Source organism: Triticum urartu, chromosome 6A (genome assembly GCF_056163025.1).
Source record: "Triticum urartu cultivar PI428250 chromosome 6A, HENAU_Tu73, whole genome shotgun sequence".
In the NCBI taxonomy this organism is placed as follows: domain Eukaryota; kingdom Viridiplantae; phylum Streptophyta; class Magnoliopsida; order Poales; family Poaceae; genus Triticum; species Triticum urartu.
Window position 1 is genome coordinate 469,011,169 of NC_141878.1, and position 72,089 is coordinate 469,083,257.

At 46.0% G+C, this 72,089-nt stretch overlaps 3 protein-coding genes and 1 long non-coding RNA gene across 5 annotated transcripts; 2 read left to right on the forward strand and 2 right to left on the reverse strand.

Moving 5' to 3' along the window:
- Positions 1-26,052: 26,052 nt before the first annotated feature.
- LOC125514123 (uncharacterized) lies at positions 26,053-28,606 on the reverse strand. 2 transcript variants are annotated; one of them, XR_007286268.2, is made up of 3 exons: positions 27,191-28,606; positions 27,044-27,098; positions 26,053-26,306 (listed from the first exon to the last, which is right to left on the reverse strand). It is a non-coding gene; the product is annotated as an uncharacterized LOC125514123 (long non-coding RNA). The 2 variants fall into 2 exon arrangements; XR_007286269.2 differs by having other exon boundaries at positions 26,053-26,338.
- Positions 28,607-30,644: 2,038 nt separating this feature from the next.
- On the forward strand, positions 30,645-36,552 carry ATSTE24 (Peptidase family M48 family protein). Its single transcript, XM_048679383.2, has 14 exons — positions 30,645-30,903; positions 31,554-31,701; positions 31,848-31,932; positions 32,012-32,107; positions 32,766-32,831; positions 33,067-33,165; positions 33,325-33,438; positions 33,586-33,696; positions 33,791-33,853; positions 33,965-34,057; positions 35,306-35,419; positions 35,640-35,711; positions 35,797-35,862; positions 36,193-36,552. Exons 1-14 carry the CDS (start codon positions 30,873-30,875, stop codon positions 36,310-36,312), a joined length of 1,278 nt encoding a protein of 425 aa, XP_048535340.1. The 5' UTR covers positions 30,645-30,872; the 3' UTR covers positions 36,313-36,552.
- Positions 36,553-51,345: 14,793 nt separating this feature from the next.
- Positions 51,346-53,845, forward strand: LOC147965732 (pentatricopeptide repeat-containing protein At1g11290, chloroplastic-like). The gene has a single exon (XM_087528352.1). The coding sequence runs from the start codon at positions 51,418-51,420 to the stop codon at positions 53,521-53,523; it is 2,106 nt and encodes a 701-aa protein (XP_087384478.1). The 5' UTR covers positions 51,346-51,417; the 3' UTR covers positions 53,524-53,845.
- A 321-nt stretch (positions 53,846-54,166) lies between these two features.
- ISPF (isoprenoid F) lies at positions 54,167-56,723 on the reverse strand. The gene is made up of 3 exons (XM_048679384.2): positions 56,270-56,723; positions 56,030-56,160; positions 54,167-54,631 (listed from the first exon to the last, which is right to left on the reverse strand). Exons 1-3 carry the CDS (start codon positions 56,571-56,573, stop codon positions 54,398-54,400), a joined length of 669 nt encoding a protein of 222 aa, XP_048535341.1. The 5' UTR covers positions 56,574-56,723; the 3' UTR covers positions 54,167-54,397.
- Between the last annotated feature and the right edge of the window lie 15,366 nt (positions 56,724-72,089).

Here is a 72,089-nt window from a genome sequence, read left to right on the forward strand (position 1 = left end):
GTCGGTACCTCCACGAAGTAGTCTCGCATCAAATGTTCGTGTCCGAGACAGCGGTTCTGGTAGATGGTGACTCGCCCCATATTTGACCCTCTCCTCTGATCCATCAACTTCACGCGGTCTTCAAACTCTTGCACATCGAGGAGAAGGCCCATCATCTCGACGTCATCGTCTTGAAGCAAGTCCTCAATGTACGAATCGTCCGATGACGACCAACCGGAATCATCGGACAACGCATCCATCTACACAACACAAAACAAAAAATGTAGTGTTGCTCTGTAACAAAAATACAGGAAATAGGGCCAGCCAGAGCTCGCTGTGGAGGAGGCCGACAGTGTGGAGATAGAGGGAGGAGGAGCAGGGGAGCTCACCTTGGACGGCTCGTGGTGGAGGAGGCTGACTGTGTGGATGAGCTCGGGGCGGTGGAGGAGCTCGGGGGGCGGCGGTGGAGGAGCTCGGGGCAGCGGTGGAGGAGCTCGGGGCGAGACGGCGGCGGCGGCCCGAGATGCGGCCGGAGGCGGCTCCGGTCGGTGCGGGGGCGGGACAGCGGCGGCGGCTCGGGGAAGGCGCGGGAGGAGGTTGGGGACGGGAAATTTCCCCCGCGCGTGGCCGGATCGAAGTGAGGGTTGGGGTAGATTTTGCCCCCCCCCCAATTCTCACTTCTACAGGTTGGGAGAGGGTTTGTAGGTCCAATCCTTAAATTTTTTAAGGGTTTAAGGGTTAAGGGGTTGTAGTCTACGTGTTTTTTTGCCCAATCCGTAAAAAACAGTTATTTTTGTTTTTTGAGTGTTTAAGGGCTCTACTAGACATGCTCTTAGGGGAGAGAGGGAGGGGCTGCCTAGGGCAGGCCGCACCCCCCCCCCCAAGGCCTAGTCTGAATTGGACTAGGGGGGAGGGGCGGCGCCCCCTCCTTCCTTCTCTTCTCTCTTCCCTTTCCTACTCTCCTACTCCTACTACATGGAAAGGGGGGAATCCTACTCCCGGTGGGAGTAGGACTCCCCAGGTCGCGCCATAGTAGAGGGCCAGCCCTCCCCCTCCTCCACTCCTTTATATATGGGGAGGGGGCACCCCATAGACACACAAGTTGATCATTGATCTTTTATCCATGTGCGGTGCCCCCCTCCACCATAATCCACCTCGGTCATATCGTAGCGGTGCTTAGGCGAAGCTCTGTTCCGGTAGCATCATCATCACTGTCATCACGCCGTCGTGCTGACAAAGCTCTCCCTCGACACTCTGCTGGATCGTGAGTTCGTGGGACGTCACCGAGCCGAACTTGTGCAGATCGCGGAGGTGTCGTACTTTCGGTACTAGGATCGGTCGATCGTGAAGACGTATGACTACATCAACCGCGTTGTCATAACGCTTCCGCTTACGGTCTACGAGGGTACATGGACAACACTCTCCCCTCTCGTTACTATGCATCACCATGATCTTGCGTGTGCGTAGGAAAATTTTGAAATTACCGCGTTCCCCAACCGTGGCATCACAGCCAGGTTTATGCATAGATGTTATATGCACGAGTATAACACAAAGGAGTTGTGGGCGTGGTTATATACATATTGGTTGTCGTCACTAGTTGATTCTTGATTCGGCGATATTGTTGGATGAAGCAGCCTAGACCGACATTACGCGTACGCTTACGCGAGACTGGTTCTACCGACGTGCTTCGCACACAGGTGGCTAGTGGGTGTCAGTTTCTCCAACTTTAGTTGAATCGGATTCAATGAACAGGGTTCTTTCTGAAGATCAAAAAACAACCACTATACCGCGTTGTGGTTTTTGATGCGTAGGTAAGAACGGTTCTTACTCAACCCGTAGCAGCCACGTAAAACTTGCAACAACAAAGTAGAGGACATCTAACTTGTTTTTGCAGGGCATGTTGTGATGTGATATGGTCAAGACATGATGCTAAATTTTATTGTATGAGATGATCATGTTTTGTAACACAGTTATCAGCAACTGGCAGGAGCCATATGGTTATCTCTTTATTCTATGAAATGCAATCGCCATGTAATTGCTTTACTTTATCACTAAGCGGTAGCGATAGTCATAGAAGCAATATTGGCGAGACTACAACGATGCTTCGATGGAGATCAAGGTGTCAAGCCGGTGACGATGGTGATCATGACGGTGCTTTGGAGATGGAGATCAAAGGCACAAGATGATGATGGCCATATCATATCACTTATATTGATTGCATGTGATGTTTATCCTTTATGCATCTTATTTTGCTTAGTTCGGCGGTAGCATTATAAGATGATCTCTCACTAAATTTCAAGGTATAAGTGTTCTCCCTGAGTATGCACCGTTGCTACAGTTCGTCGTGCCAAGACACCACGTGATGATTGGGTGTGATAAGCTCTACGTTCACCTACAACGGGTGCAAGCCAGTTTTGCACACGCGGAATACTCGGGTTAAACTTGACGAGCCTAGCATATGCATATATGGCCTCAGAACACTGGAGACCGAAAGGTCGAGCATGAATCATATAGAAGATATGATCAACATAGAGATGTTCACCATTGAAAGCTACTCCATCTCACGTGATGATCGGACATGGTTTAATTGATATGGATCACGTGATCACTTAGATGATTAGAGGGATGTCTATCTGAGTGGGAGTTCTTAAGTAATATGATTAATTGAACTTTAATTTATCACGAACTTAGTCCTGATAGTAATTGCATATCTATGTTGTAGATCAACAGCTTGCGATATAGCTTCCCGTTTAATTTTGATATGTTCCTAGAGAAAAAGAAGTTGAAAGATGATAGTAGCAATGATGCGGACTTGGTCCATGATCTGAGGATTATCCTCATTGCTGCACAGAATAATTATGTCCTTAATGCACCGCTAGGTGACAGGCCTATTGCAGGAGCAGATGCACATGTTATGAACATTTGACAAAGCTCGGTATGATGACTACTTAATAGTTTAGTGCACCATGCTTTATGGCTTAGAACCGGGACTTCAAAAACGTTTTGAATGCCACGGAACATATAAGATGTTCTAAGAGTTGAAATTGGTATTTCATACTCATGCCCGTGTCGAGAGGTATGAGATCTCTGACAGTACGTTGCCTGCAAGATGGTGGAGAATAGCTCAACCAATGAGTATGTGCTCAGATTGTCTGGGTACTACAATTGCTTGAATCAGTTGGAGTTAATCTTCCAGATAAGATAGTAACTAATAAAGTTCTCTAGTCACTATCACCAAGTTACTAGAACTTAGTGATGAAATATAATATGCAAGGGATGACGAAAACGATTCCCGAGCTCTTCGTGATGCTGAAATCGATGAAGGTAGAAATCAAGAAAAGCATCAAGTGTTGATGGTTGACAAGAGCACTAGTTTCAAGTAAAAGTTCAAGGGAAAGAAAGGGAACTTCAAGAAGAATGGCAAGCAAGTTGCCACTCCCATGAAGAAGCCCAAAGCTAGACCCAGGCCTGAAACTGAGTGCTTCTACTGCAAAGGAAATGGTCATTGGAAGCGGAACTGCCCCAAAGACTTGGCGGATAAGAAGGATGGCAAAGTGAACAAAAGTATATATGATATACATGTTATTGATGTGTACTTTACTAGTGTTCATAGTAGCCCATGGGTATTTGATACTGGTTCAGTTGCTATGATTAGCAACTGTAGGATCGAAAGTATGTCTAGAGGGGGGTGATTAGACTACTTGACCAAATAAAAACTTAACCTTTTCCCAATTTTAGTTCTTGACAGATTTTAGCTATTTTAGGACAAGTCAAGTAATCATCACACAATTCAAGCAAGCATGCAAAGAGTATATTGGCAGCGGAAAGTAAAGCATGCAACTTGCAAGAATATAAAGGGAAGGGTTTGAAGATTTCAAACGCTATTGGAGACACGGATGTTTTTCCCGTGGTTCGGATAGGTGGTGCTATCCTACATCCATGTTGATGGAGACTTCAACCCACGAAGGGTAATGGTTGCGCGAGTCCACACAGGGCTCCACCCAAGGGCAACGGTTGCGCGAGTCCACGGAGGGCTCCACCCACGAAGGGTCCACGAAGAAGCAACCACCCACAAAGGGTCCACGAAGAAGCAACCTTGTCTATCCCACCATGGCCATCGCCCACGAAGGACTTGCCTCACTAGCGGTAGATCTTCACGAAGTAGGCGATCTCCTTGCCCTTACAAACTCCTTGGTTCACTCCACAATCTTGTCGGAGGCTCCCAAGTGACACCTAGCCAATCTAGGAGACACCACTCTCCAAGAAGTAACAAATGGTGTGTAGGTAATGAACTCCTTGCTCTTGTGCTTCAAATGATAGTCTCCCCAACACTCAACTCTCTCTCATAGGATTTGGATTTGGTGGAAAGAAGATTTGAGTGGAAAGCAACTTGGGAAGGCTAGAGATCAAGATTCATATGGTAGGAATGGAATGTCTTGATCTCAACACATGAGTAGGTGGTTCTCTCTCAGAACAAATGAGTTGGAATGATGTGTGTGTTCTGATGGCTCTCTCACCCAATGAGAAAGAGGTGGAGGGGTATATATAGCCTCCACACAAAATCCAACCGTTACACAGTTTTCCAATCTCGGTGGGACCGAATCAATAGACTCGGTCGGACCAAAAATGTAAACCTAGTGACCGTTAGGAATTTTGGTGGGACTGACATGCAACTCGGTAGGACCGATTCGGTTAGGGTTTGGGCATAACGTAATCTCGGTGAGACCGAGTTTGGTAATTAGCTAACCAGAGAGTTGGTCAGGCAAACTCAGTCGGACCGATTTGCTCTTTCGGTGGGACCGAGTGAAACTCGGTGAGACTGAAAAGTTACAAAGGGGAAACACTGAGTTTGCATTGCAATCTCGGTGGGACCGATTCGCTCTTTCGGTGGGACCGAAAAGTTACGAGAGGGAAACAGAGAGTTTGCAACCCCATCTCGGTGGGACCGAGAACCTTATCGGTAGAACCGAATTGCTAGGGTTTGGCAGTGGCTAATGACAAGTGAAACTCGGTGGCGCCGGATAGGAAAAATCGGTAGGACCAAGTTTGGCTTAGAGTTTAGGTCATATGTGGATATGGGAAAGTAGTTGAGGGTTTTGGAGCATATCACTAAGCACATGAAGCAAGAGGCTCATTAAGCAACACCTCATCCCTCCTTAATAGTATTGGCTTTTCCTATGGACTCAATGTGATCTTGGATCACTAAAATATGAAATGAAGAGTCTTGAGCTTTTGAGCTTGAGCCAATCCATTGTCCTTAGCATTTTGAGGGTTCCACTTTCATATCCATGCCATGCCAATCATTGAGCTTTCCTGAAATAATCATCTTGGAATAGCGTTAGCTCAATGAGCTATATGTTGTTATGAATTACCAAAACCATCTAGGGATAGTTGCACTTTCAGCAACTTGAAACAGGAGTTACAAAATGAACATAGAGTAGTTGAGGGCGAGGTGATGATGTGTGTTGGAAGTAATTCCAAGTTTGATAAGATCACCATTGCAAACTCCCTTTACCTTTGGGATTAGTGTTGAACCTAAAATAAATGTTATTTGGTGTTTGCGTTGAGCATAATATGATTGGATCATGTTTATTGCAATACAGTTATTCATTTAAGTCAAAGAATAATTTTTATTCAGTTTACATGAATAAATCCTTCTGTGGTCATACACCTAAGGTGAATGGTTTATTGAATCTCAATCGTAGTGATACACATAATCATAATATTGAAACCAAAAGATGCAAAGTTAATAATGATAGTGCAACCTATATGTGGCACTGCCGTTTAGGTCATATTGGTGTAAAGTACATGAAGAAACTCCATGCTGATGGGCTTTCAAAATCACTTGATTATGAATCACTTGATGCTTGTGAACCATGCCTCATGGGCAAGATGACTAAAACTCCGTTCTCCGGAACAATGGAGCGAGCAACAGAGTTATTGGAAATCATACATACTGATGTATGTGGTCCAATGAACATTGAAGCTCGCGGCGGATATCGTTATTTTCTCACCTTTATAGATGATTTGAGCAGATATGGGTATATCTACTTGATGAAACATAAGTCTGAAACATTTGAAAAGTTCAAAGAATTTTAGAGTGAAGTGGAAAATCATCATAACAAGAAAATAAAGTTTCTACGATCTGATCGTGGAGGAGAATATTTGAGTTACGAGTTTGGTCTTCATCTGAAACAATGCAAAATAGTTCCACAACTCACGCCACCCGGAACACTACAGTATAATGGTGTGTCTGAATCGTACTTTACTAGATATGGTGCGATCTATGATGTCTCTTACTGATTTACCACTATCGTTTTGGGGTTATGCTTTAGAGACGGCTGCATTCACATTAAATAGGGCACCATCTAAATCCGTTGAGACGACACCTTATGAACTGTGGTTTGGCAAGAAACCCAAGTTGTCATTTCTTAAAGTTTGGGGCTACGATGCTTATGTGAAAAAGCTTCAACCTGATAAGCTCGAACCCAAATAGGAGAAATGTGTCTTCATAGGATACCCAAAGGAGACTGTTGGGTACACCTTCTATCACAGATGCGAAGGATAGATATTCGTTGCTAAGAATGGATCCTTTCTAGAGAAGGAGTTTCTCTCGAAAGAAGTGAGTGGGAGGAAAGTAGAACTTGACGAGGTAATTGTACCTTCTCCCTTATTGGAAAGTAGTTCATCACTGAAATCAGTTCCAGTGATTCCTACACCAGTAAGTGAGGAAGCTAATGATGATGATCATGAAACATCTGATCAAGTTACTACCGAACCTCGTAGGTCAACCAGAGTAAGATCCGCACCACAGTGGTACGGTAATCCTGTTCTGGAAATCATGTTACTTGACCATGACGAACCTACGAACTATGAGAAAGCGATGATGAGCCCAGATTCTGCAAAATGGCTTGAGGCCATGAAATCTGTGATGGGATCCATGTATGAAAACAAAGTGTGGACTTTGGTTGACTCGCCCGATGATCGGTAGGCCATAGAGAATAAATGGATCTTCAAGTAGAAGACTGACGCTGGCGGTAATATTACTGTCTACAAAGCTTGACTTGTTGCAAAAATGTTTTCGACAAGGTCAAGGTGTTGACTACGATAAGATTTTCTCACTCGTATTGATGCTTAAAAGTCTGTCCGAATCATGTTAGCAGTTGCCGCATTTTATGAAATCTGGCAAATGGATGTCAAAACTGCATTCATTAATGGATTTCTTAAAGAAGAGTTGTATATGATGCAACCAGAAGGTTTTGTCGATCCTAAAGGTGCTAACAAAGTGAGCAAGCTCCGGCGATCCATTTATGGACTGGTGCAAGCCTCTCAGAGTTGGAATATACGCTTTGATAGTGTAATAAAAGCATATGGTTTTATACAGACTTGCGGTGAAGCCTGTATTTACAAGAAAGTGAGTGGGAGCACTACAGCATTTCTGATAAGTATATGTGAATGACATATTGTTGATTGGAAATAATGTAGAATTTTCTGGAAAGCATAAAGGAGCATTTGAAAGGAGTTTTTTAAAGAAAGACCTCGGTGAAGCTACTTACATATTGAGCATCAAGATCTATAGAGATAGATCAAAACGCTTGATATATTTTTCAATTAGTACATACCTTGGCAAGTTTTTGAAGTACTTCAAAATGGAATAGTCAAAGAAAGAGTTCTTGTCTGTGTTGCAAGGTGTGAAGTTCAGTAAGACTCGAAGCCCGACTATGACAGAAGATAGAGAGAGAATGAAAGTCATTCCCTATGCCTCAGCCATAGGTTCTATAAAGTATGCCATGCTGTGTACCAGACCTATTCTATACCCTGCCCTGAGTTTGGCAAGGGAGTACAATTTTTGATCTAGGAGTGGATCACTGGACAGCGGTCAAAATTATCCTTAGAGGACTAAGGAAATATTTCTCGGTTATGGAGGTGATAAAGAGTTCGTCGTAAAGAGTTACGTCGATGCAAGCTTTGACACCGATCTGGATGACTCTAAGTCACAATCCGGATACATATTGAAAGTGGGAAAAATTAGCTAAAGTAGCTCCGTGCAGAGCATTGTAGACATAGAAATTTGCTAAATACATACGGATCTGAATTTGGCAGACCCGTTGACTAAACTACTCTCACAAGCAAAACATGATCACACCTTAGTACTCTTTGGGTGTTAATCACATGGTGATGTGAACTAAGATTACTGACTCTAGTAAACCCTTTGAGTGTTGGTCACATGGCGATGTGAACTATGGGTGTTAATCACATGGTGATGTGAACTATTGGTGTTAAATCACATGGCGATGTGAACTAGATTATTAAATCTAGTGCAAGTGGGAGACTGGAGGAAATATGCCCTAGAGGCAATAATAAAGTTATTATTTATTTCCTTATTTCATGATAAATGTTTATTATTCATGCTAGAATTGTATTAACCGGAAACTTAGTACATGTGTGAATACATAGACATAACAAAGTATCCCTAGTATGCCTCTACTTGACTAGTTCGTTTATCAAAGATGGTTATGTTTCCTAACCATAGACATGTGTTGTCATTTGATGAACGGGATCACATCATTAGGAGAATGATGTGATGGACAAGACCCATTCGTTAGCTTAGCATTATGATCGTTACAGTTTCATTGCTACTGCTTTCTTCATGACTTATACATGTTCCTCAGACTATGAGATTATGAAACTCTCGAATACCGGAGGAACACCTTGTGTGCTATCAAACGTCACAACGTAACTGGGTGATTATAAAGATGCTCTACAGGTGTCTCCGATGATGTTTGTTGAGTTGGCACAGATCGAGATTAGGATTTGTCACTCCGTGTATCGGAGAGGTATCTCTGGGCCCTCTCGGTGATGCACATCACTATAAGCCTTGCAAGCATTGTGATTAATGAGTTAGTTGCGGGATGATGCATTACGGAACGAGTAAAGAGACTTGCCGGTAACGAGATTGAACTAGGTATTTAGATACCGACGATCGAATCTCGGGAAAGTAACATACCGATGACAAAGGTAACAACGTATATCGTTATGCAGTTTGACCGATAAAGATCTTCGTAGAATATGTTGGAGCCAATATGAACATCCAGGTTCCGCTATTGGTTATTGACCGGAGACATGTCTTGGTCATGTCTACATAGTTCGCGAACCCGTAGGGTCCGCACGCTTAACGTTCGGTGACGATCGGTATTATGAGTTTATGTGTTTTGATGAACCGAAGGTTGTTTGGAGTCCCAGATGTGATCACGGGCATGACGAGGAGTCTCGAAATGGTCGAGACATAAAGATCGATATATTGGATGACTATGTTTGGACATCAGAATGGTTCCGAGTGAGTTCGCACATTAACGGGAGTACCGGGGGGTTACCGGAACCCCCCGGGGAGTATATGGGCCCTAATGGGCTTTAGGGGAGAGAGGGAGGGGCTGCCTAGGGCAGGCCGCGCGCCCCCAAGGCCTAGTCCAAATTGGACTAGGGGGAGGGGCGGCGCCCCCTCCTTCCTTCTCTTCTCTCTTCCCTTTCCTACTCTCCTACTCCTACTACATGGAAAGGGGGGAATCCTACTTCCGGTGGGAGTAGGACTCCCCAGGGCGCGCCATAGTAGAGGGTCGGCCCTCCCCCTCCTCCACTCCTTTATATACGGGGAGGGGGGCACCCCATAGACACACAAGTTGATCATTGATCTTTTAGCCGTGTGCGGTGCCCCCGTCCACCATAATCCACCTCGGTCATATCATAGCGGTGCTTAGGCGAAGCCCTGTTCCGGTAGCATCCTCATCACCGTCAACACGCCGCCGTGCTGACGAAGCTCTCCCTCGACACTTTGCTGGATCGTGAGTTCGTGGGACGTCACTGAGCCGAACGTGTGCAGATCGCGAAGGTGCCGTACTTTCGGTACTAGGATCGGTCGATCGTGAAGACGTACGACTACATCAACCGCGTTGTCATAACGCTTTTGCTTACGGTCTACGAGGGGACGTGGACAACACTCTCCCCTCTCGTTGCTATGCATCACCATGATCTTGCGTGTTTGTAGGAAAATTTTGAAATTACTGCGTTCCCCAACATAGAGATGCCCTTAAGCCTTGAGCGAGGGTGGATAAGAGATGTGCGAGCGAGGCGGTGCCGACCTGTGGGGCTGAGTTGGGCATATAAGCTTCATGATGAGTAAAGCAACGACCAAGCTGAGTGAGGCGTTGCCGGCCGGTGGAGCTCCCTTGCCATAGACCGTCATGGCTGGGACCATGGCCGCTTGCCAACGGCGATCACCCATGACCACTTGGTCCGAGCACAAAAGTAAACAAGATGGAGATGATGACGACGATATGCCGATGATGGGGACATGTCCATCGCCTGATGTCGTGCTAACCTAAATAGTTGTGCAGTGCGAGTTTTTACCAAAAAAGCATCAAGTTAGTCGTTTTTCTATAGTTTTTGGGGATTTTGAAAAACTTGAGGACGGGTAGACGTCCATCGCCCGATGTCGTGCTAATCTAAATAGGTTGTGCAGTGTGAGTTTTTACAGGAAAAAACATCAAGTTGGTCATTTTTCTATAAACTTTTGGGCTTTTGAAAAACTTGGTTGTACGTATATGCGATTTGTTTAAATAGCCACACATTTTTTTATGTCGTTACAACCAAAATCACGTATAAGAAAATATGGTTCTTACGGACTGTACTGGTATAGTGTGTTTGGTAGTTTACGGGAAAGGGAATGAGAATTTGTGAGAGGGAGTTGGCTTGGGGGTTGTACTTGGGAAGTGGATGAAGAAGGCATTTCCTATTTGACGCTGCAGGCGTCGGTTATAGCTGTTTCAGCAACCGGCGCCTGCAGCGGCTCTACGTGGGCTCGACCTAATTTCCATTTTTCATGTTTCTTAAACTCTAGATAAAACTGCAAAAAATCAGCAAACCGGCACCTGCAGCGGCGCTACCTGGGCTCAGCCCAACTAACATTTTTCCTGTTTTTTAAACTCTAGATAAAACTGCAAAAAAGGCACTCAAGCTAGGATTCAAACCTGCGTCGCGGGCTATCAGGTATCGACGTATAACCAACTCAACCACTTCAACAGATGAGGTAGCATATTTTCATCCATTTATTTGTTCTTCTTTTTCCCTTTTTCTTTTTCTTTTCCTTTTTTCTCTATCCCTTTTTACTTTCTTTTTTCGAAATTCGTAATTGTTTTCTTTAAATAGATGGACTTCTTCTCTAAATCTATGAACTGATTTTTTTTTAAACTCGTGAACTTTTTCTTAAAATTGATGAACTTTATTTACAAAATCGATGAACTTTTTATCAAAATCAATGAACTTATTTTCAAAATCGGTGAACTTTTTTCAATTTAGGTGAACTTTTTCCAAATTTGATGAACTTTTTTCAAATCGATGAACATTTTTTCAAATTCGATGAACATTTTTCAAAATAGATGAACTTCTTTTGAATTCGTGAACTGTTTTTGAATACATGAACTTTTTCGAGTTGGTGAACTAATTTTTGAATATGCGAACTTTTTTTGCATGCTCATGAACTCCATCTGTAATATGTGAAGATATTTTCGAATAATTGAAATATATAAACACTATAGTGTAATGCGCAATAAATAGCGCGTCTATGATTCTATTCTTTAAATCTTTCGTGCTGTTAATAGGCAATAGTAGTTAGCTGGTGCACAAGCAAGGCTGCTACGGGCGCCAGTTCTCTTGCGCGGCGCTGAAGGCGTGGTATAAGAGGTCCCGATTAAGAGCATTTACAGCAGATCTTGAATAAGCTCGCCGCCTCTTATAATTCTGGCCAATAAACGGGAAAGTTTCAACCCGTGTAGATCCGGTAAATAAAAACCGGCCCATATATCCCCAGCTCCGCCGCTATATTTATCGGATCCCGACCGATTTAGAACTCCTATTCGTAATTAGAAGAATGTCCATGCGTTGCAACGGGGCAACATTAACTTTAAGAGTTCAATATTAATATTCTCATACATATTAAGTGAGATTGGCGATCTTTTTTACCACCAAATCCTCACACACACACACTCTCCTCTCTCTTCCTCACTCTCGCTCCCCCTCTCCCTATCTCTCTCTCTAACACACACATATATCCATCTTATTGGGTACGCGGCCATAATCCATCTATTTCACACACACATGCTAGTGCATAACAATATGGATTATGTGTATTATATTTGTTGTTGGGGATCGTAGCAGAATTTTAAAATTTTCTACGCATCACCAAGATCAATCTATGGAGTCATCTAGCAACGAGGGAGAGAGGAGTGCATCTACATACCCTTGTAGATCGCTAAGCGGAAGCGTTCAAGTGAACGGGGTTGATGGAGTCGTACTCGTCGTGATCCAAATCACCGATGATCCTAGCGCCGAACGGACGGCACCTCCGCGTTCAACACACGTACGGAACGGAGACGTCTCCCGCGCCTTGATCCAGCAAGGAGGAGGGAGAGGTTGAGGAAGAGGGCTCCAACAGCAGCATGACGGCGTGGTGGTGGTGGAGCTGCATTACTCCGGCAGGGCTTCGCCAAGCTCTTGCGGAGGAGGAGAAGTGTTGGGAAGGGGAGGGGCGGCGCCAGGGATGTTGTCTGCAGCCCTCCCCTTGCCCCTCTATTTATAGGGGAAGGAGGAAGGGGGTCGGCCCCCTCTAGATGAGATCTAGAGGGGGGGCGGCGGCCAAGGGGAGGGGGCTTGCCCCCCAAGCAAGGGGGGCACCCCTTTAGGGTTTCCCCCCAACCCTAGGCGCATGGGCCCAAGGGGGGATGCGGCCAGCCCATGTAGGGCTGGTTCCCTTTCCTCTACAGCCCATTAGGCCCTCCAAGAGAGGTGGCCCCTCCCGGTGGACCCCCGGAACCCCTCCGGTGGCCCCGGTACAATACCGATATGCCCCCGAACCTTTCCGGTGACCGTATGACAACTTCCTACATATAGATCTTCACCTTCGGACCATTCCGGAACTCCTCGTGACGTCCGGGATCTCATCCGGGACTCCGAACAACATTCGGTAATCACATACAAGTCTTCCTAACAACCCTAGCGTCACCGAACCTTAAGTGTGTAGACCCTACGGGTTTGGGAGACATGCAGACATGACCAAGACGACTCTCCGGTCAATAACCAACATCGGGATTTGGATACCCATGTTGGCTCCCACATGCTCCACGATGATCTCATCGGATGAACCACGATGTCAAGGATTTAATCAATCCCGTATACAATTCCCTTTGTCTAGCGGTACGATACTTGCCCGGGATTCGATCGTCGGCATCCCGATACCTTGTTCAATCTCGTTACCGGCAAGTCTCTTTACTCGTTCCGTAACACATCATACCATGATCAACTCCTTGGTCACATTGTGCACATTATGATGATGTCCTACCGAGTGGGCCCAGAGATACCTCTCCGTTTACACGGAGTGATAAATCCCAGTCTCGATTCGTGCCAACCCAACAGACACTTTCGGAGATACCTGTAGTGTACCTTTATAGCCACCCAGTTACGTTGTGACGTTTGGCACACCCAAAGCACTCCTACGGTATCCAGGAGTTGCACAATCTCATGGTCTAAGGAAATGATACTTGACATTAGAAAAGCTTTAGCAAACGAACTACACGATCTTGTGCTAGGCTTAGGATTGGGTCTTGTCCATCACATCATTCTCCTAATGATGTGATCCCGTTACCAACGACATCCAATGTCCATAGTCACGAAACCGTAACCATCTATTGATCAACGAGCTAGTCAACTAGAGGCTTACTAGGGACATGTTGTTGTCTATGTATCCACACATGTATCTGAGTTTCCTATCAATACAATTCTAGTATGGATAATAAACAATTATCATGAACAATGAAATATAATAATAACTAATTTATTATTGCCTCTAGGGCATATTTCCAACAGTCTCCCACTTGCACTAGAGTCAATAATCTCACATCGCCATGTGATTAACACTCACAGGTCACATCGCCAGGTGACCAACATCCAAAGAGTTTACTAGAGTCACTAATCTAGTTCACATCACTATGTGATTAATACTCAATGAGTTCTGGGTTTGATCATGTTATGCTTGTGAGAGAGGTTGTAGTCAACGGGTCTTGCCATATTCAGATCCCTATGTATTTCGCAAAACTTTATGTCATATCGTAGATGCTGCTACCACGTTCCACTTGGAGCTATTCCAAATTATTGCTCCATTAGACGTATCCGGTATCTCCACTCAAAGCTATCCAGATAGGTGTTAAGCTTGCATCGACGTAACTCTTTAAGTCGAACTCTTTATCACCTCCATAACCGAGAAACATTTCCTTATTCCTCTAAGGACAATTTTGACCGCTATCTGCAGATCCAGTCCTAGATCAACTTTGTACCCTCTTGCCAGACATGTGGCAAGGCACACATCAGGTGCGGTACTCAGCATGGCATACCGTATAGAGCCTATGACAAGAGCATAGGGGACGACCTTCGTCCTTCCTCTTTCTTCTGCCGTGGTCAAGCTTTGAGTCTTACTCAACTTCACACCTTACAACTCAGGTAAGAACCCCTTCCTTGACTGATCTATTTTGAATTCCTTCAAAAACATGTCAAGGTGTGCGTTCTTTGAAAGTATCATCAGGCGTCTTGATCTATCTCTATAGGTCTTGATGCCCAGTATGTAAGCAACTTTATCCAGGTCTTCCTTTGAAAACACCCTTCAAACAACCGTTTATGCTTTCCAGAAGTTCTACATTATTTCGGATCAACAATATGTCATCCACATATACTTATCAGAAATGTTGTAGTGCTCCCACTCACTTTCTTGTAAATACAAGTTTCTAGCAAACATTGTATAAACCTAAAAGCTTTGATCACTCCATCAAAGCATATATTCCGACTCCGAGATGCTTGCTCTAGTCCATAGAAGGATTGCTGGAGCCAGCATACCTTTTAGCATCCTTAGGATTGTCAAAACCTTTTATTGTATCACATACAACTTTTCTTACGAAAACTGGTAAGAAAACTTGTTTTGACATCCATCTGTAAGATTTCATAATCGAAAAATACAGCTAATGCTAACATGATTCCGATGGACTTAAGCATCGCTACGGGTGAGAAATTCTCATCGTAGTCAACTCCTTGAACTTGTGAAAAGACTCTTTCCCACAAGTCGAGCTTCATAGACGGTAACATTACCGCCCACGTCCGTCTTCTTCTTAAAGATCCATTTATCTCAATGGCTTGCCGATCATCGGGCAAGTCCACCAAAGTCCATACTTTGTTCTGATATATGGATCCTATCTCGGATTTCATGGCTTCTAACCATTTGTCGAAATACGGGCCCACCATCGCTTCTCCATAGCTCGTAGGTTCATTGTTGTCTAACAACATGATATCTAAGACAGGATTACCGTACCACTTAGGAGTAGTACATATCCTTGTCGACCTACGAGGTTCGATAGCAACTTGATCCGAAGCTTCATGATCACTATCATTAACTTCCTATTCAACAGACGTAGGCGCCACAGAAAACATCTTTTGTGTTGCATCACTCTCTAGTTGAAGTAAAGGTTCGACAACCTCATCAAGTTCTATCTTCCTCCCACTCAATTCTTTCAAGAGAAACTCCTTCTCGAGAAAGGACCCGTCCTTGCGACAAACAATTTGCCCTCGGATCTGAGATAGAAGGTATACCCAACTGTCACCCTTGGGTATCCTATGAAGATGTGTTTGTCCGCTTTGGGTTTGAGCTTCTCCGGCTGAAGCCCCAAGCATCGCATCCCCAAACGTTAAGAAACGACAACTTTGGTTTCTTGCCAAACCAATGTTCTTATGACGTCGTCTCAACAGACTTAGATGGTGTCCTATCTAAAGTGAATGCAGCTGCCTCTAACGCATAACCTCAAAATGAAAACGGTAGATTGGTAAGAGACATCATAGATCGCACCATATCTCATAAGGTTCGATTACGACGTCCGGACACACCATAATCCAGTGGTGTTCCAGGTGGCTTCAACTGTGAAACAATTCCACAATGTCTTAAGTGTTTGCCAAACTCATAACTCAGATATTCTCATTGATCAGATCGTAGGAATTTGATCTTCTTGTTATGATGATTCTTAACTTCACTGTGAAATCGCTTGAACTTTTCAAACGTTTCAGACTTGTGCACCATTAAGTAGATATACCTATATCTACCCAAATCGTCAGTGAAGATGAGAAAATAGCGATATCCACCGCACGCTTTAATTCTCATTAGATCACACGCATCAGCATGCATGATTTCCAACAAGTCACTTGCCCGTTTCATTGTACCTGAAAACGGGGTCTTAGTCATCCTGCCCATGAGGCATGGCTCGCATGTGTCAAGTGATTCAAAATCAAGTGACTCCAAACATCCGTCGACATGGAGTTTCTTCATGCATCTTACGCCAATATGACCTAAGGGGCAGCGCCACGAGAAAGTGGTACTATCATTATTAACTCTACATCTTTTGGCATGAACATGTGTATTACCACGACCGAGATTCAATGAACCATTCACATAGGGTGCATGACCATGAAAGGTATCATTCATGTAAACAGAATAACCATTATTCTCTAATTTAAATGAATAACTGTATTGCAATGAACATGATCTAATCATATTCATGCTCAACGTAGACACCTAATAACATTTATCTAGGTTCAACACTAATCCCGAAGTCAGATGGAGCGTGCGATGGTGATCTCATCAACTTTGGAAACACTTCCAACACACATCATCACCTCGCCCTTAGCCAGTCTCTGTTTAGTCTATAGCTTTTGCTTCAAGTCACCAATAATAGCAACTGAACCGGTATCCAATACCCAGGTGCTACCAGGAGTACTAGTGAGGTACACATTAATAACACGTATATACTTTGTTGAAGTTGCCAGCCTTCTTATCTACCATGCATTTGGGGTAATTCCGCTACCAGTGACCGTTCCCCTTACAATAGAAGCACTCAGTCTCGGGTTTGGGCTCAACCTTGGGTTCCTTCACTGGAGCGGCAACTGGTTTGCCATCCATGAAGTTTCCCTTCTAGACCTTGCCCTTCTTGAAACTAGTGGTCTTGTTAAACCATCAACACTTGATGCTCCTTCTTGATTTCTACCTTTTGCGGTCTTAAGCACCGCGAACAGCTCCGGGATCAACTCCATCCCTTGCATGTCATAGTTCATCACGAAGATCTAGTAGCTTAGTGATAGTGGCTAGAGAACTCTATCAATCACTATCTTATCTGGAAGTTTAACTCCCACTTGATTTAAGTGATTGTAGCATTCAGAAATTCTGAGCACATGCTCACTAGTTGAGCTATTCTCCTCCATCTTGTTGGCTAAAGAACTTGTCAGAGGTCTCACACCTCTCAACACGGGCATGAGCTTGAAATCCCAATTTCAGCTCTTGGAACATCTCATATGTTCTATGGCGTTTAAAACGTCATTGGAATCCCGATTCCAAGCCGTAAAGTATGGTGCACTAAACTATCAAGTAGTCATCAGGACGTGTCTGTCAGGTGTTCACAACATCCACAGACGATGTTGTAGGGGTTTGCACATCAAGCGGTGCATCAAAGACGTAAGCCTTCTGTGTAGCAGTGAGGACACTCCTTGGACTACGGACCTAGTCTGCATCATTGCTTACAATATCTTTCAACTTAATATTTCTCTAGGAACGAATTGAAACAGGGAGCTACAACGTGAGCTATTTATCTACAACATATTTGCAAAGACAATTTAGACTATGTTCATGATAATTGAGTTCATCTAATCAAATTATTTAATGAACTCCCACTCAGATAGACATCCCTCTAGTCATCTAAGTGAAACATGATCCGAGTCAACTAGGCCGTGTCCGATCATCACGTGAGACGGACTAGTCAACATCGGTGACCATCTTCATGTTGATCGTATCTTCTATACGACTCATGCTCGACCTTTCGGTCTTCCGTGTTCCGAGGCCATGTCTGTACATGCTAGGCTCGTCAAGTCAACCTAAGTGTATTGCGTGTGTAAATCTGGCTTACACCCGTTGTATTCGAACGTTAGAATCTATCACACCCGATCATCACGTGGTGCTTCGAAACAATGAACCTTCGCAACGGTGCACAGTTAGGGGGAACACTTTCTTGAAATTATTGCGAGGGATCATCTTATTTAAGCTACCGTCGTTCTAAGCAAATAAGATGTAAAACATGATAAACATCACATGCAATCAAATAGTGACATGATATGGCCAATATCATTTTGCTCCTTTTGATCTCCATCTTCGGGGCTCCATGATCATCGTTGTCACCGGCATGACACCATGATCTCCATCATCGTGTCTTCTTGAAGTTGTCTCGTTATCTATTACTTCTACTACTATGGCTAACGCTTTAGCAATAAAGTAAAGTAATTACATGACGTTTATGTTGACACGCAGGTCATAAATAAATAAAGACAACTCCTATGGCTCCTGCCGGTTGTCATACTCATCGACATGCAAGTCGTGATTCCTATTACAAGAACATGATCATCTCATACATCACATATATCATTCATCACATCCTTTGGCCATATCACATCACAAAACACTTGCTGCAAAAACAAGTTAGAGGTCCTCTAATCGTTGTTGCAAGTTTTTACGTGGCTGCTATAGGTTTCTAGCAAGAACGTTTCTCACCTACGCCAAAACCACAACGTGAATTGCCAATTTCTATTTACCCTTCATAAGGACCCTGTTCATCGAATCCAATCCGACTAAAGTGGGAGAGACAGACACCCGCCAGCCACCTTATGCAACTAGTGCATGTCATTCGGTGGAACCGATCTCACGTAAGCATATGTGTAAGGTTGGTCCGGGCTGCTTCATCCCACAATGCCGCCGGATCAAGATAAGACTAGTGAAGGCAAGATAATTGACAATATCGACGCCCACAACTGCTTTGTGTTCTACTCGTGCATAGTAATTACGCATAGACCTAGCTCTGATACCACTGTTGGGGATCGTAGCAGAATTTTAAAATTTTCTACGCATCACCAAGATCAATCTATGGAGTCATCTAGCAACGAGGGAGAGAGGAGTGCATCTACATACCCTTGTAGATCGCTAAGAGGAAGCGTTCAAGTGAACGGGGTTGATGGAGTTGTACTCGTCGTGATCCAAATCACCGATGATCCTAGCGCTGAACGGACGGCACCTCTGCGTTCAACACACGTACGGAACAGAGACGTCTCCCGCGCCTTGATACAACAAGGAGGAGGGAGAGGTTGAGGAAGAGGGCTCCAACAGCAGCACGACGACGTGATGGTGGTGGAGCTGCAGTACTCCGGCAGGGCTTCGCCAAGCTCTTGCGGAGGAGGAGAAGTGTTGGGGAGGGGAGGGGCTGCGCCAGGGATGTTGTCTACAGCCCTCCCCTTGCCCCTCTATTTATAAGGGAAGGAGGAAGGGGGCCGGCCCCCTCTAGATGAGATCTAGAGGGGGGACGGCGGCCAAGAGGAGGGGGCTTGCCCCCCAAGCAAGGGGGGCGCCCCCTTTAGGGTTCCCCCCCCCCAACCCTAGGCGCATGGGCCCAAGGGGGGATGCGGCCAGCACATGTAGGGCTGGTTCCCTTTCCTCTACAGCCCATTAGGCCCTCCGAGAGAGGTGGCCCCTCCCGGTGGACCCCCGGAACCCCTCCGGTGGCCCCGGTACAATACCGATATGCCCCCGAACCTTTCCGGTGACCGTATGACAACTTCGTACATATAAATCTTCACCTCCGGACCATTCCGGAACTCCTCGTGACGTCCGGGATCTCATCCGGGACTCCGAACAACATTCAGTAATCACATACAAGTCTTCCTAACAACCTTAGCGTCACTGAACCTTAAGTGTGTAGACCCTACGGGTTCGGGAGACATGCAGACATGACCGAGACGACTCTACGGTCAATAACCAACAGCGGGATCTGAATACCCATGTTGGCTCCCACATGCTCCACGATGATCTCATCGGATGAACCACGATGTCAAGGATTTAATCAATCCCGTATACAATTCCCTTTGTCTAGCAGTATGATACTTGCCTGAGATTCGATCATCGGTATCCCGATACCTTGTTCAATCTCGTTACCGGCAAGTCTTCTTACTCGTTCCGTAACACATCATCCCGTGATAAACTCCTTGGTCACATTGTGCACATTATGATGATGTCCTACCGAGTGGGCCCAGAGATACCTCTCCGTTTACACGGAGTGACAAATCCCACTCTCGATTCGTGCCAACCCAACAGACACTTTTGGAGATACCTGTAGTGTACCTTTATAGCCACCCAGTTACGTTGTGACGTTTGGCACACCCAAAGCACTCCTACGGTATCCGGGAGTTGCACAATCTCATGGTCTAAGGAAATGATACTTGACATTAGAAAAGCTTTAGCAAACAAACTACACGATCTTGTGCTAGGCTTAGGATTGGGTCTTGTCCATCACATCATTCTCCTAATGATGTGATCTCGTTATCAACGACATCCAATGTCCATGGTCAGGAAACCGTAACCATCTATTGATCAACGAGCTAGTCAAATAGAGGCTTACTAGGGACATGTTGTTGTCTATGTATCCACACATGTATCTGAGTTTCCTATCAATACAATTCTAGCATGGATAATAAACGATTATCATGGACAATGAAATATAATAATAACTAATTTATTATTACCTCTAGGGCATATTTCCAACATTTGCCACCACAACCGAGGGAATTAATTTCATGTAAATTGGCCAGCCACAGCTCCATATTGCAACAGGGCAACATTAACTTTAAGAGTCCAATATTAATATTCTCATACATATCAAGTGACATTGGCGACCTTTTTATCATCAAATCCTCAGACACACACTCTCTCCCTCCCTCTTCCTCAGTCGCTCTCCCCCCTCCCTCTCTCTCTCTCTCTAACACACACATATCCATCTTATTGGGTACGGGATCATAATCCATCTATTTCACACACACTAGTGCATAACAATATGGATTATGTGTATTATATTTGCCACCACAACGGAAGGAATTAATTTCATGTAAATCGGCCAGCCACAGCTCCAAGAATACGCGGAGAAGGTGGTCCGGGTCGGCGTCGGCTCCGTCCGGCGCAGGCCACGGGCCCGCTTCCAAGTGCGCCTGCGCGCCGACCACCCACGCCGGGTCCTTCAAGTGCCGCTTCCACCGCACCAACTCACAGGGCTACGGCACGGCCAGGGACAGGGAAGCCGCCCTTCTTTGCCCCCTTCATCGACCGCGGCCAACACGGTGCCGCGGCACCCGGCCTCACCGTCCTCGTCCTCCTGCACCGTCGCGACCCAGTGACGCAGCACAAGCATCGGCCTCGAGAATCAAGAACGCTCGACAACGGAGAGGGAAGGGAAGATCATATACATGTCATAAGAAAGGAAGTTTATTTACTGCTCCCTCAATGTATTGTTTCCTTTGTTTGGAGATTGATTATCGTCCGTGAGTTAAAGTAAGGTTAATGTGATTGAGCGATTTTTTTGAAAATCAATTATTTGTTTTCTAATTAATGTGATTGAGTGATTTAAGGTAGGGTTAATTAATTTAGATTTGATCTTTAGAGATTGTTCGTGGTTGATTTTACATTACTAAATAACTTGCGCCAGTATGGAAAGTTCTGATCTGTTCAAATTTCTTTCGTTGTGTGAGAGGGTGATGCGAAAATAAACCGATGAAGTGGGGGAGGGGACGAAAAAAAATCTATGGAAAAAACCAGCGAATGTGGGAGGAGGTACCAAAAAAACCATGAAAGATGAGACAAAAAAATCTGAAAGCAAGACTACCAACTGCTCCATTAGCAATAGAGATATCCCATACCAGCCTCCGCCGCACTTCCCCTCTCTCTGGCACCAAATCCACCTACTCCGACAGTTGATTCTCGTGCCCACAAGCCCTTCTGAGTGGAGGAATGTTGAGCGGAGGTCGCGGGCGTGGTGGCCAAGGGGGGCGCGGCGGCTCACCGCCGCACAAGCAAGGCCGCACGACGACAAAGCCGGCAGATCCATCCGCCCCCTGGTAGAGGAATGGCGTCGCGTTTAGGCGAGGCCGGCAGATGATGCGGGTCATGAGTGCGTACAATAATAAGTATGAACAGTCAATGTAACACAATCCCTGAAGGGGAATCCTACAATGTTAATATAGGCATTGTTGATGAATTCTTTGGAGGGTCGAATACATGTAATACTATATATCTCACATGGTATATCTATGTACAAGAAGACTACCTATTGTATTGGCATGGGCGTAACTTATCTTTTAGTGTAATTGAGCCATGGTCAATGCAATGTTGTAAATTCAAAATCTTCTTCAAAGTGAGTTTTTGCATTTAAGAAAAAGGGTTTTCCCCCGCTTTATATTATAAAGCATCCAACCGATACATCCAACTTGCCGGGGCTGCAGCACAACCAAGCCCAAAAGGAAAAAACAAGAGAAAGAAAAAAGAAACAAATGCCGACACCGGCAGATCAACTAAGCGACGAAGACCGGAAACCGTTGCACCCTACGGAGAAGTACCACCGCGTTCCTAGCATTCCGGAGCGTCGTGTACCAAGAAACACCTTCAAGAAGGAATGCGACAGCGCCGCCGCTGATGCCCGAACGGGTCCTAGAGTTTCCCCCGGTACGCGAAGGGCAGTGGGGAAGGGGTATACCCGACGCCCTTCAGGAAGGTCCGGCGGCGCCCGCAAGCGTCACCGCGTCGGAGCCGGACGAGCCGCCAGGGATTTCTCCCGACCCAAACAACCACTACCACCCCGGACACTCCGTAATGCACCACCCAATCTGCCGCCCACTAGCCTGTGCCACCACGGTCACCGCACCAACAACGCCGTCTCACTTGGGCCGCCAACACGAGACCTGGGAGCAGGCAAAGGAGACAACGGCCACGAGGGCAACAACTCGACCGACGGGAGGGGACATCCTCCATCGCTCTCGCGAGCCGACCGGACGCGGCGACAAGGACTTGCCAGGCCACGACGGCCCAGCCGGACCCATATGGGTCCGGACAGTCCCTATCCCCACGCTGCAGCACGCCGGCCAACGAAGCCAGTACCGCCCGTAGACCACCGACACCTCGCCACCGCCAGGGAGCAACGCCGCAGTGCCGAGCCGCCGGCCCGCGCCAGCACAAATCGGGCCCTAAAGGGCCTAGATCTGGGCCGAGCGGGCACCACCAGCCGCCAGCACCACCGCGCCACCCGCGACCAACGGCCGCGTCGCCGTGCCAAGGGCACCCATGGCCCACGGGACCGCCGCCGAGCCACACCGCTGCAGCCGAGCAGCACCGCCGCGGTCAGGGGGCCCCCGCGCCCCCCAACACGCGTGCGGGGAAGGAATAGCCCGCTGCCGCCAGCGCCGCGCGGGCAGGGCCCGGCGGACCACGCCGACGGCGGCGGGGGGAGAAGGACGGGAGGGAGGGCGGAGGAGAGGGAAGAGGTAGGGGGTTCGCCCGCCGCTCGGGGGGGAGCGAGCGAACGAGGCCGGTGAAGGAGGGAGGAAGGGGCGCGGGACGGGCCGGGGCGCGCGCGGCGGCGGCTGGCGACGGCGGGAGGAGGCTAGGGCGGCGGCGGTGGCAGAGGGAACCCTAGTGGGGGCGGGAGGGAGCGGGAGCACTACCGGCTTCTTCGAGTTTTTGCATTTATTGGAGTTCTGCCTTGTTTCCAGGTTTGCGCGCAGTCAGCTTTCCCTTTAAGATTGAGAATTAGTTCCATCTCCAAAGACGTATGCTTTACTTTTTTTTTTCTTAAAGACAATCTGTGAATATGCCAATGAAGTCGTCTGGGTTCTTTTTCCTTGCAATTAGAAACACTGTCTTCTTAATTTGTGGCAACGAACACAACAACCAACAGGTTATTCTGGCTAACTTATACTTTGCTTTGGAAGGCATTAAGACAAACCTTTATCTTTTTATTATTATTTTCAAAGCTTTAGCATCAGCCTATGTTGGATCGGCGCTGTTCGTATGCTTAAATTGTGAGCTTTCTTCTTGCAAGTGCATACTCCATCAAGGCAAGTACCACTTTATCATGCTGTAAACTGCAAAGCATCAGAATTGAAGTGTAGCAAAATGCACTTTCCTTGATTTTTATTTGCGAGTCAATCCATTTTTTCTACTACTAGGAATATGCATTCTTTTACAACCATTTTCCCCTCTTACTGTTGTGATCAAGTTATAGCAATCCAGAGATACTAAAAGTTTGTTTGTCCTCAGGCCTATGACGATGATGATTAATTAGACATACTGATCATAAGAATACCTTAATATTTTATGAGCTTGGTCCTTTTATAAGTACAAATACATGTGAGCATGAAAAATAATGGCATGCATGTATATTTGATGGTTTATCCTCCTTCTCACATTGTGATGTGTGACGTCTCAGTCACTTTCAGTTTGTGACTGATGCCTACATACTGTTGGGCAATGTTTTAATCTATGGATCACCAGAATGACCCGGTTAAAAATTTCTAATCTTAGGACTGCTCGCCCTCAAACCGACTGGGGCCATTTCTCTTATTAAAAAAGACAACATAGACGTATGCACAGGCTTTTCGATGGGCTGCAGTGTCACCGCGCCTCTGCATGCTAGTTAATCTATCAATGTAAACTATGCCACCTCATTAAATCGTGCATTCATTTTCCCTTGGGAATCAAGTCATGCATCTCAATAACTATTCAATTTTCACGCTAATTTTTGTGTGGTCATGAACGATACACTCGTCAGACGTTTGAAGAAAAAACATATAGTTCACGCTTTCTTTTTTCTTTTTTTATACACCATCTTGTCATATACTTTGATTGTATAAAATCATGAGCTAATAACACTCTTACATTTATATTGTAATTAGTTTTAGGTGTTTTAAGCACTTATTGATTATTGATGCATTTGTTTTAACATGGTTTCCGTGTTAGCGCGCAAAGCATCATCTAATTTTGTTAGTCCATAAGTCCAAACGAATGAGATATGAGCGGCGACTTATCGGAGAAGCTGGGAGGGGACGGTTTATAGAAGAAGCCACCCCCAAAAAGAATATCTACTATTCAATCCTTTTGGTTATCTTTTTGAGTAATTTGACCAGGTCATGCATCTCAATGACTATTCAATTTTCACACTAATTTTTGTGTGGTCATGAACGATATACACGTCAGACGTTTGAAGAAAAAACATATAGTTCACGCTTTCTTTTTTCTTTTTATACACCATCTTGTCATATACTTTGATTGCATAAAATCGTGAGCTAATAACACTCTTACATTTATATTGTAATTAGTTTTAGGTGTTTTAAGCACTTATTGATTATTGATGCATTTGTTTTAACACGGTTTCCGTGTCAGCGCGCAAAGCATCATCTAATTTTGTTAGTCCATAAGTCCAAACGAATGAGATATGAGCGGCGACTTATCGGAGAAGCTGGGGGGGGGGGGGCGGTTTATAGAAGAAGCCACCCCCAAAAAGAATATCTACTATTCAATCCTTTTGGTTATCTTTTTGAGTAATTTGACCAGGTCATGCATCTCAATAACTATTCAATTTTCACACTAATTTTTGTGTGGTCATGAACGATATACACGTCAGACGTTTGAAGAAAAAACATATAGTTCACGCTTTCTTTTTTCTTTTTATACACCATCTTGTCATATACTTTGATTGCATAAAATCGTGAGCTAATAACACTCTTACATTTATATTGTAATTAGTTTTAGGTGTTTTAAGCACTTATTGATTATTGATGCATTTGTTTTAACACGGTTTCCGTGTCAGCGCGCAAAGCATCATCTAATTTTGTTAGTCCATAAGTCCAAACGAATGAGATATGAGCGGCGACTTATCGGAGAAGCTCGGGGGGGGGGGGGGGGGGGGGGACGGTTTATAGAAGAAGCCACCCCCAAAAAGAATATCTACTATTCAATCCTTTTGGTTATCTTTTTGAGTAACTAGATGATTCCCCGCGCGTTGCTGCAGAAATTTTGCCTAAATTTGATGTTATGCGTTGTTAAGGAAGATCAATCCTCCTACTTATATCATTCAAGTTTAGACAAAGAGACCAACAATCAATTACCGCAGAACCAACCGGTTAAAGTTTTCCAATATACGCTACCATTGAGCTGTTGCCAAGCTTTCAAATAAAAAATAGCTTCCTAATTCTCATGTTTTCATCCATTCTTTAAAGAATAATTTGAAACAAAGTGAGTAATAGAGAAAATTTGAAAGACCGCACTTGTCTGAAATTTTAAATCTCATAATATGCATAATCATTTCCATGTACATCTTCATCCATGCTTGAGTGGAGAGCTGTCAAGTTGAACTTGTTGCATGTTAGGAAACTACATAATCAAGACAAAAGCAACATGTGAACATCAAGATACTTTTGTTATTTAGAGAAGATACATTTATTTTGCATTAAAATCAATTAGTATTAGAATAACTTTTGGATTTCACAAAGTAATTTCACCAGACATCTTTAGCAATATACAATAGTAAGATGTTGGAAAATGTGATCCTAAAAAGGGAATGGAAGAATAGGAGTTGCGAGTGGATGATAGTATTGCCTTCCCCAATGGCTCAGTAACACGGCTGATAACATCTAGGATTTTGCGCAAAATCGACTATAGGGAAAATTAGATCAAATGATAACATTTTTGTAGGTCTTAGTTGATTTTTTTAGGATTACGAGTGTACCTAAATAGTCGTTACACTTGTATCTTTGTGAAACTCTTTCGGTGTGGCTGACCAGATAAAATGAGCAAATGTAATGTAGAATGTTCAACAAAGTTTAACCATAATGTTCATAATTCCTGTTCCCACAAAACTTCATAATTTAGGGAGCACTATATAGTTTCAGTGATCTGTGATCGACCATGTTAAAGATGAAATTGTAGAATAATTTATTTATGCCTCCATACTATATGCCTTTTTTCTAACATCTACATGAAACACTTATACAAAGGGAAGTATAGAGAAAATTATTGTGGAATTCATAAAAAAGGAAGCAAGCCATAATGATCTGCAGTAAAACATTTATGACTTACCTCAGAAACGTAAATATGCATATACCTTCAGACTATTGCATGTATTGGAAGTAACCTTCAGAAAGAGAATGCAAATTAGAAAAAAGTTAAGAGTTAGACCGCAGCAAGTAAGACATCACTTGAAATTGCTTCAGTTATTTTGTTTACCAGTTATTCCGAAGAAAATGATTACCAGCTAGCACACAGTGTATAATTTGTCCTCCAGAAGCATGAAAGAAGACGACGACTTTAGTACCCTTTTCAGGAAAGAAGCAAGATAATTTATGATGCTCTATTTACATATCAAGATCTTTAACAAAAACAGCTTGAGATAGATAGATATGGCACTTACAGATGGTGCTACTGAAGGGCCCGTAGAAGCTGAAAATCAACAGGAATAACTTGCTTCTTGTTAACTTAAGACATGGAACGGGTTTTTTAACCATACGCGAGAACTGAATGTGTTGAATTAACATTAATAAAAGTACAAACGACCTTAAAACCTTACAACACTGAACAACCGAGGGAACAAACAACAACTAATGCACATACTAACCAAGCACACTATAGCAAGGAAACAACAGTAAATGAAAACTTTAGCAACTCATCTAGCCACGTGAAATAGGAGAATGACCCGACTGTATAAATAGCCATGAAAATGTGCAGCGGTTATAGAATTCCTAGAATTTTGTATATAACCTACAGAACTTCCAAGCAAACATATTCGTTCAGATCATCAAGATGAGAAAGGCCATGCTAGCTGGCGACTGCTACTGCTGCATACAGCTACTTTTCAACGTATACCTAGTATCGTACCTGAAAGAAGCAGGCTTCGTAGCAAAGTCCTGTAGCGATGCATAATGCACACCATCATGTTTCTTCTCTCTCATATCCTCATGACATATATCATTTTGAAACAGGTTGAATTAAGCCAAACCAAACTGAAGCATTTATTTTAGCTCGCCCTTCTATACCATCCAAAATTCGGAGAGTCATCAAAACAACTATCCGCTATCAGAAACACCAAGAGTCTGTCTAATCAGCCTCTAATCATAGGGAGAAAGATGTCGTGCTTGCTCACAGATGCCCATACCTTAGCATCAGCTTGGAAAAGCAATTCCACCATTCCTGCAGTATAATCTGGTCTGTGAATTAGCCGGGGCGGAACCTGCGGGAGGAGATGGATCTATCGCCCCTCCAAGCCGTCGCTCTGAACGGAGCCCTGCCCGTCCTCACCACCAGCCCGACCCTCAGAGGACCAGCGCCACGGGCATATGTTACCCGCGTTCAGGCAGAACACCGGCAATTTCTCCGGCAGGGGCAGCGCGATAGCCGCCACATGCCCTATCCTTCTCATCTCTTCGATCGGCAGGTGGAAGGAGTCGAGCAGCCACCCGGTTGTTGGGTGTAGGTACATGTGCTAGCGGCGACCGGATGGGAGAGATTAGGAGGTCTCAGGAGGAAGATTTGTTTGGGGGCTAAGAAGGCAGACCGATGGAAGCAGAGAACGGGTTGGGAATTAAAGGAGGAAGTGGAAGTGGAATGGGAAGGGGGGCGTTTTGTGTGGCTTGCGAGAGCACTGAATCAGAGTGAAAGGGTGCTCGTGAGGACATATTGTATTGGGCCTTTAGCAGTAACTGAAGGCTTATGTGGCAGGGTTGCTGCATTGGTTGGTCCCGTATGTAAGTTGGTGGAGAACGTTGCAGAAAACAAAAATTTTCCTACTCGTTTCACCAAGATCCATCTAGGAGTTCATCTAGCAACGAGTGATTAGATGCATCTACGTACCTTGTAGATCGCGAGCGGAAGCGTCCAAAGAACGGGGATGATGTAGTCGAACACGACGTGATTCAAATCACCGATGATCAAGCACCGAACGGACGGTGCCTCCGCGTTCAACACACGTACGGAACGGATGACGTCTCCTCCTTTCTTGATCCAGCAAGGGGGGAAGAGAGGTTGATGAAGATCCAGCAGCACGACGGCGTGGTGGTGGATGCAGGGCGTCACAGTAGCAGGGCTTCGCCTATACTACGAGAGAGAGACGTAACGGGGAGAGAGGGAAGCACCAAAGGCTGAGGTATGAAATCCTCCCTCTCCTCAACTATATATAGGAGGTCCAAGGGGGGTGGTGCGCAGCCTAGGAGATCCAATCTCCTAGGTGCGGCGGCCAGGGGAGGGTTTCCCTCCCCCCCCCAAGGCACCTCGGGGTGCCTTCCACCACTTGGACTCCTCCGTGGTGGAAACCCTAGGCGCATGGGCCTAGTAGGGCTGGTGCCCTTGGCCCATGAAGGCCAAGGCGCACCCCCTACAGCCCATGTGGCCTCCCGGGACAGGTGGCCCCACCCGGTGGGCCCCCGGGACCCCTCCGGTGGTCCCGGTACAATACCGATAACCCCGAAACTTGTCCCGATGGCCGAAACAGCACTTCCTATATATAATTCTTTACCTCCGGACCATTCCGGAACTCCTCGTGACGTCCGGGATCTCATCCGGGACTCCGAACAACATTCGGGTTACTGCATATTCATATCTTCATAACCCTAGCGTCACCGAACCTTAAGTGTGTAGACCCTACGGGTTCGGGAGACAAGCAGACATGACCGAGACGACTCTCCGGTCAATAACCAACAGCGGGATCTGGATACCCATGATGGCTCCCACATGCTCCACGATGATCTCATCGGATGAACCACGATGTCGAGGATTAATCAACCCCGTATACAATTCCCTTTGTCAATCGGTATGTTACTTGCCCGAGACTCGATCGTTGGTATCCCAATACCTTGTTCAATCTCGTTACCGGCAAGTCACTTTACTCGTACCGTAATGCATGATCCCGTGATCAACCACTTGGTCACCTTGAGCTCATAATGATGATGCATTACCGAGTGGGCCCAGTGATACCTCTCCGTTATCCAGAGTGACAAATCCCAGTCTCGATCCGTGTCAACCCAACAGACACTTTCGGAGATACCTGTAATGCACCTTTATAGTCACCCAGTTACGTTGTGACGTTTGATACACCCAAAGCACTCCTACGGTATCCGGGAGTTACACGATCTCAGTCAAAGGAAAAGATACTTGACATTGGAAAAGCTCTAGCAAACGAACTACACGATCTTTGTACTATGCTTAGGATTGGGTCTTGTCCATCACATCATTCTCCTAATGATGTGATCCCGTTATCAATGACATCCAATATCCATAGCCAGGAAATCATGACTATCTGTTGATCAACGAGCTAGTCAACTAGAGGCTTACTAGGGACATATTATGGTCTATGTATTCACACGTGTATTACGATTTCCGGATAATACAGTTATAGCATGAATAAAGACAATTATCATGAACAAAGAAATATAATAATAATGCTTTTATTATTGCCTCTAGGGCATATTTCCAACATAAGTCCCTAACAAAACGTTGATGTGGCAAGTATGCTTAGGTGAATAGGCTGCATGTTAATAGAAATAGTTTAATGAGGATAAACTATTTAGATATTATAGATTATAGATTCGACCCATATTTTTTTCAGGAAAAAACAGTAAAGTTCAAGAAAATTCGGCTAGGCGACAGCCACATCCAAAGCCCTTTGCTTCCCAGGCCGGTTTCCCCCGGTCCCGGCGTGGCCGCAGCCGCGGTTCCTTCCTCCCCCAACTCCGAGCAACTGGCCCGAGCAAAGTATCCGTCCCTTTTCCACATCACGCCGCCCCCCACCCACCCACCCACCTCCTCCTCTTCCCACTGTTCCACCGTCTTTGCGCTCGGCCCCCTTCCCGCCGGCCCGTCCCTCGCTCGGCACACAAGCCGCCTCCGCGCCTCGGTTTCCGAAACACCCCCGGCTCCAATGGCGCTGCCCTATCTGGAGGCCGTCCTGTGTAAGATTCCGCCTCTCCGCTGCTCATTCCCGGTAGTCGCTTGTCTGCTCGCTCGATCCCTGGGGGCGTGTCGGCTTTCGATGGGCACGGGATCCGCGTGTAAACCCTAGCCAGGGGTTAGTGGGGTTCGGGGGCTTTTCGCTGCTGGATTTGCCCGTGCCGCGGAGCCGTTTGTGTGTCTGGGTAGTTTGATTTCTCTGGTGTAGCCGAGTGATCTTGATGGCTTTGGCGTGAGTCATGGGGGTGCGAGGGGTTATCCAGGTGCAGTGATCTGAGGTTTTGGATAGATTGAGTTACCTGTTAGTGTAGAGTATTCAGCATGGCAGGAACATCGGCAAAATTACATTTGACTGAAGATGGTCACCATCACCTTGATCACTGGACTTGTTTGTGCTGTCAAGCTCTGCTATGCAACACAAAATGTGGTACTGTGCAGATTTGATGATCACTTACTAGAACGAAACGAGCCAATATTTCTGAATTAAGTTACAAGCAGTAGTGCTTAACATAAGTTTGTCAAAATTGTGTGAACAGATCGTATGTGCAAAATCAAGATTTTGTATTTTTATTTACCTTGTTATCGTCATCATGATTGTTGTAGCTATTGTCTATCCCTGACATGCTCGTCTCATTGTATGTCCCTTCTGCAGGCTTTATGACTCTCAATTACATATTTGAGACATATCTTAACATCAGGCAGCATAGAGCCCTTAAGTTACCAACATTGCCAAAATCCCTGGCAAAAGTAATTAGTCATGAAAAATTTGAGCAGGCGAGAGCTTATAGCCTGGACAAAAGGTGCTTGTAATACTCCACTCAATCCTTGCAACCATACCTCATTTAGAAACCATTCCTGACACCTAATTTCATTAGCTGTGTTCCCACTTAATATTCTCTGTATCTTTTTAGATCGTCTGTACTGACAGGTATACTTCCTCTTGCAGCAATTTCAATTTTGTACGTGAGGCCATAACTATAGTATGTGATATCGTAATACTGTACTATAAAGTTCTTCCTTGGTTTTGGAAGGTAATACAAATCTTCAACTTGCTTTCCTTTACCCTTTTTGTGCAGGAGCTTGGTTCTAACTATCCTCTTCCTTTTATAGAAATCTGGAGTGTTAGTAACCAATGTTGGCCTGAATGCAGAAAATGAGATAATACACACCCTTGCATTCTTAGCAGGTGTCATGGTTTGGTCACAGGTATTATCAATTTATTTGCCTCTTTCAGAAGGCCACATGTGTTTATTAATTTTTCTCTGCTTTCGTATTCAGTTGTTTTAAATTATCTTCAAGAGTCTTTTGTACTTAATTTGGATTAGGTATATGTGGCGCATTAGCTTTAGCTCTGAAGGACCAAATGCTTGATTATCTATGGTGCTAGCTATTGCAGGAAGGAATCTAAGAATCAGGATTTAATTTCATAGTTTTTCGACACCTATAAACTCCTTGATGTGTCTTTCTTTCTGCTGATTTTGGTCCTGACAGAGATACTTCTAAAATTAAGCGGAACACTGATGCGGCACAGTTTTCACTTCTAAAATAGCTATGTTTAATGGAACGCAATTGGAATGATTGGTGCTTTTATCAGAGTTCACCTAGCCCATATCCATTTCAACAATTTCACTAGTTGTTTTTTTAACCTATAACATAAGGTGCATTTATTTTGTTCAAACGTGCATCAATTAAGATTCTGATTTCTTTAGATTGATCAATCAGCAGTTCTTTTTGAATGCTTCCATAGCACCTAAGCAGTAACCTCAATGTTGACCTGTGTTCATTGTGTATCATTATTTTCTCTTACGGCAATCCAATTTCTTATGTAAATGTGACTGCCTAATACATACTTGATGCAATACAGATCACAGACTTGCCATTCTCTCTATACTCGACTTTTGTTATTGAGGCTCGACACGGTTTTAACAAGGTACGTCTATATTTTTCAGTTTCTGCACTTCTTTTTGTGAACATAAAGCAAGTATACGTATGGATGTATTTGAATGTTGTCAACTTGTGGTGCTTTGGAGCACTTAATTCGAACATAAAGGAAATACATGTATGTGTTTGAATTGTATCAACTTGTGGTGCTTTGGAGCACTTAATAATTTGATATCTTCATTTCCTAACGTATTTATGTTGTTTTTTCTCTTGCCCTTTCTCAGCAAACATTCTGGCTCTTCATTTGGGACATGATCAAGGGAATTTTGCTGTCCGTTGTACTCGCACCACCAATTGTGGCTGCTATCATCGTCATAGTACAGGTACACCATATTTTTATGCTGTGCCACCCTCTATTCTGAACTATCATGCTAACATGCATCTTTATTAACTGTGCCTTTAAGCCTTTTTGCAATCAGATGAACACATATGTCACCTAACTGAATTACTTTATTAATCTTCTTTTTCCTGTACTGCTTCAGAATGGAGGGCCTTACCTAGCAATATATCTCTGGGGTTTTATGTTTGCACTAGCTCTCCTGATGATGACAATTTACCCCATCATGATAGCTCCTCTGTTCAACAAATTCACTCCTGTGAGTATCTTTTCTTGTTGCACTGTATCAGTCATTTTCCTCATTCAATATGGTTTCGTGTGAGAATGGTATGTACATCCATGCTGTATCTGTATCTGCATAATAACTTCATGGTAAGACTGAACTTGAAGTTGCTGATTTCAACAGCTTCCCGAAGGCTCACTCAGGGAGAAAATAGAGAAGTTGGCAGATTCCCTCAAGTTTCCTCTGAAAAAGCTTTTTGTGGTGGATGGGTCTACTCGATCAAGCCACAGTAATGTATATGTTAATCAATCTGCTTTCAGAGTTTGTTTCATTGCTAACTACTTATTGATGGTCTTCTGATATGATTTCAACTGTCAATCTCTTTCAGGCTTACATGTATGGGTTTTTCAAGAATAAGCGCATTGTTCTCTATGACACATTGATACAACAGGTTCAAACAAACCACCATTTTTTGTACTATGTTCATTATTTTTTTCCATTGCGATTTGGGAACTCATGCGCAGGTTCGACTACTTGACTGTTATCCTTGTGTTTGTTTCAGTGTAGTAATGATAATGAGATAGTTTCTGTTCTTGCGCACGAGCTTGGGCACTGGAAACTTAATCACACTGCATATTCCTTTGTAGCTGTGCAGGTATTTTCTCATTCTTCCAGATAACTAATTATGTCCTCTGCGTACCAGTCAGCCAATTAGTTTTGTTGCATTAGTATTTGCATACTAGATAGGTAAGGTACCGTTTGGTTGCATGGATGGAATTGTGTTTGGTAATAAAAACGAAGTTGGAGCCATTGGATCTTAGTGTCTTCAATTTTTCTACCATACATCCAGCTTCTATTGTAGTCTTTCCCCGTTCAAGTGTTATGTTGTCCATGTACAAAATAATAAACAACACATATTGCTGCTCCAATACAACTGTGCAAATGTAATAAAGAACATTACCAAAATTTACAGACCTGGAATGCCGAGCTGATCAGAAACGACAGAGAGGAGTTCTGAGACAGAGAGAAGTGTCACAGTGAGGAAAGAAAAGTAGGCCTGACGGGCTGTGCACTAGGCTCATGTGCGCTTGCGTGACAGTGCGGGCAATAGATGGCTCGGCTCTTCCGAGTTCTTTTACTGCTTGGATTTGTCCTGGTTGTTGGAGCTATATTCCCTTTAATGGGGTATATACCTACCCAGTCCAACCAAACAAATAAAATCATGGTTTCTAAAAGCTGGATGGTCATCTCTCATACAACTTCATCCAAGCAACCAAATGCTACGTGAAGATATGGTAGTCTTCAAGTGAACATGCCTTAGCCCGGAAATCCTGTGTTGTTTTTCCTGCATCAGTTGGCCTATGGTATACTGATTATAAGGGAAGAAACAAAATTAAGCTTGGTCGGGGGCACTGATAAGAACGTGTTTGTATGAATTGAAGACACAGCTAGTTTTGAGAACTGATATAAAATCAAGCAGTATTGTTTCTAGTAAAGTATCCTGTTTATTAGTAAGAAGTGCAAGATATTTCTTCTGATGAAGCCCCTAGTAGGTGGTGCTAATCTATATAGTAGATGTAATGTGACGAGTCATAAGTAGCTACTCACGGGAACGGTTAATTAGATGAATGAATATTTAACAAAATTATTTATAGCATAAGTTAACATAAAATCAATTTTAAGCATGCAAGGGGTTATACTGTTACAGGCACCTTCATGTGTGTTGTTCTAGTGTTACTGATAGAATTTGTGCAACAATGCATCATAAAATCAGTTTGTGTCCCCATTGCATTGGTTGCTGGGAAACTATTATTTGATTTGATTAAAGAAAAGAAAAATCAAGCATCTCAAGCATTTTTTAGATGTTTAAAATTCCTTTGTTCACCTCATTTTCTACTTGCAGCTGCTTACATTTATGCAATTCGGAGGATACACTCTTGTAAGGAATTCCAAAGATCTCTTTGAAAGTTTTGGTTTCGAGGATCAGCCTGTAATCATTGGACTGATCATTTTTATGGTATGTCATGCTCGTATTTGTAAGAAGTATTATCGTGCTATTATCTTTCTGTGGAGATGTTTTAAGTACAATTTCCTCCCTAGCAGTAGTATCTTCGTGAAATGAAAATGAAATCGAATGTCAGCTGTTTACATCTTTCATTTAAACTTGCAGTGAGATGCACTTTCTACAGATTTTCAGCATTGTTACTCCATTGACACATACATTCTTTTCATGACAGCACACCATTATACCCATCCAACACCTTCTGAGTTTTTGCCTCAACCTTGTCAGCAGAGCATTTGAATTTCAGGTTCTCTCTTCTATTCATCTCAAGTTTTCCGTCGTGACAGCTTTCAAACATTTGGTCGCATACCTAATCCTATCTCAATGTCCAGGCTGATGCTTTTGCCAAGAACCTTGGGTATGCTCCTGAGCTCAGGGGAGCCCTTGTTAAACTACAGGTAACCATTTAAAGGCCTTTTGATTTTTGCTGCTTTTCTTATAGTTGACCATGGAGTCGGTGTTATTTTTCTACTGGACATTGACACCTTGCTTCAAGATCTGACCATAATCGATCACTAGATCAAGCAACTTACTTTCTCTCAAAATTCAATGCTGGTTTGAGAAACTACTAACATCCTCTTGTTTACTCTTGCTTTATTCTCTTATGCCTCTTTTTTTTGGAAGCTCTTACAGCTCTCCTTTACTAAACTTATAGTACGTACCATTAATGTAGTATAGCGGTGCGGAGATTTGAGTTAATTAACTTGATATATGCTTGAAAATTTCAGGAAGAGAACTTATCGGCAATGAACACAGATCCGTGGTACTCAGCATACCACTACTCCCATCCACCCCTTGTTGAAAGACTGTCTGCTCTTGAAGACCTGGACAGCAAGAAAGAGAACTGATGGGAGATTATCTCATACTTGATGCGCATATGCCAACTATCATGGCATTGCTTCAATCTCAATGTAGTATGGATGTTTAGAGGGATTTATATGCAGACAGGGATCCGTATGAAAACGTGCTCCTCTAGGTTAAGATATGTATCATTCATCCATTGGCTTACTGTCTTATTGACATATACACACAGGATTGTTGGTCCTTTAACATTGACAAATAGAAGCTGATCAGCTACGAGATGTTCACATGCGCTGGTGCATCTTCTGTCCTCCAAGTTGACGTGTTACCTTGACCTTCTATAACTATGCTTACAACAATGCCGTATTAGAATTGTCTCTTGTGCAACAGAGTTTTATCGTGTTCAGATCAAACTTAAAACTCTTTCGAGGCGTGTCTTGCTTTTGGTCTTTTTCCCCTAGGTGACTAGGGTTTCGTTTTCCTCTGGCGGTGGTGCGACCCCAGAGTTTCTCTCTACCAGCGATCGATCCCTCCTAATTGCCTGCTGCTCCTCGTCGTCTAGGGTTGGGGGAAGCTTTGCTTCTTCGCGGCCTTGTTCTGCACGAAGTCTCAGGAGTCTTGGCGGTATTCAAGATGGAAGCGGGCAGCAGTAACCCTAGTAAAAAGACTTCACATAGCGAGGAGGTTGAGGAGTTGCTCGGCAGATTGGCTCTCCATGAAGATGAGGGCGACGATTTCGTATGGGAGGAGGAGGAGGAGAATCTGCCAGATATTCAAGCTAAGTGGTTAGCAATTGCGAGGGTACACACAGACAAGGGATTCAGTCCGTGGCTTTGTACGCGGACATGAGGTCTGCTTGGAATCCCGCGAAGGATGTGCGATGGCGTATGATTGATACCAATTTGTTCAGAGTGCAGTTTGCATGTCTTGGCGATTGGAACATGGCGATGGCTCAGGGACCTTGGTTATTCAGGAATCAAGCAGTAGTTCTACTGGAGTATGACGGCTATACAAATCCTAGAATGATAGTCCTGGATAAAGTAGCTGTGTGGGCTAGAATTTTTGGTCTACCGGACAATTACTTGAATGAGCCGGTGATCAAAGGTATGTGCAGGAAATTGGGGAAGATCCTTGAGGTGCAAATTCAGTTGCCGGCTGGATATGTTGGTGCTTTTGTCCGTGTTAGAGCTAATCTTGATGTCGGCAAAAAGCTTGAGCGCTTTGTCTCCATCACACGGGGAGGAAAGAAGGACTGGTATATGGTTAAATATGAGAAACTTCCAATTTTCTGTAACAATTGTGGTTTGTTGAGCCACTGGTATGAGGAGTGTGGCACCGCTGAGCATGATGTGTCTAAGTTTGAATGGGGTGATTTCATACTGGCAGATGAATGGCGAGGAAGAGGAGGTGGCCGTGGATCAGGTAGAGGGGGTGGAAGAGGCAGAGGTGGAGCAGTGTTCGGTCGGGGTGTTGGCAGAGGTGCGCCGCCCAATGATGCAACTAATTCGGACGGGATCCCTGTGAATAACTGAAGGTATAACAGTGTGTTAAACACAAGATCTACGGGTACGACAACGATGGAGATTGAGGATCCAGATGCAACAAATACTATTCTATCAAGCCAAGACGTGAGAAGTAATTTGCTAAATATGCATGTGAAGAGAGGACCGGATGATATAGTAAGTGCCCCTGGTGACTTGGGTACGAGTTTGGCTATTGTTCCAGTACACCAAGGAGGCTCCAAGGATGCCCTGGACAGTGACGAGATTGTTGAGGATCCAGAGACTGTAATATCGGATCCGGCTGCTGTTAATTCACCCAAAAAAATGTGAGAAAGAAGTTAAAGGGAGAGGATGGCTCTGTTATTAGCAATGATAATGATGTTTTGGCGGGCTCCCTAGAGGGGCGCCGCCCGGGCCAATGAATGCCCTGATTTGGAACTGCCAGGGAGGGGGGAATTCCCGAACAGTTCGAGATTTGGCGACGATGGTGCAGTCGCATTCCCCCAAATTTGTATTTTTGTGTGAAACTCGACAGGAAGCTAGTAAGATGAGGAGATATAGGGGTCGTCTTGGCCTTAAGGGTTTTGAAGGTGTGGATAGCTCAGGCATGAGTGGTGGTTTGGCGTTATACTGGCATGAATCATATCAAGTTACTTTGCTGGGGAAGGATGATCGATACATTGATGTTTCTGTCATAACTGAGCCGAACGGTGAGCCATGGAGATTGACCGGGGTGTATGGAGAGCCTAGGGTGGAGAATAGACATCTTATGTGGTCTACCTTACAAGACTTGAGTGCACAATCTAATTTACCCTGGCTAGTAATCGGAGATTTTAACGAGGCGTTGTGGAGTTTTGAACATATGTCCCTTACACCCTGCCCTGAACCACAAATGGCAGCTTTCCGGAATACTTTGATGCTTTGTGATTTAGTGGACCTGGGTTTTTCAGCTGTGTCCTATACCCACGACAATATGAGGTATGGTGCAGCAAATGTGCGAGTCCGTTTAGATCGAGCGGTGGCTACAAATTCTTGGCGGAACTTGTTCGCTTTTACAGTGTGCGGCACCTTGCGTCTCCATGTTCTGATCATGTGCAGTTATTGCTCAAGGGTGCCCCGGACCAGGAACAATGTAAAGTGCATCCACGCAGGTATGAGATATTTTGGGAAAGAGACGCCGGGCTACTAGAATTAGTCCGCAAGGCTTGGGAGGCCTATGGTGCTATGGATGATCTAGGCCATGTCAATAAAGCTTTGAGAGAGACTATGGTGTCCTTTCGGAAGTAGAGCAGTAAAAAGTTCAGATGACGATAATGTTAAACTTTGTAGCGATTTTTCGGATGAGGAAATTTCGGATGCTCTTCTCAAATTGGGCCTTTAAAAGCCCCTGGGCCAGATGGTTTTCCATCAAGATTCTTTAAGAGGAATTGGGATGTGGTCAAGACTAATATAACTAAAGCAGTGAAGGAGTTTCTCAGAACGGGTATTATGCCGGATGGTGTTAATGAGACATCTATCATTCTTATTCCAAAAATTATGAATCCAGTCAAGGTCTCCGATTTCCGGCCTATTAGCCTATGTAATGTTATTTACAATGTTGTTTCCAAATGTTTGGTTAATAGATTGCGTCCTCTCCTGGACGATATAATTCTCCTGAGCAGAGTGCCTTCATATCTGGTAGGATGATAACTGACAATGCCCTGCTTGCATTTGAGTGCATCCACCATATTAAACAGGAGAAGGATCCTACTAAGGGATTTTGTGCTTACAGAGTAGATCTATCAAAGGCATATGATCGGGTTGATTGGAATTTCTTGAGGCAAGTGATCCAAAAGATGGGGTTTTCACATCGATGGATTGACTGGATTATGACTTGTGTCACATCGGTGAGGTATACTGTAAAATTAAATGGAATCTCCTTGGATTCATTTGCACCGTCGCGTGGGCTTCGGCAAGGTGATCCACTCTCCCCGTTCTTATTTCTATTCGTCGCTGATGGTCTATCTACTATTCTCAGAAATAGGGTGAACTCTGGAATTATTTTGCCAGTGAAAATTTTTCGTAGGGCTCCGGGAATCTCTTAAAGCAAATCGTGTACAAGCGGAAAGAATTAGGTCTTGTCTTGACCTTTATGCTAGAGCTACATGCCAGTTTTTAAATTATAATAAGTGTTCAATCATGTTTGGTGAAGCATGCCCTACCAATCTTCAGGAGGAGGTGAGAGATACTCTGAATATTCAGAATGCTAGTTTCGAGGAGAAATACTTGGGTCTTCCAACACCCAATGGTCGTATGTGTTGGGGAACGTAGCAGAAATTCAAAAATTTCCTACGTGTCACCAAGATCTATCTATGAAGAGACCAGCAACGAGGGGAGGGAGAGTGCATCTACGTACCCTTGTAGATCGCTAAGCGGAAACGTTCAAGTGAACGGGGTTGATGGAGTCGTACTCGTCGTGATTCAAATCACCGATGATCCTAGTGCCGAACGGACAGCACCTCCGCGTTCAACACACGTACAGCCCGGTGACGTCTCCCATGCCTTGATCCAGCAAGGAGAGAGGGAGAGGTTGAGGAAGACTCCATCCAGCAGCAGCACAACGGCGTGGTGGTGATGGAGGAGCGTGGCAATCCTGCAGGGCTTCGCCAAGCACCGCAGAAGAGGAGAAGAACTTAGGAGAGAGGGAGGGGCTGCACCAAAAGCAAAAGGTGTGTTTGAGAGGCCCTCCTACCCCGATATATATAGGGATCCCAAGGGGGGGGGTGCGCCAGCCCCTAGGAGATCCAATCTCCAAGGGGGCGGCGGCCAGGGGAGGTTTCCCTCCCCCCCAAGGCACCTAGGAGGTGCCTTCCCTCCTTGGGACTCTTCCTTAGGGTTCCCCTTTCACCCTAGGCGCATGGGCCCTAGGGGAAGTGGCGCCCCAGCCCACTTTGGGCTGGATCCCTTCTCACTTCAGCCCATGGGACCCTCCGGGATAGGTGGCCCCACCCGGTGGGCCCCCGGGACCCTTCCGGTGGTCCCGGTACAATACCGATGACCCCGAAACTTGTCCCGATGGCCGAAATAGGACTTCCTACATATAAATCTTTACCTCCGGACCATTCCGGAACTCCTCATGACGTCTGGGATCTCATCCAGGACTCCGAACAACATTCGGTAACCACATACAAGCTTCCTTTATAACCCTAGCGTCATCGAACCTTAAGTGTGTAGACCCTACGGGTTCGGAAGACATGTAGACATGACCGAGACGTTCTCCGGTCAATAACCAACAGTGGGATCTGGATACCCATGTTGGCTCCCACATGTTCCACGATGATCTCATCGGATGAACCACGATGTCAAGGACTTAATCAATCCCGTATTCAATTCCCTTTGTCTAGCGGTATTATACTTGCCCGAGATTCGATCGTCGGTATCCCTATACCTTGTTCAATCTCGTTACCGGCAAGTCTCTTTACTCGTTCCGTAACACATCATCCCGTGATCAACTCCTTGATCACATTGTGCACATTATGATGATGTCCTACCGAGTGGGCCCAGAGATACCTCTCCGTTTACACGGAGTGACAAATCCCAGTCTCGATTCGTGCCAACCCAACAGACACTTTCGGAGATACCTGTAATGCACCTTTATAGTCACCCAGTTACGTTGTGACGTTTGGTACACCCAAAGCACTCCTACGGTATCCGGGAGTTGCACAATCTCATGGTCTAAGGAAATGATACTTGACATTAGAAAAGCTATAGCATACGAACTACACGATCTTTATGCTAGGCTTAGGATTGGGTCTTGTCCATCACATCATTCTCCTAATGATGTGATCCCGTTATCAACGACATCCAATGTCCATGGTTAGGAAACCGTAACCATCTATTGATCAACGAGCTAGTCAACTAGAGGCTTACTAGGGACCTGGTGTTGTCTATGTATCCACACATGTATCTGAGTTTCCTATCAATACAATTGTAGCATGGATAATAAACGATTATCATGAACAAGGAAATATAATAATAACTAATTTATTATTGCCTCTAGGGCATATTTCCAACAGTCTCCCACTTGCACTAGAGTCAATAATCTAGTTCACATCGCCATGTGATTAACACTCACAGGTCACATCGCCATGTAACCAACATCCAAAGAGTTTACTAGAGTCAATAATCTAGTTCACATCACTATGTGATTAACACTCAATGAGTTCTGGGTTTGATCATGTTGCTTGTGAGAGAGGTTTTAGTCAACGGGTCTGAACCTTTCAGATCCGTGTGTGCTTTACAAATCTTTATGTCATCTCCTAGATGCAGCTACCATGCTCTATTTGGAGCCATTTCAAATAACTGTTCTACTTGGAGTTATTCTAAATTGTTGCTCCATTATACGTATCCGGTATCTCTACTCAGAGCTATCCGGATAGGTGTTAAGCTTGCATCGACGTAACCCTTTACGACGAACTCTTTTTACCACCTCCATAACCGAGAAACTTCCTTAGTCCACCAGTTACTAAGGATAACTTTGACCGCTGTCCTGTGATCCATTCATGGATCACTCTTGTACCCCTTGACTGACTCATGGCAAGGCACACTTCAGGTGCGGTACACAGCATAGCATACTGTAGAGCCTACGTCTTAAGCATAGGGGACGACCTTCGTCTTTTCTCTCTATTCTGCCGTGGTCGAGCTTTAAGTCTTAACTTCATACCTTATAACTCAGGCAAGAACTCCTTCTTTGACTGATCCATCTTGAACACCTTCAAGATCATGTCAAGGTATGTGCTCATTTGAAAGTACCATTATGCGTTTTGATCTATCCTTATAGATCTTGATGCTCAATGTTCAAGTAGCTTAATCCAGGCTTTCCATTGAAAAACACTTTCCCAATAACCCTATATGCTTTCCAGAAATTCTACATCATTTCTGATCAACAATGTGTCAACAACATATACTCATCAGAAATTCTATAGTGCTCCCACTCACTTCTTTGGAAATACAAGTTTCTCATAAACTTTATATAAACCCAAAATCTTTGATCATCTCATCAAAGCGTATATTCCAACTCCGAGATGCTTACTCTAGTCCTTAGAAGGATTGCTGGAGCTTTGCATACTTATTAGCATCTTTCAGGATTGACAAAACCTTCCGGTTGTATCACATACAACCTTTCCTCAAGAAAATCGTCGAGGAAACAATGTTTGACATCCTATCTGCAAGATTTCATAAATAATGCAGTAATCGCTAATATAATTCCAACAGACTCTTAGCATCGCTACGAGTGAGAAAGTCTCATCGTAGTCAACTCTTTGAACTTGTCGGAAAACATCTTAACGACAAGTCGAGCTTTCTTAATGGTGACATTTACCATCATTGTCCGTCTTCCTTTTAAAATCCATCTACACTCAACAGCCTTACGACCATCAAGTAGTTCTTCCAAAGTCTACACTTTGTTTTCATACATGGATCCTCTCTCGGATTATATGGCCTCAAGCCATTTATTGGAATCCAGGCCCACCATCGCTTCTCCATAGCTCGTAGGTTCATTGTTGTCCAGCAACATGACTTCCAAGACAGGATTACGTACCACTCTTAAGTAGTACGCATCTTGTCATCCCACGAGGTTTGGGAGTGACTTGATCCGAAGTCTCATGATCAATATCATAAGCTTCCACTTCAATTGGTGTAGGTGCCACAGGAACAACTCTTTGTGCCCTGCTATACACTAGTTGAAGTGACGGTTCAATAACCTCATCAAGTCTCCACCATCCTCCCACTCAATTCTTTCGAGAGAAACTTTTCCTCGAGAAAGGACCCGATTCTAGAAACAATCCTTTATTGCTTTTGGATCTGAGACAGGAGGTATACCCAACTGTTTTTGGGTTGTCCTATGAAGATGCATTTATCCGCTTTGGGTTCGAGCTTATCGGCCTGAAACTTTTCCACATAAGCGTCGCAGCCCCAAACTTTTAAGAAATGACAGCTTAGGTTTCTCTAAACCATAGTTCATACGGTGTCATCTCATCGGAATTACGTGGTGCCCTATTTAAAGTGAATGTGGTTGTCTCTAATGCTTAACCCATAAACTATTATGGTAATTCGATAAGAGACATCATGGTATGCATCATATCCAATAGGGTGCAGTTATGATGTTCGGACACACCATCACACTATGGTGTTCCAGGCTGTATTAGTTGTGAAACGATTTCCACAATGTCTTAATTTTGTGCCAAACTCGTAATTCAGATATTCATCTCTATGATCATATCATAGATCTTTTATCCTCTTGTCACGACGATCTTTCAACTTCACACTGAAATTACTTGAACCTTTCAATAATTCAGACTCGTGATTCATCAAGTAAATGTACTCAACATCTACTCAAATCATCTGTGAAGAAAGAACATAACGATATCCACTACATGCCTCAGCACTCATTGGATTGCACACATCAAAAATGTATTACTTCCAACAAGTTGCTTTCTTGTTCCATTTTACTGAAAACGAGGCTTTCAGTAATCTTGCCCATGTGGTATGATTTGCATGTCTCAAGTGATTCAAAATCAAGCGAGTACAAAACGGTCCATTTGCATGGAGTTTCTTCATGCATATATACCAATAGACATGGTTCGCATGTCCCAAACTTTTCAAAAAACGAGTGAGCCCAAAGATCCATCAACATGGAGCTTCTTCATGCGTTTTATACCGATATGACTTACGTGGCAGTGCCACAAGTAGGTGGTACTATCATTACTATCTTTTGGTATGAACATGTGTATCACTACGATCGAGATTCAATAAACCATTCATTTTAGGTGTAAGACCATTTGAAGGTATTATTCAAATAAATAGAGTAACCATTATTCTCCTTAAATGAATAACTGTATTGCGATAGACATAATCCAATCATGTCTATGCTCAACGCAAACACCAATCTCGATGGTAGAGGGAGCGTGCGATGCTTGATCATATCAACATTGAGAACACTTCCAACACATATCGTCAGCTCACCTTTAGCTAGTCTCCGTTTATTCCGTAGCTTTTATTTCGAGTTACTAACACTTAGCAACCGAACCGGTATCTAATACCCTGGTGCTACTAGGAGTACTAGTAAAGTACACATTAACATAATGTATATCCAATATACTTCTATCGACCTTGCCAGCCTTCTAATCTACCAAGTATCTAGGGTAATACTGCTCTAGTGGCTGTTCTCCTTATTACAGAAGCACTTAGTCTCGGGTTTGGGTTCAACCTTGGGTTTCTTCACTAGAGCAGCAGCTGAATTACCGTTTCATGAAGTATCCCTTCTTGCCCTTACCCTTCTTAAAACTAGTGGTTTCACCAACCATCAACAATTGATGCTCCTTCTTGATTTCTACTTTTGCGGTGTCAAACATCGCGAATATCTCAAGGATCATCATATATGTCCCTGATATATTATAGTTCATCACGAAGCTCTAGCAGCTTGGTGGTAATGACTTCGGAGAAACATCACTATCTCATCTGGAAGATTAACTCCCACTCGATTCAAGTGATTGTTGTACTCAGACAATCCGAGCACAAGTTCAACAATTGAGCTTTTCTCCCTAGTTTGTAGGCTAAGAAAAACGTCGGAGGTCTTATACCTCTTGACGTGGGCACGAGCCTGAAATCCCAATTTCAGCCCTCAAAACATCTCATATGTTTCGCGATGTTTCAAAAACATCTTTGGTGCCTCAACTCTAAACCGTTTAACTGAACTATCACGTAGTTATCAAAATGTGTATGTCAGATGTTCGCAACATCCACAGACAACGTTCGAGGTTCAGCACACTGAGCGGTGCATTAAGGACATAAGCCTTCTATGAAGCAATGAGGACAATCCTCAGTTTACGGACCTAGTCCGCATAATTGCTACTATCAACTTTCAACTAATTTTTCTCTAGGAACATATCTAAACAGTAGAACTATAGCATGAGCTACGACATAATTTGCAAAATCCTTTTGACTATGTTCAGGATAATTAAGTTCATCTTATGAACTCCCACTCAGATAGACATCCCTCTAGTCATCTAAGTGATTACATGATCCGAGTCAACTAGCCCGTGTCTGATCATCACGTGAGACGGACTAGTCATCATCGGTGAACATCTTCATGTTGATCGTATCTACCATACGACTCATGCTCGACCTTTCGGTCTCTGTGTTCCGAGGCCATGTCTGTACATGCTAGGCTCGTCAAGTTAACCCTAAGTGTTTTGCATGTGTAAAACTGTCTTACACCCGTTGTATGTGAACGTAAGGATCTATCACACCCGATCATCACGGCGTGCTTCGAAACGACGAACTGTAGCAACGGTGCACAGTTAGGGGAGAACACTTCTTGAAATTGTTGTAAGGGATCATCTTATTTACTACCATCGTTCTAAGCAAATAAGATGCATAAACATGATAAACATCACATGCAATCAAATAATAGTGACATGATATGGCCAATATCATATAGCTCCTTTGATCTCCATCTTGGGGCTCCATGATCATCTTGTCACCGGCATGACACCATGATCTCCATCATCATGATCTCCATCATCGTGTCTTCTTGAAGTTGTCTCGTCATCGACATGCAAGTCGTGATTCCCTTGACAAGAACATGATCAATCTCATACATCACATATATCATTCATCACATCCTTTTGGCCATATCACATCACATAGCATACCCTGCAAAAACAAGTTAGACGTCCTCTAATTGTTGTTTGCATGTTTTACGTGGCTGCTATGGGTTTCTAGCAAGAACGTTTCTTACCTACGCAAAACCACAACGTGATATGCCAATTGCTATTTACCCTTCATAAGGACCCTTTTCATCGAATCCGATCCGACTAAAGTGGGAGAGACTGGCACCCGCTAGCCACCTCATGCAAATAGTGCATGTCAGTCGGTGGAACCTGTCTCACGTAAGAGTACGTGTAAGGTCGGTCCGGGCCGCTTCATCCCACGATGCCGCCGAATCAAGATAAGACTAGTAACGGCAAGCATATTGAACAAAATCAACGCCCACAACTACTTTGTGTTCTACTCGTGCATAGAAACTACGCATAGACCTAGCTCATGATGCCACTGTTGGGGAACGTAGCAGAAATTCAAAAATTTCCTACGTGTCACCAAGATCTATCTATGAAGAGACCAGCAACGAGGGGAGGGAGAGTGCATCTACGTACCCTTGTAGATCGCTAAGCGGAAGCGTTCAAGTGAACGGGGTTTATGGAGTCGTACTCGTCGTGATTCAAATCACCGATGATCCTAGTGCCGAACGGACAGCACCTCCGCGTTCAACACACGTACAGCCCGGTGACGTCTCCCATGCCTTGATCCAGCAAGGAGAGAGGGAGAGGTTGAGGAAGACTCCATCCAGCAGCAGCACAACGACGTGGTGGTGATGGAGGAGCGTGGCAATCCTGCAGGGCTTCGCCAAGCACCGCAGAAGAGGAGAAGAACTTGGGAGAGAGGGAGGGGCTGCACCAAAGGCAAAAGGTGTGTTTGAGAGGCCCTCCTACCCCACTATATATAGGGATCCCAAGGGGGGGTGCGCCAGCCCCTAGGAGATCCAATCTCCAAGGGGGCAGCGGCCAGGGGAGGTTTCCCTCCCCCCCAAGGCACCTAGGAGGTGCCTTCCCTCCTTGGGACTCTTCCTTAGGGTTCCCCTTTCACCCTAGGCGCATGGGCCCTAGGGGAAGTGGCGCCCCAGCCCACTTTGGGCTGGATCCCTTCTCACTTTAGCCCATGGGACCCTCCGGGATAGGTGGCCCCACCCGGTGGGCCCCCGGGACCCTTCCGGTGGTCCCGGTACAATACCGATGACCCCGAAACTTGTCCCGATGGCCGAAATAGGACTTCCTACATATAAATCTTTACCTCCGGACCATTCCGGAACTCCTCGTGACGTCCGGGATCTCATTCGGGACTCCGAACAACATTCGGTAACCACATACAAGCTTCCTTTATAACCCTAGCGTCATCGAACCTTAAGTGTGTAGACCCTACGAGTTCGGAAGACATGCAGACATGACCGAGACGTTCTCCGGTCAATAACCAACAGCGGGATCTGGATACCCATGTTGGCTCCCACATGTTCCACGATGATCTCATCGGATGAACCACGATGTCAAGGACTTAATCAATCCCGTATTCAATTCCCTTTGTCTAGCGGTATTATACTTGCCCGAGATTCGATCGTCGGTATCCCTATACCTTGTTCAATCTCGTTACCGGCAAGTCTCTTTACTCGTTCCGTAACACATCATCCCGTGATCAACTCCTTGATCACATTGTGCACATTATGATGATGTCCTACCGAGTGGGCCCAGAGATACCTCTCCGTTTACACGGAGTGACAAATCCCAGTCTCGATTCGTGCCAACCCAACAGACACTTTCGGAGATACCTGTAATGCACCTTTATAGTCACCCAGTTACGTTGTGACGTTTGGTACACCCAAAGCACTCCTACGGTATCCGGGAGTTGCACAATCTCATGGTCTAAGGAAATGATACTTGACATTAGAAAAGCTATAGCATACGAACTACACGATCTTTATGCTAGGCTTAGGATTGGATCTTGTCCATCACATCATTCTCCTAATGATGTGATCCCGTTATCAACGACATCCAATGTCCATGGTTAGGAAACCGTAACCATCTATTGATCAACGAGCTAGTCAACTAGAGGCTTACTAGGGACATGGTGTTGTCTATGTATCCACACATGTATCTGAGTTTCCTATCAATACAATTATAGCATGGATAATAAACGATTATCATTTACAAGGAAATATAATAATAACTAATTTATTATTGCCTCTAGGGAATATTTCCAACAGTATGTCCAAAGGCAAGTTTCAAAATTTAGAAGCACAACTCTTGAAAAGACTTGTCCAATGGGGTGATGGCCATCTTGCTCAGCCAGACAGGGAAGTTCTTATTAAATCAGTGGCGCAAGCACTTCCTACATATATTATGGGTGTTTTTAAACTGCCTTTTTTCTGTTTGTGATGATTTAACAAACATAACGTGGAACTTCTATTGGAGTTCGAGGGAAGGAAAACGAAAGGTTCATTGGAAGGGTTGACAAAAACTCCAGCAGCCAAAATGTAAAGGCGGAGCTGGGTTTCGGGACTTTCGGATATTCAATCAAGCACTACTCGCGCGCCAGGCATGGAGACTGTTGACAAAGCCGGACATCCTATGTGCTCAACTTCTTAAAGCTCGGCATTATCCAAATGGGAAGCTAGAGGACACTGTGTTCGCAGGTAACACCTCATCCACGTGGACGGCGATTTCTCATGGCCTAGATCTTTTGAAGAAGGGGCTGATCTGGAGAGTCGGCAATGGCCAGCAGATAAGAATCTGGAGAGACAGCTGGATTCCAAGGCCTTTCTCATATAAACCTATCTCGCCACAGGGTACGTGTCGGTTCCGCTTTGTCTCCCAGCTGCTCAACAACAATGGTTCATGAAATGCAAATTTGCTGCAGTCTATTTTCTTGCCATGTGATGTTACAGAGATCCTAAAAATTAGAGCCTCACCAAGACTTGGAGATGACATGCTTGCATGGGGACGCGGAAGATTGGGAGCCTTCTCTGTGAAATCTGCTTACAACATGGCTTTTGAAGAAACCTGCAAAATGACTTCAGTTGCAACTAGTTCGGCGCCTGATGGTCGTAGGACGTGTTGGAAAATGATATGGGGTAGCAACGTCCCACCTACAATCAAGAATTTTGCATGGCATGTGGGTATGAACTCGCTTCCAACTTGGGAAAATAAACACAAGCGAGGACTAGAGGAGTCAGATGTGTGCCCAGTGTGTGACAGAGAAACTGAATCTTCCGTCCATGCTTTATGTCGCTGTCCCCTAGTCGTGGACCTTTGGAACTGCATGGGGGAGGCATGTCGTCTGCCAAGATTGAGAGATATCAGTAACACGGGGACCGAGTGGCTCCTTGATATTTTATTTCCGCTAAGTGAGATTGAACGGGCAATGCTACTCTTCACACTATGGAGGTGTTGGCACAATCGGAATGAGGTTGTTCATGGCAAGATTCCACCTTCGATGGATGTCTCAAAGCAATTCTTGTGCAGCTACCTTGACTCGCTACTTGCGATTGCTCAAAACACAGAGTGTGATCCTTTGAAGCGAAAAGTTGTAATAACTTATACTAGTACCAAAACACCACATGAAATAATAGGTCAGGACCCACCTGTTAGGTGTGTTCCTCCACTGACGGGTTGGGTCAAGCTCAATACAGATGAATTATGGACAGAGGAAGGTGGAGCAGGAGCAGGCATGGTTCAGCGTGATTGTCTTGGAAAAATTATTTTCTCTTCTTGTAAGGTGCTTTTCTCCCGCCGAGATGCACTTGAGGCCGAACTATGTGCTTGCATGGAGGGTATTTCTCTTGCTATCCAGGGATCGGAGCTGTCGATTTGTGTGGAAATGGATTCTGTAGTGGCAGTGAATATGGTTAAGGACAGAGACACGGACAGGTCTATATTTGCCTCCTTGGTGAATGAGATTAAACACTTGATGTCCCTTCATACAACTAGTGTATTTCATATCAATCGTAACCAAAATGTGGTTAGCGATTATTTAGCTAAATTTGCAAGAATTGAAGGTAGAACAATAGTTTGGTTGGGCTCTGGTCCCCCACACGTTGTGGATTTGTGTAAACTGAATTATAATTTCCTGGATCCTTGATTAATACAAGTCTTACTCGCAAAGAAAACAGAGTTTTATTGTGCGTTTTTGGAACAAAAAAATCAGTTTGAATTCCCCTGTCGGATCTACATCCAACAGACCATGGTCTTCTTCCTCTTCCGAGTGCCGTTATTGCACGTACCTTACTGTCGCCCTGGCCTTCTCTCTAAACCCCACCATGAATCTGTTGCCGGCAACCTCCCCGCACCTGAACCCATCAGCCTCCGATGCCCCTCCATGTCATCCTCGGCTCTGGTTTGCTCTTGTCACCATGGCACCCTGTCTCCGCCTCAAAGGTTGCGCGGATTTAACTGCCAGCAGCGCCCCTTTCTCTGCCTCAAAGGTTTGCGACGACCGAATTTTTTTTGAACGAAGCAGCGCTGAAGAATTGGAAACGCCAAAAAAATATTACTGGCCACACATTTAATAACATTTAGTCTCCCCCTCTCCGGAGAAACACTAGTTGTGAAGAAATCAATAATAGATCAATAAGGCGCCCTCTTCCATCGAGCCATTGCGAGCGAAGTCGTCACCCAACTCTTGATAACGGAAATGATAAATCCCGAACGTTCGAGATTGAACCATGGCAAATCGATATCGAAAATATTCAATTTGTCATGGTTAAATCCCAAATATCTGGGTGTTATCTGGGTCATTTGATAAACATTTATTTACACAATCGCATTAGTATGGATAGATAAATCACGAGCTAACGTATTAGAATATTTATATTCCAATTGCAATTTAAGGGGATTTTTCTAGTAATTTAATAAGTTTGAGAGAGAGAGGGGGAGAGAATAAATTGAGGGGGGGGGGGGGGGGGGGGGGGGGGTATCCAAATGCCGTCTCCGCTCAAAAACATTGCCGCCCCGCTCACTCCAGTGCGGTACCTCAAAGTGGTTAATCCATTCACTCAGAGCTCCGATGCTCTCGCTCTCGGCTCCTTCCTCGCCCCCGCCCTCGCCACCTACCCGCAGCACCGCCGCCGTCGGCCTCCTTCGTGGGGCCGCGGGGCGGCGCGACGCGCCGCTCACCGCCGCGCTCCACGCCGTCCTCCTCAAGTCCGGCGCGCTCCACTCTTCCCAGCCCCTCGTCGCGTCCAACTCCCTCCTCCACGCCTACCTCCAATGCGGCCTCCACTCCCACGCGCTCCACCTGCTCGACGAAACGCCGCGCCGTGACGCCGCCACCTACTCCGCCCTCATCTCGCTCCACTGTCGCCTCGGCGCGCCCCTGGACGCCGTCCGCGCCTTCGTGGACATGCTGCTGGCCCACGACGCAGACGAGGGCGACGCCGCCGCCGTCCGCGCCAACGAGTTCACGGTGGCCGCGCTCCTGCAGGCCTGCGGGCTCGCCAAGGATGGGAGGCTGGGGAGGATGGTGCATGGCTACCTCGTGACAAATGGCTTCTGCGCCGACCCCTTTGTGGTCGGCTCGTTGGTCAATATGTACGCCAAGGTTGGGGATGTGGTCAGCGCGCGGAGGCTGGTTCTCAGATTGGCTTGCAGGGATGTCGTTTCCTGGACTGCTGTTATATCAGGGTGCGTGCTCAACGGGATGCTAGCAGAGGCTCTCGGTGTGTTTGTCATGATGCTGGAAGATGGTGTCCTTCCCAACAATGTTACAATGCTGAGTGTCATTCAGGCATGCTCTTTGATGGGCCACTCGGGATTGTTCAGTCAGGTGCACACTCTTGTTGCTCGGTTGGGCCTCGAGGAAGATGTTTCGGTGGTGAATTCTCTCATCATGATGTATGCAAAGAATGGCTTTATTGAAGAGGCTGCACGGCTTTACGAGGATCTGTACCTCAGGAGAGGGACTGTGTGCTCTAATGCTGATGTTCTTGGCGCGCTTCTTTATGGTTGCACGGTTTCAGCATCCCCGCTTTATGGGAGAGAAATCCATGCACACTTGATTAAACTGAGTGCTCTTCCAAGCATCAGCATTGAAAACTGCCTCATGGGCATGTATGCTAGATTCGAGCGAGTTGACGCAACGTATTTGGTGTTTAAAGGCATGAAAGTTAAAGATATTGTTTCGTGGAACACCATGATCTCATGCCTTGCCAAGAGTGACTATGTAAATGAAGCCTTGGACCTTTTCAGCACTCTTCATAGTGGTGGTAGTGGGCTTGTGCCTGATTTTGTCACGGTCTTGAGTGTAGTTCAGGCATGCTCCAATGCTGGATTACTTCTCCAAGGGCAGATGCTCCATGCATACATCGTAAAATATGGTTTTGTGCACGATGTATCGATCTCCAATGCTCTAATAATCATGTATGCAAAGTTAGGAAGGATTGATTCCGCTGAGAAGATCTTTTGGCGGATGGATGTTAAGGACCTTGTTTCCTGGAATTCGATGATCAATGCTTATGGGATACACGGAGATGGCCATTCGGCTCTAAAGTATTTCCACCAGCTGACAGATGTTGGAGCACATGCTCCTAATGCTATCACGTTTTTGAATGTGATATCTGCTTGCAGTCACTCTGGTTTGATTTCAGAAGGATACAAGTGCTTTGAAAGCATGAGAAGGGACCATGGAATTGAGCCTGGCATGGATCATTATGCTTGTGTAGTGGACCTGTTTGGAAGGTCTGGGAGATTTGCCGAGGCAGAAGAATTCATCAGGGATATGCCTGTTCCTCCCAACTCGTCCATTTGGGGACCTTTGCTGGCTGGTTGCCGGCTTCATGGGAATGTTGATCTTGCAGAAAAGGCTGCTAAAGAACTACTAGCCTTGGAACCTGACAGTGATATCTGGAGAGTCTCCTTGTCAAATATCTACGCATCGGCTGGGAGGTGGAAAGACTCTGCAAAGATTAGGACTGAAATGAGGAGAGTCGGTTTGAGAAAGGAGACTGGTTGGAGCTTTGTAGATGTAGGAGGGGTTGAGGGTTTTAAGTTTGTGTCGGCAGATACAAGGCATCGTGACGCTGAAAAAATATATGCAGTATGGCACAGTATGAACAAGCACATGGCAGATGTAGCTGGTGACGTGCATCAGCTGAGTCTGGTGAGTGTAAATTAGTTGATGACAAATGCTTGGTTTCGTTATGCCAGAGTTACAAAGGTGAACTTTTGTAATTCACTAGACTGTGAACTTACTGACTTGAAATCACACCAGATCTATTAATTTGTGTTCTGGGTGTAGTATAAAGCCATCAGTAAAACTGGCAACTACATATAATTGACTCTGGAAGGAAACTGAGGACGCTGCGGTTAGCATGTTAACTTAAAACTATGTTTCGTGATCTTGGTGTAGTCATCTAAATTGCCTGCGTTGTAAAGGTAATAGTCCTCACGATCCAACATTGCAATATGCCAGCAGAAATGGAGGAAAATCTTGCTGATATGGAGTTCTTATGCTAATATGGTTGCTGAAAGCAGCAAGGATTGGCAATACGAAATATAGGTTGCCCAATTTCTGCAGGGTTCAAATTTTAGCACGTATGCTGCTGTATGCTGGTGAAGATTGTGTGTGCCCATGTGCTATGTAGTATACTTCCAATATCTTAATGATACGGATTTATTAAAAAAAACTATAGTGTATATCCATATATTATTAGGTTTACATTCATTATTTTTGTTATAAATTTGTTGCAAAAATTGGACTGCATACCCATGTGTTTTGAATAGTGACCCTTCATTTTAAGTTAAGACAAATGATCACATGTAAAAAGCTCATACTAGTATATTGCTGTATAATTTGTGAATGGTCCTTAAGGTCCGGAAGAAAACAATAAGAACTTCCAAAATTATTGCTACCTAGTATACCCTGCAAGACAAGAATACAATTTTGGAACAATAAAAGGAGACACAAGCTGGATACACATTTTTTCTTCTTGTACAGTAACACTACAATACAATACAATTCCTGTATTATGTAGTATACTTCTAATGCTCTACTTGCGCATCAGGAGAACTACGGTATGAGCAGCTATACTCCTGTTTTCTCCTAGACTGTCGACTTTCTCATGCGTCTTGGCCTTGAGATTGACAACAGATGGATCTGCCCCGAGTAGTTCACACAAGTTAGATCGGATAGTCTCCTTGAATGGGCTAATTTTTGGTTTTTGCAAGATCAATGTAGCATCAAGGTTCCCCAGCTCATAGCCTGCTTGATGCATTAGCTTTACCTGATGCATAACAATAATAAAATGTTAAGCAGATACGTGCTCACTTAAATTGCATCAACCTAGCACCAAACGATACTTCCATCAGCTCATATCTTCAAAACTGGAATGCTTCGATGATATTGTATCACACAAAATTCAGATTCAGGGGCGAATATAATAATCAATAATGCTCTAATTGGATATATTCTACACCCTCTGTTCCTAAATATAAGACGTTTTGGCAGTTCAATTTAAACTGCCGAACTGCCAAAACGTCTTACATCTAGAAACAGAGGTACTAGTGTCAAAAACGCTCTTATATTATTGGGACGGAGGGAGTAGTACATAACATTGGGTGAAATGACAAAAAATACTGTGCGATGTCAATGTGAAGAGAAAACAAGGTGATTTCACTGATCGATGGGATCATGAAGAAAAAGCAGCACAAAATTCAGATTCCGGTGTGAATATAGGAACCAATAATGCTCCAATTGGATAAATTGTACATTACATCTGGTGAAATGACAAAAATACTGCTCGATGCCTAAACGAAGAGAAACTACTAGGATGATTTCAATGGTCGATGGGATCATGTAGAAAAAGCAGCACATAATGAGCTCAAATTGCAAGGCATAGGGATATTTTATCCAAAAGTCCAGGATGCAGTCAACATTCAAAGCACATGGTACATGCCTTTGTACAAATTCCAAAACGTGCAATACTTTTTGTCCTGGAAGAGGAGAAAAGTCAAGACCGAATTTGCAGTCAGCATGGTGTTGATGCAGGAATGAAATAGTCAAAAAGAAAATAAGCAGGTGATGATCTGCGATGTCTTCAAGGAAGGATGTTTTTGGAGAATTTCCATAAAACGGATGCATTTTAGTAAGGGGAAGAAAAACTTGTTTCCCCAAAGAAGATATGAACAAGTTGGGTCACGTAACACTTAACAGTCTAGACATCAGACTTACCTATCGCTCATTCAAGTAAAATGAAAACTAATTTTCCGACACAAGTGCTATGTGATTAGCAATTTAGAATCATTCAGAGCAACACACAAACTCTAGGTTTTGTTCTGATTAAGCATTCTACCATCCAACTATAAGACAACAATCTAGACTCATAGAACGAAAGCAACACACGAACTGTAAATTTTGTTCTGAATAAGTCAATAAGCATTTCACCATCCAACTACAGACAGTACTACTCCCTCCGTTCCAAATTACTCGTCGCAGAAATGGATGTATCTAGAACTAAAATACATCTAGACACATCCATACCTGCGACAAGTAAAAATACATCTAGACACATCCATACCTGCGACAAGTAATTCGAAACGGAGGGAGTATCTTATAATGCCCACAAAAGCTAGAGGGAATTGGCATGGGCGAATGAACTTCGGAGTGAAGTTGAGAAACTCACAGCTTCCCTCATGAACACGCAGGACTCCGCGCCCTTCCACCGGGGGTCGGTGTCCGGGAAGATCTGCCCGATGTCCGGCAGCCCCAGGGCGCCGAGAATCGCGTCCACCACGCAGTGCAGAAGCACGTCCCCTGCGCACGCGGCAAAAAATTCCACACGCCCGGTAACGCAACGAGCGAACGAACGGGAGCACAAAGGAAAAGAACAAGCAACGGTAGTAGTAGTAAAAACGGCGCGCACCGTCGGAGTGGGCGTCGCAGCCGCGGTCGTGGGGGATGCTGATGCCGCCGATGATGAGCGGGAGGCCCGGCTCGAGGCGGTGGAGGTCGAAGCCGTGGCCCACGCGGAACGGGAGGGCCGGCGGCTTCGGCGCCGCGGCCACGGCCACGGCCGGCTGGTGCTCCGCCTGGAGCGCGGCCGCCACCGCCAGGGACGGCCGCCGGGGGCGCAGGGATGGCCGGGCGGGGCAAGGGGAGGCGGGTGCGCGGGTCCTTGGCGCGGTGGAGATGGGGGAGGCCAGGAAGAGGGAGGAGGCGGAGGCCATGTCGTCGCGCTCCGACGGGCGAGATAGCGCAGCGGCCGAGTAGAGTTTCGGGGGTTCCGTTTCTCTTGGCCGTGGAATGCGAGAAAAGGCAGCGGTTTTTTGTGCGCCGGAATTACTTTGGCATTGGGGAGACGGGAATCTTGGCGTTGGAGATGCGGTTCATGGTGGCGTGGACGAGGTTTAACGTCTAAGTACTGCGGCCGGCGGTCGCTGTCTCGCCGGTCACCGGTGGCTGCCTTTGCCTAGAATTTGTCATTCGGCGAACATTTTGGTCTAGATTGGATGTTGCATAAAATACGAAATTCAAGCTTAAATGTCATTCGGCTTACATCCATTGAGAGGAATGGAAGGGTTTTCAATTCGATTTTCATTAAAAGTTGCCATAAAAGCAAATGCAAAAAAGCAATTCCCATGTAACGAACTAAATATTTGAGGGGATAAACAATGCAAACTCTTTTCTTACGAATCATTAATATTTCCTAAAAGAAATCAATGTATGAAGTTTCTACAATTCTAATTATGTAGTTCTAAAAAAGTTTCTACAATTCTAATTCTATTATTCTAAAGCACACATCATGAAAGATAGGCCAATTAACTAATATAAGAATGAGAAAATGAGGGTAACCTAGACCTTTATCCGTGCCTCATTGATGCCTTGCACAGCCGGCCGACCATGCGTCTGTGCAACGGCGCAACCTGTGGATCACCCCTTCAGCATTTCTGTTCTTCGACTAATGATCCATGCACTTGATTGGGTGTACTCTAGACAATTCCGGGATGAAAAACTGCCCTAGGAAATGGTGGAGGCGGCTTTATATGAAATAAGCAATGATATGGTGTGTACAGTCTAGTGGATGGCTAAATACTAATCAACGGGTTCAAATGCATGACATGCTTTCTATGCTAGCTGAGGTGGTATTGAATCGGTCCGATGATAGGCCTTTCTGGATGAAAAATAAGAATGAAAATTTCACTCTTAAAACCTTGTATGAGAAATTGTCTGATGTGGGACCAGACAGATCCTTTAAGCATGTGCGAGCATCCAACTGCAATCCAGAATCTAGATTTGGATCTAGTTAATTTAGAATAATGCCATTGTGACCAAAGATAACACGGTTCAGTGGAATTGGACAGGTGACCCTACTTGCCATTCTGTCCTTAAGCTGAGAGCATTCATCATCTCTTTTTTCGATGCTCTGCAACCAAGTATGTCTGGGAATTTTTTTTATAAATGTGTTGGGGCCACCAACACACGTTGGTGTTTCACCCAATATTTTGGGTGGATATCTGAGCTCATTTCTGGTAGTGGAAATGTGCAAATAGTGGGGCTTGGAAATACGTGGCCTTGTGGAAACTTTGAAATAGAGGTTGCTTTGATAAGAAACTTGCGATACCTTCAACTAAATTTGTGTGTTATGCTTGCTCCTTTATGTAATACTGGGTAGGTATGCAGAGTGATGGAGATCAGGCTATGTTGGAACACGGTGTTGCGACTCTTTGGAGGGAAGCCCTGGCTCATCGTAAGGTGGTTTAGTGGGTTGTCGATGTAAAAACTGGCGGATCTCGGGTAGGGGGTCCCGAACTGTGCGTCTAGGCTGGATGGTAACAGGAGGCAAGGGACACGAAGTTTTACCCAGGTTCGGGCCCTCTTGATGGAGGTAAAACCCTACGTCCTGCTTGATTAATATTGATGATATGGGTAGTACAAGAGTAGATCTACCACGAGATCGGAGAGGCTAAACCCTAGAAGCTAGCCTATGGTATGATTGTTGTTCTATATGTTGTCCTACGGACTAAAACCCTTCGGTTTATATAGACACCGGAGAGGGTTAGGGTTACACAAAGTCGGTTACAATGGTAGGAGATCTACATATCCGTATCGCCAAGCTTGCCTTCCACGCCAAGGAAAGTCCCTTCCGGACACGGGACGAAGTCTTCAATCTTGTATCTTCGTAGTCTAGTAGTCTGGCCATCCGGACACCCCCTAATCCAGGACTCCCTCAGTAGCCCCTGAACCAGGCTTCAATGACGACGAGTCCGGCGCACAGATTGTCTTCGGCATTGCAAGGCGGGTTCCTCCTTCAAGTACTTCATAGAAGATTTTGAACACAAAGATAGTGTCCGGCTCTGCAAAATAAGTTTCCACATATTGCCATAGAGAGAATAATATTTACACAAATCTAATCTGCTGACGTATTCCGTAGTGTGACATCGCACCACGGCCAAGCCTTTATTCGTTTTATTGTCCCACCTCAGCATGTCATGCGAGGCGGTTTCCTTGGCACGTCTCGTCGAAGCAGAGATCGTGTCCCCTTATTCCGGGATTCTCATCAATACGGGCGTGGGTAACCCAACCGCGCCATTGATTACGGCGCTTGGGGATAAGCGAGTTTTACCAGGCTGGTGGGGACACGTAGTTGCGTCCACCCATATAAGGGGATAAGGATCCACCTTTTCACCTACGCCTTCTTCCTCCTTTGCCTATCCATTCTCGCGCACTCGAGCTCCAGCGCCCAAGTCTGCACTCCCCACCTCAACCTTCTCCAGCCATGTCCAGAGCGGGAGGCAAGTGGATGGTCTCCTCCGTCACGGAGGGACACATCAAAAAACTGAGGAAGGCCGGATACTTGTCTAACGACATCGCGTACCGGCTTCCCGAAGAGGGGCAGCTCCTCCCCACCCCAAGGCCCCATGAGAGGGTAGTGTTCCTTCCCCACTTCCTCCGCGGACTAGGCTTTCCTATCCACCCATTCGTCCGGGGACTCATGTTCTACTATGGCCTGGATTTCCATGATCTGGCCCCGAACTTCATCCTCAACATTTCGGCGTTTATCGTCGTGTGCGAGGCTTTCCTCTGCATCCGCCCCCATTTCGACCTATAGCTCAAGACTTTCAATGTCAAGCCGAAGGTGGTGCACGGCAACCAGGCGGAGTGCGGATGCGCCATGATGGGCAAGATGCCCAACGTCCTATGGCTCGAGGGCTCCTTTGTGGAGACCCTGAAGGGGTGGCAATCGGAGTGGTTTTACATCACCGAGCCGCGCGACCCTGAGTGGGTCGCAACCCCCGAGTTCCGGTCCGAACCCCCAACGCGGCTCACGTCCTGAAAAGAGACGGGCCTGTCGTGGGGCAGCAAAGGAGAGGTGACTGGACTGCAAACATGCATCCAAACCCTGGTGGACAAGCAGCTCAAGCTTGTCAACGTAGTCCAGGTCATGCTCATCCGCCGGATCCTCCTGTGTCAACAACGGGCCTTCAATCTGTGGGAGTTCAACCCGGCGCATCACCGAACTCTGAGCAGGCTCTTCGACACGACGTACGAAGACGCCTGGAAGGTGCTTTTCAAGGGCGCCGAGGCTCCCGCATCCGCTACCGAGGATCGCGGATTCAGCGCGCAGCGTCACGCTAGCGCGGTAAGTTGTTTGTACCTTTTATAGGGTATTAGTTTTTCATAGTTTAACTCTATGCGGGATCTAAGCTCCCTTACCTTTGACAGGTTTGGCAGGTGAAGTCCGGACAGATCGACTGTCCGGCTCCTTTGCCCGAAGACCCAGCCGATGCCCGCTTGGCGAAGCTGCTGGTTCCGGCACCCTATGTGGTGCCGGAGAAGAAGGCCACGAAGAAGGCCATGGGGACTCGAAAAAGTGCCCGACGTCAGGAGGTGTCGGGTTCATCATCCGACGGCTCCAAGGCGCATTCCTCCCGTGAAGACGAGGAGGAGGAAGAAGAGACCTCTCCCCCTCCAGCGGGGGGAGATAAGAAAAGGAAGGCCTCCCTAACTAGGGAGGCCGAAGGGTCCAAGAAGGGGAAAACCCTTCCTCCGGACTACTCCACCGACGCCGACGACGGCGGAGAGGAGTGGCCGCTCAGGGCCAAGCCCCTGGCGAAATCGTAAGTATCCGGATACCAGAGTAATTCATAGTATTCCTTTATTGCACAGCTTTCCCTTATATCGAATATGATTATGCAGCCCACCCAAAGACCGGCTCGATGCGTCGTCGAGCGGTTCACTGGACTCGTCGGATGTGAATTTGCTTCCGACGGCTACCTCCCCCCGCCCTACGGACGACGCCGAAGTGTTGTCCCAACAGGTTCCAAGCCAGGAGGAGGTGGTCCTGGAGGCGCCGCAAGGCAACCTCCCGGACTCCAGGAGTAAAGGGGATAAAACCCCCTAGGGCTCCAAGTCCGGCTCTAGGCCGGACACCGCTCCGGAACCTTCAAAGGTTCCAGAGTCCGGCAGGCGACCTCCTTCCAAGGGGAGCAAGCCCACCGTGCCGGTGACCCCCGTCCAACCGGAGGCACCGGACAATCTGTTGGAGGTGCTCAAAGGTGCCTCCATCGACGAGGAGCACCGCACCATATTATGAGTGCGGTGGTCCAGAAGGTTCAGTCCGCCAAGAGCGGACTGACTGAAGCTTGTGCTAGCCTTTTAACAGGCTTTGAGGTAAGTAAAGAATGTGTAAATAATATTACCGCATAGACAGTAGCCCCTGATGCTCTGTTTGGCGTTCAGGAAGAAAAGCCGAATAGAGGATCAAATAAAATTCGCATGAGTCTAACAAAAAGGAGTCAATATGCGTATGCAGGCTTCTCTGCTGGCGTCCGCCGTACTGACTGCGGAAGTGGACATGCTAAAGCAGAACCTCGAGCAGTCCGAGCAAGAGCTCGGGCGTGCCAAGAAGCAGCTCGAGGACAAGTAAGGTAAGAAATACCTTGTTTTATATATATAGAAAAAGGTGCAATTGCAAAAAATGATAGGATTATCGTGGCTATTATAGGGGCCATGTCTGAGGTGGCGACCCTTAAGCAAGCGTTGTCCGAGGCCGAGAAGAGGGCGGCCACGGAGCGCACCGAGCGGGAGAAGTATGAGGCCCAGGTTGGCAAGGTGCGGCAAGAGCTCCAGGCTCTCATGAAAAAACATGAGAGTTTGGAGCTTGACTCAAAGACGCGAGCGTCCGAGCTCGCGATGGCTATTGAAAATGCCAAGTCTGCCAAGGCCGAATCCCAGAAGACCCTCCAGGAGTTGGATGAGGTGAAAAAGATAGCGGCGGGTAAGGCATTCTTTATGCAAAGCAAACACATAAACGTGAGTTACTTGTTACTTACCCGAATCCGGAGCTCTCCAGGAGCGTTCGCAGATCTTCCCCGTAGCGTGTCCGATGCCGCCGTAGTCTATCGAGCCGAGGAAGGCAGCTCGACAGAGAAGGTGTTCTGGTCTCAGTATGCTGAGGCCGGACACCCCGTGCCCCTGAGCGACCAGCTGAAGCAACTGGTCGAGATCCACAAGGCGGCCGAACAGGCCATGAAGGGCCTCATAGTTCGGCTGTGGCCTGGAGAGGCTCTGCCTCGGAGCTATTTCGGGCTGGTGCGGCGGCTGGTGGGGGCCTGTCCAAGGCTCGAAGTCATCAAGCGCTCCGTCTGCATTGAAGGCGCCCGTAGGGCCCTTGCCCGTGCTAAGGTGCACTGGGGCAAGCTGGATGCTGAGAAGCTTGTGAAGGACGGGCCACCGCCGGGGAAAGAGCATCGCAAGCCCGAGAATTATTATACAGATGTTCTGAAGGATGCCCGCCTTGTGGCGGATGAATGTTCCACGGATGTAATTTTTGAGTAAAACTCGCTCGTTTTGTCCTGTGCGCTGAAAACTTGTTCATATGCGCTAAGCAATGCTGCTGGAATTTAAAATATTACCTTCTGTGCGGCTGTTTATCAATTCTGAGAGATGGCGAGTCGTCGGCTTCTGCCCCCGTGCCGCTAGTGCTGGGGTGTTCGGGGATAAACCTGAGCGCTCTTTTCCCCATGTTTGGGTCCTTCGAGGGAGGCGCTCAGCACAGCGAACAACGCAATCAGACTATAATGCATAAACACTCTCACTTAGCCATAGAATTCTATAATTTTAAATTTCGGTGAAGCCCCTGGTATTCGGAAGAACGAGTTCGGGGCGCTATCCACGCCTTGGCCGGACAGAGCCGACTCCTCGCTCTAAGCGGAATAAGTCTTTAGAGACTCGAAAAACCTCTCGAACAGCGACCAGCTCTCGCTTCATCATGACAGTCAGTTTTAGCTTTCTCTACTGAGGTGCTCGACCTAGCTCAACTGGGGCACAATCGCAGTAGTTCTCCTAGTGCTACCTTAGCCAACACAGCGGAACGTAAGGCACCAAAACATAGGAGCTTGGCAAACCCAACTATTGACCCAAGACATGATTCGGAGCCGATGCATATAATGCTATAAGTTCGGGGTGCCGCACTTGTTAAAGTGTTCGGACTTCTCACACCATATTGAGGGGAACTAAAGCCCCTGGCGTATTTTGGCCGTACCAAAGTGTACGAGTGCAACATGTCGTTAAGGAACATATATTTGTAAAAAAAGTAATGCAAAGAGAGACAAAAGCTATGCATTGTTTATTAAAAAAGGCTGCGATCAAAGCAAAATGATACAAATAATGCGATAAGCAAAAGGTTGGACTATTTAACATGTCCGTTCCAGGGGCAGGCTGCGAAATGGTATGCGAAACAGGTATACTGCTCGTGATAGAGACCACCTGGGAGTTTGGTAATGCAGCATGGCTTGTCTGCTTCTCTGGTTCTTGCATCGTTTGTGCGGCAATTGAACTGCCGAACAGGCCTTCCGAAGAGTGGAGTCCTGAAAGTAAGAGAAAATTAAAAAATCGGCAGCCCCTGGTGCGGTTTAAGCCGTGTTTCGGGCATGCCGTGATGGTGCCCCTCCCCCTGTACCCATGGTATTTCTAGAGCGTAGTTATGTACGCGAAGTACTGGTGTCGCATTTTTGTGAGGGCTAGGGTTGGGGCCGCATTGCTACGCCTGCTCGGAACGTGCCAGGCGGTCTTGTTGTAGGTTACTCCGGGCGCGCTTGACGGTGTCCGGACGTTTAATGGCCGGACTGGAGAACTGCCCGGAGAGGCTGCTTTGTACTTCCGCTGCAAGGGCCGCCGTGTGCTCCTCCGTTCGGAGAGAGCGTTCGGTGTTACCATTGACCGTAATTACTCCTCGAGGGCCTGGCATCTTGAGTTTAAGGTATGCGTAGTGCGGTACCGCATTGAACTTGGTGAATGCGGGTCGCCCGAGCAGTGCGTGCTAGCCATTGCGGAATGGGACTATGTCGAAGATTAACTCCTCACTTCGGGAATTATCCAGAGATCCGAAGACCACTTCAAGTGTGACTGAGCCTGTACAGTTGGCCTCTACACCTGGTATTACGCCTTTAAAGGTCATTTTGGTGGGCTTAATCCTCGAGGGATCTATGCCCATTTTCCGCACTGTATCCTGGTAAAGCAGGTTCAGGCTGCTGCCGCCGTCCATAAGGACTCTAGTGAGATGAAATCCGTCAATGATTGGCTCTAGCGCATATACGTCCCTTAACGTGCACTTCCGCTCCCTCTTGGAGATGTGGGTTGCGTATATCATGTTCACCGTCCGCACTTGTGGGGGAAAAACCTTCTGTCCACTGTTGTTCGGCGGCCGGGGCTCTTCGTCGTCATCGCTATACAGCCCCGTGTCTTTATTTTCGGCATTTAACTTGCCTGCCTGCTTGAACACCCAACAATCCATGTTGGTGTGATTGGCCGGCTTTTCGGGGGTGCCATGTATCTGGCATGAGCGGTCGAGTATTCGGTCCAAACTGGACGGGCCCCTAGGATTTCTTTTGAATGGCTTTTTCCGCTGACCGGATTTATAGCCTCTGAATCCGGCATTAACTGCCGTATCCTCAGCATTGTCGCTGTTAATACGGCGCTTCTGCTTGTTGCGACGCGACCTGCCACTACTGTCCCTGGTATCCGAATTACCAGGGTTCTTGGTCATATTGTTGCTACGAGCAAGCCAACTGTCTTCTCCCGCGCAAAAGCGGGTCATGAGTGTCGTGAGTGCTGCCATAGATTTCGGCTTTTCCTGTCCAAGGTGCCGGGCAAGCCACTTGTCACGGATATTGTGCTTAAAGGCTGCTAGGGCCTCTGCGTCCGGACAGTCGACTATTTGATTTTTCTTTGTTAGGAACCGTGTCCAGAATTGCCTGGCCGATTCCTCTGGCTGCTGAATTACATGGCTTAGGTCATCGACGTCTGGTGGTCGCACATAAGTGCCCTGGAAATTATCGAGGAATGTGGCTTCCAGGTCCTCCCAACAACCGATTGATCATGCTGGCAAGATGTTAAGCCAATGCTGAGCTAGTCCTTTAAGCTTGAGTGGGAGGTATTTGATGGCGTGGACATCATCGCCGCGGGCCATGTGGATTTGAAGGAGATAATCCTCGATCCATACCGCAGGATCTGTTGTGCCATCATATGATTCGATGTTTACGGGTTTGAAACCCTCGGGGATTTGATGATCCATTACTTCGTCTGTGAAGCATAGTGGGTGTGCGACGCATCTGTACTGGGCTATATCACGACGTAGCTCCAATGAGCTTTGTCTACTATGTTCGGCCCTACCGGATTTGTGTCCGGCGTGACGGTTACCGTCTCGAGTCGTGGGGCACCCACGCGATCCGTAGATCGATCTTGTTTGCCTTGCCTTGTCCTCCAACATATCTCGCAGGTCTGGCGCATTTTCCCGTGCCTTGGTACGGGGTGCGGCTTGAGTGGAGGGCCGAGAGGCCTCTCTGTCGCGGCCACGAGGTGGCCGGTCGGCCGTATCAAGTGCTGGTGATGTAGGTTTAAGTGCTTCCTCCTCTAATCGGGGTAGCAACATGCGCTTTGGGTAGCTCTTGGAGGGGCGTTCGAGCTTATGCTCTTCGGCCGCAAGGACTTCAGTCCATCTGTCGACTAGCAAATCTTGATCAGCTCTAAGCTGTTGCTGTTTTTTCTTGAGGCTTCTTGCCGTGGCCATAAGCCTGTGTTGAAAACGCTCTTGCTCGACGGGATCCTCTAGCACGACGAATTCGTCGTCGTTGAGGCTTGCCTCGTCTTCGGAGGGAGGCATGTAATTATCGTCCTTGACCTCTCTGTCTGCCGCTCTCTCATGAGGGCTGGCTTCTCCGCCCTCCTGTGCTGAATCTTGATGGAGGGGTCTTTCTTCGACACTCTCCGGAGTATTATTATCTCCCGTGCCGGAATCACCGTATTTGCTTTGGCGGGATTTTGAGCGGCGCCGCTGACGCTGGCGCTTAGGCTGTTTCTTGGAGGGGTCATCCTCCGCTGTTCCATCGCCATCTCCTTCTTTTGGGGTGTCCACCATGTATATGTCATACGACGAGGTGGCTTTCCAGGGCCCAATAGGCGCTGGTTCTTCATCTTATCCTGCATCGGTGTCCATACCGTCGATGTCTTCGGAGTCAAAGTCGAGCATGTCGGTTAAATCGTCGACAGTGGCTACAAAGTGGGTGGTGGGTGGGCTTTGAATTTCTTCATCGTCCGTATCCCGACCTTGTTGACCATAGTCCGGCCAGGGCTCTCCTGATAAACAGAGAGACTTTAGTGTCTTCAGAATATCACCGGAAGGCGAGTGCTGAAAGATGTCCGCGGCAGTAAACTCCATGATCGGCGCCCAATCGGATTCGATCGGCAGGGGCACGGAGGGTTCGGAGTCCGGAGAGGAGTCCGGCTCCTTGGAGTCACGAGTCTCGCGGAGTGCGGGGCTGGTGTTTGGCTCGATCGCCATTGGGATCACAGCCCCCAAGGCAGCGTCCAACCACCCATCCTCGATCGGCGCAGTTGGCTCCGAATTAAGGGTCGAAGCCGATGCGAGTGCGGCCTCCAGGGCACTGTTTGGCGGCAGAGCTAGATCACGCTCATCGTGACAGTGCGGCGCGCTCGGCAGTGGCTCGAATCCGTCGAAGATCAAGTCCCCGTGGATGTCAGCCGTGTAGTTTAAACTTCCAAATCTGACCTGACGGCCAGGGGCATAGCTTTCGATCTGCTCCAGATGGCCAAGTGAATTGGACCGCAGTGCGAAGCCGCCGAAGACAAAGATCTGTCCGGGGAGGAAGGTCTTTCCCTGGACTGCATCGCTATTGATGATCGTAGGAGCCATCAAGCCTAATGGCGACGACACAGAGGAACTCTCAATGAAAGCACCAATGTCGGTGTCAAAACCGGCGGATCTCGGGTAGGGGGTCCCGAACTGTGCGTCTAGGCCGGATGGTAACAGGAGGCAAGGGACACGAAGTTTTACCCAGGTTCGGGCCCTCTTGATGGAGGTAAAACCCTACGTCCTGCTTGATTAATATTGATGATATGGGTAGTACAAGAGTAGATCTACCACGAGATCGGAGAGGCTAAACCCTAGAAGCTAGCCTATGGTATGATTGTTGTTCTGTATGTTGTCCTACAGACTAAAACCCTACGGTTTATATAGACACCGGAGAGGGTTAGGGTTACACAAAGTCGGTTACAATGGTAGGAGATCTACATATCCGTATCGCCAAGCTTGCCTTCCACGCCAAGGAAAGTCCCTTCCAGACATGGGACGAAGTCTTCAATCTTGTATCTTCATAGTCCAGGAGTCCGGCTGAAGGTATAGTCCGGCCATCCGGACACCCCCTAATCCAGGACTCCCTCATGGGTGTATGCTGGTGTCATGTGGGGCCAGCCCTATAGGCGCAAGGGACCTGCGCGGGCCGGTCCTGCACCTGCCTAAAGATATGTCATAGTTTAATTATAGTCTTTTTAGATTAGGAGTCTGGATATTAGTTGGAAAGGTTTAGTCCCGGAGAAGGTTACCCTGCCAACACCCAATTGTAATAGGAGTCTTAGTCTGGTCTTGTAATTAGGCTATATATAGCCAGCCCTTGGATCAATAAACGGAAGCAGAGAATATCCTACAACCTCTCCTCCCTTGCTCCTGCGCCCATGGTGCCCCTCCTCACCCCTTCTCCAACAATAGGCAAGCGAGGCCCTCGCCCTCGTCCTCCTACCAACCACGACTACAACCTGCGCGGCAATCAGCCGGGCTGTGACAATTTGGTATCAGCTTCCTCGTCGATCCCAGCGGCCATGTCTCCGCCACCGCTGCCGGCGCCCCTACCGCAAACCCTAGCAAACCTCGCGACCAAACAACACGAGGATCATGAGGCCTTGGTCTCCACTTTGAACAGCCTCTCAGAGGAGAACCACGCTGCTGGGACAGAGCGCGCCGAGGACCGTGCCATCCTCCAGTCCATCGCCGTGACACTCAAAACCCTTCAGGACCAGCTGGCAGACACGTCACAGCGGCAGCGTGCGTAGAACCTGGCCCTCCTTCGGCTGGAAGGCAGGGCACGCCTCAATTGGGTGGTACCGGGCTCCTGTGGCCCCCAGATGCGCCATCCCACACCGGGGCCCCGGTTTATCCAGGGGATAGGGCTCCGCGCCTCTACAAGATTGATTTTCCCCTCTTTGACGGGGCCAGCGATCCATGGCCGTGGCTGACACGTTGCAATCTCTTCTTCCTCGGGCAACGAACGCCGGAGTCGGATAAGACTTGGCTCGCCTCATACCACCTCACCGATGTCGCCGCATTATGGTATGGCCACCTCGAGACTAAGCTGGGCCAGCGGCCGTCCTGGACCAAGTTTCAAAAACTGATCGCCAACCATTTCGGACCGCCGACCCGCGCCAACCCCTTTGGCGAGCTGATCTCCACCCACCGCTCCGGCACCGTGGGATAATACTGTTGGGGAACGTAGTAATTTCAAAAAAATTCCTACGCACACACATGATCATGGTGATGCATAGCAACGAGAGGGAGAGTATCGTCCACGTACCCTCATAGACCGAAAGCGGAAGCGTTAGCACAACGCGGTTGATGTAGTCGTACGTTTTCACGATCCGACCGATCCAAGTACCGAACGTACGGCACCTCCGAGTTCAGCACATGTTCAGCTCGATGACGTCCCGCGAACTCCGATCCAGCAAAGCTTCACGGGAGAGTTCCGTCAGCACGATGGTGTGATGACGGTGATGATGTTGCTAGCGATGCAGGGCTTCGCCTAAGCACCGCTATGATATGATCGAGGTGGAATCTGGTGGAGGGGGGCACCGCACACGGCTAAGATATCAACTGTTGTGTCTAGAGGTACCCCCTGCCCCCGTATATAAAGGACCAGGGGGAGGAGGCGGCCGGCCAGGGGAGGGCGCACCAGGGAGGAGTCCTACACCCACCGGGAGTAGGACTCCCATCTTTTCCTAGTTAGAGTAGGAGGGGGAAAGGAAGGGAAGGAGAGAGAGGAAGGAAAGGGGGGCGCCGCCCCCCTCCTTGTCCAATTCGGACTAGAGGGGGAGGGGCGCGCGGCCTGCCCTAGCCGCCCCTCCTCTTCTCCACTAAAGCCCATCTTGGCCCATTAAACTCCCCGGGGGGTTCCGGTAACCCCCCCCGGTACTCTGGTATATGTCTGAAACTCCCCGAAACCATTCCGGTGTCCGAACATAGTCGTCCAATATATCGATCTTTATGTCTCGACCATTTCGACACTCCTCGTCATGTCCATGATCACATCCAGGACTCCGAAATACCTTCAGTACATCAAAACACAAAAACTCATAATACAATCATCATCGAAACTTTAAGCGTGCGGACCCTACGGGTTCGAGAACTATGTAGACATGACCGAGACATGTCTCCGGTCAATAATCAATAGCGGAACCTAGATGCTCATATTGGCTCCTACATATTCTACGAAGATCTTTATCGGTCAAACTGCATAACAACATACGTTGTTTCCTTTGTCATCGGTATGTTACTTGCCCGAGATTCGATCGTCGGTATCTCAATACATAGTTCAATCTCGTTACCGGCAATTCTCTTTACTCGTTCCGTAATACATCTTCCCGCAACTAACTCATTAGTTACAATGCTTGCAAGGCTTATAGTGATGTGCATTACTGAGTGGGCCCAAAGATACCTCTCCGACAATCGGAGTGACAAATCCTAATCTCGAAATACGCCAACCCAACAAGTACCTTTGGAGACACCTATAGAGCACTTTTATAATCACCCAGTTACGTTGTGACGTTTGGTAGCACACAAAGTGTTCCTCCGGTAAACGGGAGTTGCATAATCTCATAGTCATAGGAATATGTATAAGTCATGAAGAAAGCAATAGCAGAATACTAAACGATCAAGTGCTAAGCTAACGGAATGGGTCAAGTCAATCACATCATTATCCTAATGATGTGATCCCGTTAATCAAATGACAACGCATGTCTATGGCTAGGAAACATAACCATCTTTGATTGACGAGCTAGTCAAGTAGAGGTATACTAGTGACACTCTGTTTGTCTATGTATGCACACATGTATCATGTTTCCGGTTAATACAATTCTAGCATGAATAATAAACATTTATCATGATATAAGGAAATAAATAATAACTTTATTATTGGCTCTAGGGCATATTTCCTTCAGTCTCCCACTTGCACTAGAGTCAATAATCTAGATTACACAGTAATGATTCTAACACCCATGGAGTCTTGGTGTTGATCATGTTTTGCTCGTGAGAGAGGCTTAGTCAACGGGTCTGCAACATTCGGATCCATATGTATCTTGCAAATCTCTATGTCTCCCACCTGGACTTGATCCCGGATGGAGTTGAAGCGTCTCTTGATGTGCTTGGTTCTCTTGTGAAATCTGGATTCCTTTGCCAAGGCAATTGCACCAGTATTGTCACAAAAGATTTTCATTGGTCCCGATGCACTAGGTATGATACCTAGATCGGATATGAACTCCTTCTTCCAGACTCCTTCATTTGCTTCTTCCGAAGCAGCAATGTACTCCGCTTCACACGTAGATCCTACCACGACGCTTTGTTTAGAACTGCTCCAACTGACAGCTCCACCGTTTAATATAAACACGTATCTGGTTTGCGATTTAGAATCGTCCGGATCAGTGTCAAAGCTTGCACCAACGTAACCATTTACGATGAGCTCTTTTTCACCTCCATAAACGAGAAACATATCCTTAGTCCTTTTCAGGTATTTCAAGATGTTCTTGACCGCTGTCCAGTGATCCACTCCTGGATTACTTTGGTACCTCCCTGCTAAACTAATAGCAAGGCACACATCAGGTCTGGTACACATCATTGCATACATGATAGAGCCTATGGCTGAAGCATAGGGAACATCTTTCATTTTCTCTCTATCTGAAGTGGTCGGGCATTGAGTCTTACTCAATTTCACACCTTGTAACATAGGCAAGAACCCTTTCTTTGCTTGATCCATTTTGAACTTCTTCAAAACTTTGTCAAGGTATGTGCTTTGTGAAAGTCCAATTAAGCGTCTTGATCTATCTCTATAGATCTTGATGCCCAATATGTAAGCAGCTTCATCGAGGTCCTTTATTGAAAAACTCTTATTAAAGTATCCTTTTATGCTATCCAGAAATTCTATATTATTTCCAATCAACAATATGTCATCCACATATAAGATTAGAAATGCTACAGAGCTCCCACTCACTTTCTTGTAAATACAGGCTTCTCCAAAAGTCTTTATAAAACCATATGCTTTGATCATACTATCAAAGCGTTTATTCCAACTCCGACAGGCTTGCAGCAGTCCATAAATGGATCGCTGGAGCTTGCACACTTTGTTAGCACCCTTTGGATCGATAAAACCTTCAGGTTGCATCATATACAACTCTTCTTCCAGAAATCCATTCAGGAATGCAGTCTTTACATCCATTTGCCAAATTTCATAATCATAAAATGTGGCAATTGCTAACATGATTCGGATGGACTTAAGCATCGCTACGGATGTGTAACACCCTCGATGCGACTATAGCTCCCACGTGTCGAGGCACGACTTAGAGACATAATCACATTGAAGGCATATGTCGCAAGTTAGGCAATCTTCACAATATCCCATGTAATATAAATAATAAAGGGGAGATAACATAGTTGGCTTACACTCGCCACGTCAATCAAGTACATAAATAACATTACATCAACCAAACACTCATGGCCCGACTACGGCGCCAAAATAGAAGAAACCCAACATGCGACACGGTCCCGATCACCCCCAACTGGGCACCACTACTAATCATCAGGAAAAGAAACATAGTAACGTTGCGAGTCTTCGTCGAACTCCCACTTGAGCTCAAGCGCGTCTCCTGGAGCGGAATCATCAGGCCATGCATCTGGTGTAATAGTAATCTGTGAGCCACAGGGACTCAGCAATCTCGCACCCTCGCGATCAAGACTATTTAAGCTTATAGGTAAGGCAAGGTAAATATATGTGGAGCTGCAGCAAGCGACTAGCAAAATATGGTGGCTAACTTATTCGCAAAAGAGAGCGAGAAGAGGAGGCAAAGCGCGAGCGAGAAACTAGAGAGCAATCTGCGCAAACATTACTCCAACACCGTGTCCTCTTCCCAGACTCCGCCGAGAAGAGGCCATCACCGTAACACACTCAGTTGATTCATTTTAATTAAGTTAAGGTTCAAGTTATCTACAACCGGACATTAACAAATTCCCTTCTGCCCATAACCGTGGGCACGGCTTTCGAAAGTTCAAATCCCTACAGGGGAGTCCCAACTTAGCCCATGACAAGCTCTCACAGTCAACGAAGGAATAGACCTCCTCCCAAGACGTT

Excerpts from the sequence above, each read along its gene's own strand:
- ATSTE24 (XM_048679383.2), top strand. The coding sequence starts at position 30,873 with ATGGCGCTGCCCTATCTGGAGGCCGTCCTGT. Across the intron at positions 33,854-33,964 it reads ATGACACATTGATACAACAG|TGTAGTAATGATAATGAGAT; the intron begins GTTCAAACAAAC and ends TGTTTGTTTCAG. Across the intron at positions 35,863-36,192 it reads GAGCCCTTGTTAAACTACAG|GAAGAGAACTTATCGGCAAT; the intron begins GTAACCATTTAA and ends TGAAAATTTCAG.
- LOC147965732 (XM_087528352.1), top strand. The coding sequence starts at position 51,418 with ATGCTCTCGCTCTCGGCTCCTTCCTCGCCCCCGCCCTCGCCACCTACC.
- ISPF (XM_048679384.2), bottom strand. The coding sequence starts at position 56,573 with ATGGCCTCCGCCTCCTCCCTCTTCCTGGCCTCCCCCATCTCCACCGCG. Across the intron at positions 56,161-56,269 it reads CTGCGACGCCCACTCCGACG|GGGACGTGCTTCTGCACTGC; the intron begins GTGCGCGCCGTT and ends CCGCGTGCGCAG. Across the intron at positions 54,632-56,029 it reads GCGTGTTCATGAGGGAAGCT|GTAAAGCTAATGCATCAAGC; the intron begins GTGAGTTTCTCA and ends GTTATGCATCAG.